The sequence below is a fragment of the Copadichromis virginalis genome, linkage group LG4 (assembly GCF_057382275.1).
Source record: "Copadichromis virginalis isolate Kocher_CV1m ecotype Utaka linkage group LG4, C_Virginalis_male_GT1.1, whole genome shotgun sequence".
Lineage (NCBI taxonomy): Eukaryota > Metazoa > Chordata > Actinopteri > Cichliformes > Cichlidae > Copadichromis > Copadichromis virginalis.
The window spans coordinates 28,311,442-28,368,694 of record NC_140621.1 but is presented as its reverse complement, the minus strand read 5'-3'; the positions used below and the strand labels follow the sequence as shown (position 1 = coordinate 28,368,694).

General features: G+C 40.1%; 2 long non-coding RNA genes across 4 annotated transcripts in view; both read left to right on the top strand.

Annotated features, from left to right (window-relative positions):
• The first annotated feature begins 20,917 nt into the window (after nt 1–20,917).
• On the top strand, nt 20,918–45,434 carry LOC146711730 (uncharacterized). 3 transcript variants are annotated; one of them, XR_014920299.1, is made up of 6 exons: nt 20,918–20,980; nt 21,096–21,155; nt 21,444–21,647; nt 24,662–24,804; nt 36,802–36,889; nt 44,677–45,434. It is a non-coding gene; the product is annotated as an uncharacterized LOC146711730 (long non-coding RNA). The 3 variants fall into 3 exon arrangements; XR_014920298.1 differs by adding an exon at nt 21,744–21,956 and having other exon boundaries at nt 20,925–21,155; XR_014920297.1 differs by having other exon boundaries at nt 20,925–21,155.
• Nucleotides 45,435–55,802: 10,368 nt separating this feature from the next.
• LOC146711729 (uncharacterized) overlaps nt 55,803–57,253 on the top strand; it is a 2,617-nt gene continuing 1,166 nt past the window's right edge. Inside the window, exons 1-3 of the long non-coding RNA XR_014920199.1 lie at nt 55,803–55,894; nt 56,352–56,430; nt 56,809–56,904. This is a non-coding gene — a long non-coding RNA (uncharacterized LOC146711729). The remainder of the gene's footprint in view (nt 55,895–56,351; nt 56,431–56,808; nt 56,905–57,253) is intronic.

The window sequence follows — 57,253 nt, the reverse complement described above, 5'->3', positions numbered from 1 at the left end:
TGTCCTTCCATGATAGTTCCTCGTCTACCTCCTCTTTCTTGGGTTTCTGCTGCCTGAGGTATTCACTGAGCACTCGGTCAGTTGGGGCCATCTTCCCAATGTATTCTTGGATGTTCGTTGTCTCATCCTGGACTGTGGTGCTGACACTCACCAGTCCCCGGCCCCCTTCCTTCCGCTTAGCGTACAGCCTCAGGGTGCTGGACTTGGGGTGAAACCCTCCATGCATGGTAAGGAGCTTTCTTGTCTTTATGTCAGTGGCTTCTATCTCCTCCTTTGGCCAGCCTATTACCCCAGCAGGGTACCTGATCACGGGCAGGGCGTACGTGTTGATGGCCCGGATCTTGTTCTTACCATTCAGCTGACTCCTCAGGACTTGCCTGACCCTCTGCAGGTACTTGGTGGTTGCAGCTTTTCTAGCGGCCTCTTCATGGTTCCCATTTGCCTGCGGGATCCCCAAGTACTTGTAACTGTCCTCTATGTCTGCAATGTTGCCTTCTGGTAGTTCAATCCCCTCAGTTCTGACTACCTTCCCTCTCTTTGTTACCATCCGACTACACTTCTCCAGTCCGAACGACATTCCAATGTCATTGCTGTATAGCCTGGTAGTGTGGATCAGTGAATCGATGTCTCGTTCACTCTTGGCATACAGCTTGATGTCATCCATGTACAGGAGGTGGCTGACAACTGCTCCGTTCCGTAGTCGGTATCCGTAGCCAGTCTTGTTAATGATCTCACTGAGGGGGTTCAGGCCTATGCAGAACAGCAGTGGGGACAGAGCATCTCCTTGGTAGATCCCGCACTTGATGGTGACTTGTGCTATGGGCTTGGAGTTGGCCTCTAGTGTTGTACGCCACATCCCCATTGAGTTCCTGATGAAGGCTCTTAGGGTCCCATTGATCTTGTACAATTCTAGGCATTCCAGTATCCAGCTGTGGGGCATTGAGTCATAGGCCTTCTTGTAATCAATCCAGGCAGTGCACAGGTTGGTCAGTCTGGTCTTGCAGTCTCGGCTGATTGTTCTGTCTACCAGTAGCTGGTGTTTTGCGCCTCTGGTATTCTTGCCAATTCCTTTCTGTGTCCCGCTCATGTATTGACCCATGTGCCTGTTCATCTTAGCCGATATGATGCCTGACAGGAGCTTCCATGTAGTACTGAGGCAGGTTATTGGTCGGTAGTTGGAGGGGACCGGTCCCTTCTTGGGGTCCTTGGGGATCAGGACCGTCCGGCCTTCAGTTAGCCATTCCGGGTGTCTCTCGTTAACTAGCAGCTGGTTCATTTGTGCTGCCAGACGCTCGTGGAGTGCAGTTAGCTTCTTCAGCCAGTAGGCGTGAACCATGTCGGGCCCTGGTGCTGTCCAACTCTTCATACTGGAGACCCTTTCTTGGATATCTGCCACTGTGATGGTTACTGGACCCTGTTCAGGGAGGTCGCTGTGGTCTGCCCTCAGATCCACTAGCCACTGAGCATTGCCGTTATGGGTTGCATCCTTCTCCCATATGCTCTTCCAGTATTGCTCCGTCTCACAGCCTTGGCCAGCCGCTTGAGGAGGTACACCAGAGAGATAGAAGGCAGGAGAATAAACCAGCTGTTCTCCACAGAACCAGCAAAGGTGTACTCTCAGTGGCAAGGGAACAATAAGAGAACAGCACCACCAAGGCTGGAGACGGAGCAATATATATATATATATATGTGTGTATATATATATATATAGATAGATAGATAGATAGATAGATAGATATATATATATATATATATATATATATATATATATATATATATATATATATATATATATATATATATATATATATATATATATATATATATATATATATATATATATATATAGATCAAGAGATCATTCTATATATTCAGAAGATCATTCTATATATTCAAGAGATCATTCTATATATTCAGAAGATCATTCTATATATTCAAGTTTCATTCTATATATTCAAGTTTCATTCTATATATTCAAAAGATCATTCTATATATTCAAGTTTCATTCTATATATTCAAGCTTCATTCTATATATTCAAGTTTCATTCTATATATTCAAGTTTCATTCTATATATTCAAAAGATCATTCTATATATTCAAGTTTCATTCTATATATTCAAGAGATCATTCTATATATTCAAGTTCCATTCTATATATTCAAGTTTCATTCTATATATTCAAGCTTCATTCTATATATTCAAGCTTCATTCTATATATTCAAGCTTCATTCTATATTTTCAAAAGATCATTCTATATATTCAAAAGATCATTCTATATATTCAAGTTACATTCTATATATTCAAGTTTCATTCTATATATTCAAGAGATCATTCTATATATTCAGACTTTGGTTGGAATATATATATAATATTTTCCTAAAGGGCATTCCATAGTGTGTATGTATGTATGTATATATGTATGTATGTATGTATGTGTGTGTGTGTGTGTGTGTGTGTATATATGTATGTGTGTATATATATATATATATATATATATATATATATATATATATATATATATATATATATATATATATAAATAAAAGTGGGCTACTGGAACAAGAAGGCATCGGTGGGCAAGGGACGAAAACAGGGCGTTGTTGGAATGCTACTACGCAAGTAACCCCGGCGGAAGGGGCTACATGAATAGGATGACGGACCTATGGATTCTTCGATACCCAACATCCACAATGACGGCGAAACAACTAGTAGCTCAGTGTTCCAACATTCGAAAGAAGGGACTGCTCTCACAGCTAGAGATTGACGAGGTACAACACAAATGCTACGGCAAGGAGGAGTCAGGACGCCAGGTCAGGGGGGAGATATCATCACCCCCACCCGAGATTGGGTACATAGCCCCAAGTGCGATAGGAGAAGGATCGTTGAGTGCGAGAGGAACTGACCTGAAAAATAGGATCATGGCCAAGCTTGAAACCTGGATCCCCCGTAGCCGGTTACCAAGATTACGTGAAGTACCCTCAGAAGGTCTGCTAGATGATGTTAACGCAGCACTACGGGCAATACCTACAACCACGATTACCGACACTAACAAGCTGATCTACAATACGGCAGCAGTGATCAGTGAGATGCTTGGCTACAAGTTGAACAGCCACAAGGGGCAGTACCCTCCATGGAGAAGGAGGCTAGAGGGCAAGATCAAAGTAGCACGGAGGGAGGTTAGCCAACTAACGGAGTTGCAGAAAGGTGCGACAAAGAAGGTGCCTAAGAAATACAGCAAGTTGTCCATACTTGAGGCCTTGGAAACTGCCAAGCAAAGACTCACAGCCTTGGCCAGCCGCTTGAGGAGGTACACCAGAGAGATAGAAGGCAGGAGAATAAACCAGCTGTTCTCCACAGAACCAGCAAAGGTGTACTCTCAGTGGCAAGGGAACAATAAGAGAACAGCACCACCAAGGCTGGAGACGGAGCAATACTGGAAGAGCATATGGGAGAAGGATGCAACCCATAACGGCAATGCTCAGTGGCTAGAGGATCTGAGGGCAGACCACAGCGACCTCCCTGAACAGGGTCCAGTAACCATCACAGTGGCAGATATCCAAGAAAGGGTCTCCAGTATGAAGAGTTGGACAGCACCAGGGCCCGACATGGTTCACGCCTACTGGCTGAAGAAGCTGACTGCACTCCACGAGCGTCTGGCAGCACAAATGAACCAGCTGCTAGTTAACGAAAGACACCCGGAATGGCTAACTGAAGGCCGGACGGTCCTGATCCCCAAGGACCCCAAGAAGGGACCGGTCCCCTCCAACTACCGACCAATAACCTGCCTCAGTACTACATGGAAGCTCCTGTCAGGCATCATATCGGCTAAGATGAACAGGCACATGGGTCAATACATGAGCGGGACACAGAAAGGAATTGGCAAGAATACCAGAGGTGCAAAACACCAGCTACTGGTAGACAGAACAATCAGCCGAGACTGCAAGACCAGACTGACCAACCTGTGCACTGCCTGGATTGATTACAAGAAGGCCTATGACTCAATGCCCCACAGCTGGATACTGGAATGCCTAGAATTGTACAAGATCAATGGGACCCTAAGAGCCTTCATCAGGAACTCAATGGGGATGTGGCGTACAACACTAGAGGCCAACTCCAAGCCCATAGCACAAGTTACCATCAAGTGCGGGATCTACCAAGGAGATGCTCTGTCCCCACTGCTGTTCTGCATAGGCCTGAACCCCCTCAGTGAGATCATTAACAAGACTGGCTACGGATACCGACTACGGAACGGAGCAGTTGTCAGCCACCTCCTGTACATGGATGACATCAAGCTGTATGCCAAGAGTGAACGAGACATCGATTCACTGATCCACACTACCAGGCTATACAGCAATGACATTGGAATGTCGTTCGGACTGGAGAAGTGTAGTCGGATGGTAACAAAGAGAGGGAAGGTAGTCAGAACTGAGGGGATTGAACTACCAGAAGGCAACATTGCAGACATAGAGGACAGTTACAAGTACCTGGGGATCCCGCAGGCAAATGGGAACCATGAAGAGGCCGCTAGAAAGGCTGCAACCACCAAGTACCTGCAGAGGGTCAGGCAAGTCCTGAGGAGTCAGCTGAATGGTAAGAACAAGATCCGGGCCATCAACACATACGCCCTGCCCGTGATCAGGTACCCTGCTGGGGTAATAAGCTGGCCAAAGGAGGAGATAGAAGCCACTGACATAAAGACAAGAAAGCTCCTGACCATGCATGGAGGGTTTCACCCCAAGTCCAGCACCCTGAGGCTGTACGCTAAGCGGAAGGAAGGGGGCCGGGGACTGGTGAGTGTCAGCACCACAGTCCAGGATGAGACAAGGAACATCCAAGAATACATTGGGAAGATGGCCCCAACTGACCGAGTGCTCAGTGAATACCTCAGGCAGCAGAAACCCAAGAAAGAGGAGGGAGACGAGGAACCATCATGGAAGGACAGGCCCCTGCACGGTATGTACCACCGGCAGATAGAGGAGGTGGCTGATATCCAGAAATCCTACCAGTGGCTGGACAAAGCTGGACTGAAAGACAGCACAGAGGCACTAATCATGGCAGCACAAGAACAAGCTCTGAGTACAAGATCCATAGAGGCTGGGGTCTATCACACCAGGCAAGACCCCAGGTGCAGGCTGTGTAAAGATGCCCCAGAGACTATCCAGCACATAACAGCAGGGTGCAAGATGCTAGCAGGCAAGGCATACATGGAACGCCATAACCAAGTGGCCGGCATAGTGTACAGGAACATCTGTGCCGAGTATAACCTAGAAGTCCCGAGGTCAAAATGGGAGATGCCCCCAAGGGTGGTGGAGAATGACCGAGCTAAGATCCTGTGGGACTTCCAGATACAGACGGACAAAATGGTGGTGGCTAACCAACCGGACATAGTGGTGGTAGACAAACAGAAGAAGACGGCCGTAGTGATCGATGTAGCGGTTCCGAATGACAGCAATATCAGGAAGAAGGAACACGAGAAGCTGGAGAAATACCAAGGGCTCAGAGAAGAGCTCGAGAGGATGTGGAGGGTGAAGGTAACGGTGGTCCCCGTGGTAATCGGAGCACTAGGTGCGGTGACTCCCAAGCTAGGCGAGTGGCTCCAGCAGATCCCGGGAAAAACATCGGAGATCTCTGTCCAGAAGAGCGCAGTCCTGGGAACAGCTAAGATACTGCGCAGGACCCTCAAGCTCCCAGGCCTCTGGTAGAGGACCCGAGCTTGAAGGATAAACCGCCCGCAGGGGCGTGCTGGGTGTTTTATAATGTATGAATGAGAAAACCTATAGTGGTTTTGGCACTCTTTAATTGAATTTGCACTATGTTCCCTAACACTAAATATGTAAATATAAGCTGTATTTTTATTTTTTTTTATCAATTTTCATAAATGTCTTGTACTGATTTTGCAGTTTGATGGGAATGGATGTTCACAGTTAGTTACTGTATTAACAGTATTGCTTTTGTATTTGGTATAATTACTTAGTGCAGAATGAATTTGACTTGCCCAATGGTATGCATATGTACTACAGATTATTATTAAAGTTACTGCATTGTGTATGAGGAGATTTGTACAGCAGTGTACCGTAGTTCAGATAAATTCCATCACTTCACAGAAGCATCTAAACTCGTGCCTAATGTATGTGCAAAATGAAGATGTTAGCACCAGCAGCAGCAAGCACTAGCTAACTGTTCTGTTGGGGAGTTTCCCATCGGTAACTCTAAGACATGGCTAATGAATGCCGACCTTGCTCCATGTTCTCTTTCGGTTCCATTCAGTATCTATCAACCCAGGGATGTATCTTGATTTACCCCCCTGTCCCTCTACCACTTCATGCTTGTAGAGTGGAACACCAGAGTGCATCTTGGCCTGTTGCAGGCCATTGTAATCTGTGTGGGCTCAGAGGAGGCTAAATTAAGAACTGAACAGCAAGACTGAGACAACAGAAGGCAGCAGCTTGGCAGATAATCAGAGGAAAATGGACCACAGATAGTGACCCTGGCTTATCCTTATCTTAATCTTTACTTATATAATTGGTCTGACTTCAACCTATTTATTCACAGTGAAGACAGTGTATGGGTACTGCGTGAAATTACTGAAATTATTCTTCAGTAGCCTAAAGCTCTTTTATTACTTGTAAACTATATATTTTTTTCATTTCTGACAATATTGTTTTTTCTTTAAAGGATAGTTCCTTAATTGGCGCCAAATAAATGTTGCTATTGTAGCTAATCGATCATACTAACCACTTCTGTCACAAAGCAAACAACCATGTATCAAGCAAAATATATTTTTTCACATCTTATAAACACATATTTCAGATAAGAATTATCAGAAGGGTCTTTGAAAGGCCTTTTATATGACATTCAGAAACACTGGATGTCACACTTGAATGTGCATAGTAACAGAGTCTGACAAGAAAGAGTTGTCCTTGTGCGAAAATGTCATATTCTTTTCTTCTTTAGCTCTGTTCTTTGTTGTGCGATTGTGTTTGAAAGCCATAAGTACTTGGACGGATGATTTTTGTGGTTTTGACTCTTTATTCCAACAATGAGATATTGACTGCTAAGCAGTTTCATGGCCATGTGTGGTATCCTTCTGTGTTGCAGGGAAAGGTGCAAAATTATGGCTACTGCTGACTTAGGTTATGCTCTTGTGGAAGTCAGCATGCCATAACTGGCAGTGTGGAAACTGTGAGATTCAACTAAGAACTGAGAAGATGACCATCAATCTTAATGGATGTTTATCTTCTTGGTGTGCAAAAAGTGAAACATCTCAGAGTCTAATGACTAACCAAGTGCTCAGCAATCTAGTGGCCAATGTTAGATATATTATTTAACACTTAGATCAAGTGAATACTTATCTGCCCACTCCCCTTGCTGCCATCTTCATTACCAGCATTCTCATTGTTCAGATCATTTGTTAGCTTTAGCAAGTTATGCTCAATTTATGGCACCACAATTGTGTCTGTGTTTGTTTGCTCTACAAAGAGCCTGCAGAGAGAGGTTTACAAATAATGCATGTCCTTCAAAATCCTAATTGCACCTTCTTCTATGTGGACAACATTGTGCATGGGTCAAATGCAGACTGGTTGAGACTTGGGTTGGGTCAAAGAAGGGCACAAGAAAGGTCAGCAGGGATGGAAGAAGTGCAAAAAACCAAGCAATCAAATGTTGGAAATTTAAAAAAAAATAAAATAAAAAGAAGTACAGTAGGAAAAGTACAGACAGTGGCTAAATTACAGTTTTTCTCAAATGTTAAAACACAAAAGCCAATCCTGTAACCCAAATGACCAGTAGTCTAAACACATTTACCAAATGTAGCCACCATATTCCAGTACCATAAACACATGTCACATGAAGACACAATTCACAAAACACAACCCTCTGTACTCATAAATCTAAACACATTTTTCCTTGCTAAAACACATGTTGCAAAACAACTCTGCTCATATTCTCAAATGAAAGCCCATGTGATGCAAAATGCTTGCCACAGTCACCAATCTTTGAACACAGGGAACACACCTGGCGTCATTCACTACACACAATGACTCAAAATTGAAGACACTTGTTGCTAATGCTGTACCCACATGTAAAAGCAAGTTCAGAGTGCACAGTATGCTGAAGAGTCCAAACAAACACAATGGATGAAGGCAGAGTCAGGGGAAGAGGAATTTGATGCAGAGGAGGGAGAAGAGCTGGCCCTGGAAGAAGAGGAGCAGGCCAATGAGGAAGAGGAGTTCAAATGAGAGGAGGAAGAGGAGCGACCAACGAGGAAGAGGAGAAGGCCAACATGGGAGAGGAGAAGGTCCAGGAGGGAGAGCAAGACAACCTCGCACCATCATTACTGACGAGATGCGAGCAACAGCTCAGCGACATGATGCCGCACAGTGATTGTGGTGTGTGTGTGGTGTGAATAACGTAAATAAAAAAACTTCACACCCTGTTCATGTTTTCAAGATTACTGTTGTGTGCAATAGATTCTGTTTTTGCATTGAGTTGTGTTACAGTAGTGTACGTACATGCAGGATTTTCTATAGATTTATACTACTCATATGAAACTCACAAATCTAAATGCCTAATCCTCTGCAGAGATCTACGACGATCCGTTACTGTATAGTTTCTAAAATATGCATTGGCAGTTATGAAACAAAGAACCTTCTCACAAATTGGGCATTGTGTTTTCAATAGTTTTGCTGTAGTGTGTAATGCTGTGTATAGTGTTTACAGTTTTGACAGCTTCGAGCTGCTCTCTTGGTGTGGGAGTTTGAGTTTTGCAGTGGGAAGGTGTGGTTGTGTTTATGTAGCTTTAGAGAAGGGTGTTGTGTTTAGACATTGGGGGACCTGGTGGTAACGTTTGTGACATGTGTTTTAGCATTTGAGAAAAACTGTAATCACTTTTCATTGGTTTTTAACATTGTTTTACTTTGCAAGTTATAACTTTACTCTTTTCTGTAGCTGGCTGATGGTGAGAGAAGAATATGGCAAAGGACAGGATGGGCTTAATATCTAATGCATACCATGTCATATGTCAAAAATGATGGTGGTACGGTAGAATTGGAACACTGGTGTTTCTTGATGATGTGAAAGCATCATTCACCTGACCTGAGCTGAATAAAGCATTTTTTTTTTATAAAGACAAAATAGAGGCCAGAAAGGACCACAGTGGGGAAAAACAAGCAACAGCTGAAGGTGCAGCAAAAATAACCTAGTGAAACACCTCAGGAAACTATTTTTTGTGGCATCCACAAGTTTTAGACTTTTTAATTTACTTATTATTTCTTTCTTTATTTTGCTGTGGACCTGACTGTGTATTTGCCTCTGTAAGTCAAATTTCTTGTTTGGACTTGAGTGCTGACACAGATGGTTGGGGTTATGTTAAAAACACCCAGATGGTATTTGAAAATATATGAGTCATATTTCAGTTGCTGTGGTACAGTATGGAGCTGCGTTTACCATTAATGTGACAGTGAAGGAATGTCAAGCAAAACAGGTTTTCAAAAAACACTTTTTTTTCCCCCTAAAACTTTTCTGTCTAGTTTTATCCCTGGAATAAAATATGCTTCGTGTGTTATTTCCCCTAATGTATGAAGACAGTCAAAGAAACTCTTAACTAAGAAAACTATCTCATGGGTCTTAGATTTCTTGGCAATGAAGCAGTCTTTCTAAAAGACACCCTTTTGATTTGCTTCGTATTTAATTGTCCTTGTGTATGTATGTGTGATTATTTGTGTGTGTGTTGTGTTTGTCCTCATTTGCTTCTGTTTGTCAGAGTCTAAAGCCACATGGGTGCGTTTTTTGGATTGCACCTCCAAACATTTCATTGACACTCACAGCAGCAGTCAGTGCATTGATTTCCCATTGGCTGATGCCAGTTGAGTTTACAGAAGGAGGTGGCTGAGGTAAAATGTCTGCTGTCTTTCTTTTTTTATATGCAGAAGTCACACGGTTTTTAGTTTCTTATTAAGAAGATAGTAATAAAGGATCTTTGCAAGGTAGCACTACAAATGTAGCAATTTTAATTTCAACAGCAATATAAGATCACAGAAATGGTCATAAATAGAATTGATTTGTTCTGTCTTTAAAAAAAAAGTATTATTGATTTGTTTACTTCTGCTTACTTCCATAGGTATGTAGAGGTTGTGCTGTAAACCTATAAGCTCCTGTGGCATCTCCAGCGCACCCTTTTACTGATGATGTGTACTTCAGCCATCAAGTGCTTTGCTCACTCTTTTCCTATCCTGTCACTTTCTGCTATTTCCCCTGCCACTGTTCATAAAGCTGTTGCCTGAATATATCCTTAGGGTGATATTGGTATCATCACTCCGTACTCCCTGCTGTTCTGAGCTTTGTATTGTCTTGTGGGCAGTGAGAGCCAGAGCCTTGACACCAACTTTAAATGCTGTACATGTTTAATTCCATTTCCAAAACAAATGTGGGGATGCTGTGAGGGATATTTGTCAATCAAATCAAACACAATGCCAAACATTTCTCTGGATAATTTGCAACCCTATATATTTTCATTAAATATTTAACTATTAAATGCCAGAACAAATTCAGAGGCATTTGATTTTAATTGATTGTGCTACACTAGAGAGAACACCGGTTTTCACATTGATTTGACTACAGTCCAAGATTGTTTGGAGAGGCAGAGCAGCCATGTGCTTGCATGTATAACCCCAATTCTGAAAAAAATTGGGATGCTATGTAAAATATAAATAAGAATGGATTTGAGAAAACTCGAAAACTCATATTTTATTCACAGTAGAAAAACTTTTAAATGTTAAATGTTTATAACGGTTTTAAACCATAATATGAAAAATATTAGCTTAGTTTGAAATTGTGGCAACATGTTTACCATAGTATAGCATCCACCCTTTTATTCTAACAACAAATATGTGGGAAATGAGGAGACCGGCTGCTGGACTTTTAGAAGAGGAATGTTACCCAATTCTTATCTGATATATGATTCTAGCTGCTCAACAGTCCTGGGTCCTGCTTTTCATTTCAAGATCCACCAAATGTTTTTAGTTAATGAAAGGTCTTCATATCAGGCAAGCCAGTTCAGCACCCAGACTCTTTTGCTATAGAGACATCTATTACATGTTGTAACAGAAGCAGTATGTGGTTTGGCATTATGCTGCTGAAATAAGCAAGTCCTTCCCTGAAAAAGGCAATATCTGTATGGGAACATCTGTTCTAGAGCTCCTGTATATACCTTACTTTCAATATATGAAAGCTGCCAGTCACTAATGTACCCCCCTTACAATCAGAGAGACGGACTTGCTAGTCTCTCTCCTCTTGGAAAGGGTCCATATTTTCCAAAAAGAATTTCAAGTACGAATTCATCTAACCATAAAGCATTTTTTTCATTTGCACAGTTTGTTTTAAATGAGCTTTGCTATAGATGCTGAGATTTTCAAGGTCTTCACAATTTTACTTTAAAGAACACAATTCTGACATTAGCTGTTGTCGTTTTTGCAGACAGTGAACAGAGATGGGGAGTAACGCGTTAATCCGATTACTATTTTCAAGTAACGAGTAAAGTAAGGGATTACTATTGCAAAAAAGTTTTGGATTACTGTTACTTTCCTGTAAGCGTGCTGCGTTACTAAACCATGATTTTGTTTGTGAGAGTGTCTCTTGACAATGACGTACGAGCGTGCGACGTCCGTGGCAGCACCAGATGTGTGTAGATCAACAATGGATAATGTGGAGGGCGGGAGAGAGTACGACCGTGCAGCGTTTAAAGCTTGGAAGTACTGACATTACTTTGGGTTTGATTCCGTAAAAGGTGACAAAAACATTAGTGTCCGCAGTACACTCGGGATAGGAAGAAAACTTCTTTCTACAGCGAAAAATTTCACTTCAAATCTGAATGTGAAATTCACAGAGAAACTCCTGGATCTCCCCACTGACATTACTCTGCAGTACCGGGCAAACCTCCACTGCCCCCACTCCTGCTAAACAGATTAAAACAGATTTAAGAGCGACAGGATTTAGTGCCGCTGAATCTTTGATTTTATTTATTTTTTGCTTTGTTTTACCTGCATCTATTGGAAACAGTGAGTGTAAACACAAAACATATTTTATATACTGGAATATGCAGAAAATAAGTTTAAACGTTAAACAAAGTCAGAGAATGTTGCGTGTAATAACAATAAAATATTAAAACTAATAAAACAAGTTTTAAAAAGAGACTTTTTCATTTAATTCAACTTTATATGATGGATTATGCAGAAAAAATAGAATTGGGCTGAAAGGTCTATTGTTTTATTATGTATTCAGGTTGTGCATCATTAAAAAGTAACTAAGTAATAAGTAACTAATTACTTTTTAAAATATGTAATCAGTAAACTAATGGGATTACTTTCTTGGAGAAGCAATCAGTAACTAATTACTATTTTTAAGTAACTTAACCAACACTGCTCATGAATCCCAACTTGTCATTACTTTAGAGCAACGGCCTCTTTGAGACCTGTTGCCGATTGTCATATTAATTGGAAAATGTTCCTCCAGCTGTTTCTTTGTAGCTCTACTTACTTTTTCAGCCCTTGTGGGATTCCAGCATCCCAACTTTTGCCAGTATCAGAGTTGTATCTTTAAGCATTGTTTCTTGCTTTGATAATTACAAAATGTTTTCAGAAAGGTTAGGATGCGGTTTCAACATTCATACCTAAAGTAGAGAGATTTTTATTATGGCCTCTAATGGTCCAAATTTGGGGGCATAGTGGCCAAAAGGCAAAAGTGTGGCCTAGCACTTTTGGGATTTGGTTTCAGTGTTGGTGTTTATACCCTCAGAGCATGGCTAATCCTCAGAGGCCATCATTGTGTACTCAATCATCTTCTCACATGAAGCACCAAGCCTGCTGGACATGCATGCCTAGTTGGTCCCATGACAACATTTTTCTTTGATCTGTGCCTGGTAGTTCGATGAAAAGCAATGAAAGAGAACAGACTTTCTCTTTCCATCTATTTCTTTACCCCAGAGCTTGCTGTTACCACTTGAAGACCTCACACTTGTTTTAAATAGTAAGAAGACGACGAGAGCAAAAAAAAAATAAAAAATTGAGATTTGATAGTTTTTTTTCCTCTTTTTTTGAGATGTTATTTATATCTACATTTCCCCCCCCTCATGGTAGAATACAGCTGACCGGATCTTTGAGGGTGCATGAAAAAATTTGGTTTTGAAGTTTAAGTGTTTGTGACAAACCTGTCTGATCACACAGCACCTTTCTTTATAACAGTCTCTGATTCCTCCTCATACTGAGCTGGCAAAGCAAGTCTAGCAGATAGCTGCATTTAGGGCTTATGTATATAGACAGGTAGATGGACTGGTAGTGGGAAAGGAGTACTGTAACCACAGAGATGGAATGATGAGGTCAGTCATGGCATCTGGTAACCTAGTACCATACCAGAGGCTGAATATGGCCAGACATGAAGGATCTTTATTGTCAGAGAAGGAGCCACTCTGCTGTCCATGCTCGCTTAGAAGAATTAATCTTTCAGTTCTATGAATACACTCAATCTTCTTATGTCATTCATCATCAGTCTTTGTCCACCTACCTGTCCTCTTTGACCGCTTCTCATCTTAATCATTAGCAAAAGTTGGGCTTCATACTTGCAGACAGTATACCTCTGACAATTTCTTCAGTATTTCATTGTGTTCTTCTGAAACTCTTAACTGTGAAACCTTTAGCTGACATATAGAACTGGGTTATATCTTAAAAGGCTTAGAGTGAATAGGCAAACTCTTGTGAGGCTACACTAAAGTCCCATGTCTCTTTAAAGAAATAAACATGCTAACATGCTTACAAATAAACTAAAAGTATGTATGTATATTTACTACAGACCTGTTCCTAATTACAAAGTAGTGGAGGCTGATGATTTTCTTTGTTTTAGGTATTACATATTTAGATGAGAATTTCTGAAGTGATGGGATATTATTACTGCAAATAGTCCAAATTTCATGGAGCTCCACCTACAAATAAAATTGCACAGTATCAGAGGGCCATGTATAAACCATGAGTTTACACACTTTTTTGCCACTTTATCTGTGTTGATATCAGTTAAATTTTTTTATGTGCTGGTAGTGTTGAAGGAGTAGTCAGACAATCAGATATTTATATTCATATGATAGGAGTGGATTGACTCACCAACAGACTTGCACTGACATCCACAGACCAGTACCAGTTTTGTTACATTTTGAGTTTACTACTTTCTGCTGGCCAATATCATAAGTCTTTCAGTTCATGGAAGATTTGCTGTCAGATCTAAGTGGGGTTTCACAAATAAAGTTTAAAAACTTATTTAGATGGTCAGAATCAGTTGATGAGTTTGAAAAAGTGCAGCTTGTCCCTGTTGTTTGGTTTCTTTTCACACTGAGAAAACTCCAAACAAAATCCAAGCGGAACAAAATGCCCCACTGCAAACCACATTGAGGACATTTAGCCTGCTTATTGGATACATGTGTCTGCTGTAGGAGCAACGCTCCGGGTAAATGGATAACATGGAAAATTTACTATCAGCAACGGCTAATTGCTACAGTTTGTGTACTCTGCTGCATCACAGACTGCAAAGGCTACAGGAAGGCATTGAAACCAGACTAAGCCCACATTCTCCAAAGGGTATTGGCATGATTGGTTTGTTCCGCACCTGAGTGCGATTACCGTGTTCACATCTGCACAAACAAGCAGCCTCAAGGGGGAATACGAACCAGAGTTTGATTTAAATGGACTAACCGGCACAGGTGTGAAAATACTCTAAGTAACTGCTGGGCACAGGAAGTGATGAATTTTGAATAACCAGGCCCAGCAGCTGCAATTTTTTTTTCTGTTAAAACACATAGAAGTCATCAGTACAAGAACTCAATAGGTGATATTACCCGCGGTAACCACAGAAACTGAAAAGCCCATGGAAAGCTGCATTACAAAAGGGGGAGAAAAACACATCAGCGAACTAAACACATTTGTTATTTATGTGAAGCTAATCATTGTTAGATCCTTGAGCAATGGCCACTTTGTGTCGGTGATTCAAATGAAAATGTAAAAAAAAAAAAAAAAAGTTGTTACTCTCATGGAATATGGTTTCCACTTTCATTGGGCATGCAGTCGTGCAGTGCGTTTGTCCTATATCCTTGCTCTACAGTCTCAGGGAGGCAGGGAAATAAAAGTGAATTTGATTTCAGACAGGTGTTTCACTCAAGAACCTCCAAGGGGCCTCTCCTGACAGTGGTACTTCAAAACCCTTTGTAAAAAGTGAGGTGGGGCTGTCACCAGCAAGTCCCTACTGATGTGTCACGGAAGTACAGCATTTTAAGAATTCATGTGTTTGTATGCACATTTTGTATTGCCTATTTTCTACTTCCTGGGATATGAGTAACCTTCCTAATCAGCAAGTTCATCTTTGCAGAAGGTAGTGGATTAATTCTCAATCTGTTATTATTTTTCCCTGATGGTTTTATAACTTTAACTCTCAGTAGGAGTTCCCAAGCCTGTGCACAGCTATCGTTGATGTTGGATTTTAAAGATACTCTGGCCCCGGAAATTTATAGAGACACCATCTTTCAGCCTACTCAAATTCTTTCAGAACATTTGGCCCTTTTCTGGTTTTTATGATTGCATTTTGATTTGTTGGTTTGATAGATAGGCTTTTGGTGCCAGCCAGCCTCATTTCAACCTTTTCTGACTGACTCTTTGCAGAAATTAATCACCAACACCGTACTTATGATATTATTAATAAATCAGTAATAGACAGTTAATTCTTACATGGTAGACAGGATATCATGCTGATTTCTTCTGTATTCCAGTGAGTCATTTCTCTGGCTGCAAGGTAGCGACTGTCTTGGTCTTGTTTTAACAGGATTTCTCTCTCTCTCTTTTTTACTCATTCAAAATTACACTTGGTTCTAACAATTACCAAGACAAATAGATCTTCATTCTTTTATCAGTTCCTTTTGAATTGCTCTTACATTTCAACACACAACTTTGACTTCAGTCAACAGATTAGTCCCCAACCCATTTATTCTTCTCTCATTTTATGTTTTTATACATTTTCCTCTCACTCTGTCTTCTCTTCCATTTTCACACATCAAAAGAGCTTGATGCCTTGACAGGACGGGCCCTAGAAACTTGCTGCCTCCCTCCAGACCTTCCAGTCTCTGCTCCCTCATTGAACTGTTATCTGCTCCGTTTCTGGGATTTTCCATGGCAACCAGGCGCCAGCGAGCGTGTGAGTGAAAAGAGTGAGGTCTCCAGTGGAAGAAGTATCTTGTCTCAGACAGCTGTCTGCTAAAAAGACAAAGAAAAGAGGGGAAAAAAACAACAAAAAGAAAAAGGAAAGTTTGGGAAAGTTGTTTTCCTCCCGTTAGCATGAACAACAACCTAAGTGGATGTATTTTACCACACAGTGAGCTACAGTTCAATTAAACCCTTTGACCAATCTCAATCCTTGACCTCGTGTGTCTCTGTCATGCTTTTTTATTAAAAAACAAACAAACTGTATTGCTTACTTACTTTTAGTGCTCTGGTGACAAACACATTACAATAGTGCTCTCTTCTTGATCGGTTCCTAAGCAACCTGTTCACTTGATGCAGGCTGCAACTGCTGACTGACAGTCCTTAAAGTTTCATCCATGGGACCCCCTCAGTGGAAGTAACCCACATTTCTCTCTATTTTAAGATTAATGTCAGATGTAAGGTCTTACCAAAACATATGGGCCTCTCCACTCAACATGTATCAAATGCAGACTGATTTCCCTGGAAAGTCAACATGAACACTTGATTTCTCACACTAGAGCCTCTCTTTACAATCCTTAGCCTCTCCTCTCCAGGTTCTTCACTTGGATGTGGAGCGACAAGACAACTTTAAACTCAGGTTATGTCTGTGTCTTCCATAGGATTACACTAGATTCCCAGTGGTTTTAAACAGTCACACTCTGCCACTCAAAGCCAGACATTTTCGTTTGGAGCGTTTATTAAAGGAGCTTGGGAGTCTGTGGTGACAAGTGAAGCGTTTTGTGGAAACGGAATGAGGGAAGAACAGAACTCTGCAACAAGGGTTTTCCTTTTTAAAAGTTTCGGTCTCAAGACTTTCACAGCCTTTGTCACTCTGTTTAGAAATACAGTCACAAACATAGCCCAGGGACATAGTGACCCTGAGGACTTGGAAGCAACAAAGAGTCAGAGGCAATCTGTGAGTGGCGATAGCCACAATTCTGTATGACGGTTTTCCTATTAAGTTTACTGTTTGTGGGGTGAAGTGAGCCTTCACCAACCTTAGTGCATGTAAAACCTGATGAGAGTGCTCTTTGTTTTCTTTTCCTAATAAAAAGGGAGTAGAACATGGATCAGAGTGAAAACATAATCTGGGAGAAAGAGAAGCAATCTGATTTGGTATGTAAGATGTCCTGTCATGGTAAAAAGAAAAGAGACTCTCTGTCAATTCTAAGGTTTCACATTTATGGACATAATAGAATAACTAGTCATTACTAAGTGCATCCCACGATTCAGTAGTTTGTAGAGCCACCTTTCACAGAAGTAGCTTTAAGTACTTGTTTTGTGTCTGTGTGTCTAATGTCTCACATTATTTTGGCCCACTCTTCTTCACGTCATAGCTTCAGTTCAGTGAGGCATGCACACATTCATTTATGCACACTTCTCTTGAGGTGCCATAACAGCATTTCAATCATGTGGAGGTCTGGACTTTGGCTCAGTCATTGTAGCACCATGATTCTTTTCTTTTTCAGCCATTCTGCTGTAGACTTCCTGCTGTGCCTGTGATCTTTGTCCTGTTTCATCACCTGGGTTTTTGCCAAGTTTAAGATAGTTTCAGACACATGACCTCATATTGCTGTGAAATACTTATACAAAGGAGTTCATGGTCAACTCAGCGAGTCCAAGGTGTCCAGATCCAATGGCTGCAGAACAAACCCAAATCATTACCCCTTCACCATCTGCTTGAGAGATTTGGTATGAAGTGTTTGTGCTGATCTTCTTTCTTTGTTTTTTTTCCCCAACCATGGCGCTGTACATTATGGCACGGCATTTCCACTTTCGCCTTATCTCGGGGCAATCGTGGCTCAAGAGTTGGGAGTTCGCCTTGTAATCGGAAGGTTGCCGTTCGAGTCCCGGCTCAGACAGTCTCGGTCGTTGTGTCCTTGGGCAAGACACTTCACCCGTTGCCTACTGGTGGTGGTCAGAGGACCCGGTGGCGCCAGTGTCCGGCAGCCTCGCCTCTGTCAGTGCGCCCCAGGGTGGCTGTGGCTACAATGTAGCTTGCCATCACCAGTGTGTGTGAATGGGTGGATGACAGGTTGTGTGAAGCACTTTGGGGTCCTTAGGGACTAGTAAAGCGCTATACAAATACAGGCCATTTACCATTTAATTTCTTCCAGAACTCCTTTTTTTTTTTTCTCATGCAACTTTGCAAATCTATGTCAGGAACCATTCTATACGAGCTATATTTGTTCAGACGTTTTTTCTAAATGCATTGTCATGAACTTTATCATTCAGCATGTTAATGCAGGGCTCGTAGAGTCTGACTTGGAGCTCTGAGGGTTATTTTATTGCAGTTTCTCTGAACATTGGACAGTGTTATTTTGACTGGAAGACTGGCTCTGTTTTCCGCTTGTGAATAATCTTTGCCATTGTAGAATAATGGCCAACAAATGATTTGGAAATGGCCTGATTACCCCTCCCAGCTAAGATAAGATAAGATAAGATAGCCTTTATTAGTCCCAGAGATGGGAAACTCACAATGTTACAGCAGCAAAGGAGACAGAGCAGGAATAAATATATAGATGCCGCATACCCGAGAGTAATAATATTATGAATGTATGTACATATACATATATATGCTAAATATGTGTATATATGATACAACAATGCACTATACTAGTAGCAGCAGAATGAAATATTTAACAGTGGAGCGGTTGGCTGTTAATAGTAATAGATTGATAAGTTCTTGTGAAAGATTATTGCTGATATTGTTCCTTTTTGTTGCCGTGTTAACACACTTGAAAATATTAATTTCAGCTGATTTAAGGACTTGAGAGTTATATAGCAGTTTTCAAAATAGCGACCCTCCCAGTGTAGACATTCCTTAAAATGTCATCAAAGATTTTGTGCACAATAAAAATACAGCATTCAGTATGAAAGTGCAGTAAAAGAAGGTACAATAAAAGCACCACAAGTGTAAAAAACACACTATGTAAAATGCATAAACCTATAGTCTGCATTTTTATTGCTACCGTTTGGAATCTCAGAATGACAGTTTAACAATTTGTGCTTCTGACTTCCACTAAAAAGTAAGCAACACCCCTTCTTTTCTCCCTTTACCAGTCGTTACTTCTATATCTAGTCAGTGTTTGTAACAACAAGCTTGCAGTGAAATCCCATGTGAAAAGCAGCATTTATCATCCTGCAAGAATAGAACAAAGACTGGAAGAAGCAGAGCAACATCTTTTTCCACCATCCGTGGTTTCCTCAATGTAATCTACCCTGCGATGCTTGTGAAAACAGAGAAACGCTCTCTTGCAAACTGCCTCCTCTGTCAGTTTTACTGTGTTTATCTACTCCTTCTGTCACTCTCATCTGCAAAATAGTTGGTGAGACTATGGATCCAGTTCATGACAATCCATCATTTAAGACAAGTATACACAGTAATCTATTTTAAACAGCAGGGTATGACACTGATGATGCATGGCAGAAGAGGCTGTACAGAATACACACTTATGCATATTGATAATCAATTTTCTTCATTTTAACCACTGCAGGAAAAAATAAAAGTTTCCGGGTGCCACTCTGTGCCATGTTCTTTGAACTTAGTAAATGCACACTGATTTTCTGTATTGCCATTACTCACTATTTAGAGTACTGGGATTGACCAAAATAAATGAAGCAAATATGCCGAAAGTCTTATTGTGTATTGATCTGTCAAAGCTAGACAGGTGTTTTAGTTACACAGACAAACAGAGCTGCTGCAGAAGAAAAAATAATCTAATTGCACCACAGCAACTTTAATGTGCGGCGCTACACAGCTACAGTATATAACACAGACGAAAGCAGTGTATTCATGTGTTTGTGGCAGAATATAGGGAGATAAAACAAGAGGTGTGATGACAGAGTGACAGTATTTTCTTCCGTGTAGCCTTCCCTAAGCATTTTTATTTATGTTTTTGTTGAGTTGTTAAGCAAGTGGAAAATATTACCATGGCAACATGGAAACTGTCCAATGACATGGCACAGCAGTCCTTGATGTGGCCCATGGCATTTCAAAATTTTAAACATCTGTGTCCTGCAACACTTCATCTGGTGAAAATGGAAAATTTGGTTAGCAACTTTCTTTTAAAAAAATTAGTCTAAATAATTAACAAGTCATCAACAGGTAGCTTCTACTTCCTGTGTCCTGCAATTTCTCCATACTCAAATGTGCCTTTTTTCCCCAGCTGGTTCCCACCAGTATCCCATCATCACACTCCCATTCTTATGTTCTCAGTGACTGTAATGAATTCCATGTATGTAATGAAGACCATTCTTTTGAGATATGTGTAGGCTTTCTTCTTGCTTCCAGCTCCCATTGCTACAATTTCAATCTTCCTGCCAGTTTGATGGGGCTGCCAGGTGCTTCTAGCTAAACCATATGTCCTTTGACACTCTGTTTTGGGGATGGGGGAAACGTGGAGAAAGGGGGGTTAAAGAGGAGACTATCTGGAACGACCTCTGAGAAAAACTCTCCCTAAAACTCAGTTGGCTGACATGTGACAAAAACACAGGCCACCAAAACAAAACTCCAGTTCTAATTCCTCTTTGCGCTAGGCCTGAGAGAGCTATAGATAGAGGGATGGCAGGGAGCTCTTCACTGTTTCCCCGTGGGGTCGGAAAAACAGATCCTGTTTCAGTGAGCCAGTTGGCTTGGTGTGGCGCAGTGACCGCATCGCCATCTTCGGCTCAGTCTGTCAGTCAGTCACAGTCTGCTGGTCTGCAGCTCCAGTGGTCAGGCAGGAGTTCATTCTTTTCTGGTGTCTTTGTCTGAATGTTTTTCTGAGGGCCAGACAATCCTTTCAACTCTGAAACCTCAGTCTCTGCCTCGTCTCTGTCTCCGATCCAGGGCTGTGATTCTGCGCTGAACTGGTCACACCATCGTTCAAGCGGCTCCTCCTGCCTACAGGTAAGGCCTGTAAGCCTAGTGATAGTTCTGCTTGCACAAAGGCATAGTTACATGTATACACACACACACACGGCAGATTTTTAAAATCACTTACAATGTCTCTGCAACAGAGACATAGCATAAACAACAGCTAAATGCCCCCAGAGAAGAAGCTGCTTTTGGCTGCTCCCTTATCTGTATTCTCTCCAGTGCAAAAACCAGTACGACACAACATACATTTTTATACTGAAACTCCAATGTGAGATTCTGTGTGTATGTGCTGAGCCTTTTGTCATTTTGCCGCACTAGACGGACGTTTTCCCAGAAGTCCATGGAACCCAGCAGTGACCTGAAGTTACCAAGTCTCTGGGATGTATTGTGGCAGACTTTAAATGTGAGGAAGAGAAACTCTCATCACCCATCACCTCTGTGAGATGAAAGGCCCCAAAAGCAGCCAGCCACCCTGCTGGACACAGCTCAGCTGTTATAAGAAGTGTCTGACAGAAGTGGCAGGTACTTGACCTTCTCTCTAGCTTTTTTTTCTCTCACTCTTTCTCTCTTCTTCTCTTTTCTCACACTCTCTTTCTCTGTGTCACTGCTTTGCCACAGGCTGACCACTCACGCCTCCCCGCCTCGTCGGTGTTGTCAGAGAGCTAGCAATCCCAGCCTGCTGTGCTACACCTGCATTTATTTGTTTATTCCCACTGACTTCTAATAAGTACTCCTCATGAGTCCTTGTGGTGGCGCTGATCTTGACGCTGTGCAGTCCTACTTTCTCCACCTTATTACTACAGGGGTCTCATGGCTCAGGGAAATTTATTGGTGAGTTAATGTCAATAGTTGGTCCAAGAAATTAGAGGATGGACGCGTTTCTGCTCAATTCACAAGTAAAAGAAAGCACTGGGGATTCGAGTTGTATAAGCATGGTTTGTGTTACTCAAGTGGAGTTAGATGAAGAGTACAATAGCATCCACAGACTAAATCAGGGGAGAATTACAGTGGCAAACATTGCGGGTTACCTACTGTATTCTGAGCCTAGATCTGCATGTCTGGGTGGGGAGGGCAGTTGAATTTTTAACAACCTTGATGCACATTTCCATTTCTCCTGCAGACAGTGTCCCATGTATTCATCTCTCCTAACAATGGTGAAATGTCAGCATACTTTCAGGCTGGTCTAAATTAAACATTCATCCCCTTTGAGTATACAGCTATAGAGCTGTTCTTGCCATCCCCTCCCACACTCTTTCTTTCTATTTTCATATATAAGGGTTCGTCCAAATGTGGAACGAGAACAAGACACTTTCTCTCATTTTAGGCCAGATGGTCAGTATGTAGCGTTTAAATTATTTTAAGTTTGCTAATATGCTAAATAACACTTCTCTGGCTGACTTTCATGGTCACATCCCAAAAGTCCCAAGCCTTTATATGTGTGATGGCCAAGAAAGTTGAAGACAAGACTTAAGATGGGGAGTGGGATATTTTATTAATGGGAACTATTAATATTCCATCGCAGGGGGATGATGGCGTGTTTCTTTTTGCAGAAGCATAATGAATAACTGAGCGCCTCCATGGTACCCGATTCGTAGGCATGAATATTCAGGCTCTGGCGATGTATCATGGGAGTGTTGGGAGCCTCTTCTCTACCCTATAGTGGATCACACCCAAGCTCTTTGTCTCACCTCTCTACTCCTACTTTTATTTCTTTCCATGCACATTCAGCCAATGTCACTAAGGCCAGCAGCATCTTGAGACCGGCGACTATAGATCTAATGCTTGGCTCTCAATAACAACCGTCCACAGAGGCTGGATTGATTGATTACACTACTGTGGCTTTGTGTGGGTTTTTAATTGATTGATTTATAGTGGGCCTATGATTGATTATGAGTAGTCAGCAGTGGGTTGGAGTTGGGCTGTCAGGAGGACACAGGGTGAGAGGTGAGCTCTTGTGGCCCCTGTGATATGTTTGTTCTTTTATCCAAGAATCCCACTTTTATGTGTAACACTTGGTAGAGCCACATTTTGTCCTTACCTCGGTCACCTCTCTGGAGCTCTTTTCTCCCTAATTTCAGTGAATGCGCGCCTGTGTTCACATGTGGTGTTGCCTGGAGCTCTGTATGTCCTGTTCTTGCCAACAAAATGTTCAGTAATGTCAAGTTTGTGGTATTCAGCAGGTACAACAAAGACCTCCTTATAAACCTCAAAGAACTAACTCTCACAGTGCCTGTGTAGGAAAATAAAAAGAGATCAAGCATAAAAAGGAGAAGGGAAAGGGAAAGATAGAGAATCACATGACAGTGCAGAGGGAAAAAAGAAAGTATTACCCCGCTCTTAACATCCCATTCAGATATAACGCTGAGGAAAGAAAAACTATGAAGGACCAGAAGAAAGAATCAATTTGGTAACATAGATCAGGAAGGGGAGACAGTTAAATGCAATGGCAAACAAACATTTCGACAGTAGACATCCCATTCTCAAATGATACACTGTCCCAGTGGGCCAATAAATAACAAAAATCTATGCTTATTTCCACTCGTAAAATCAGGCCGGCCGAGATTAGGGGCGGTTAGTGTGCTACCACCAAGACACAAAGCCTGAATGTATCAGTCATTTCTTCAAGTTTCATTAAAGTCTGATCAGTGTTGTCTCAGGATGTGTAACAGATAAACAGATGAATGAATTAACAATAAGACAAACAGAGAACAAATGGATGAACAAACAAAGCGCAAACAAATACACCAAGAACAACAAAGAAGCAAAGAAACAATTCAGTGAACAAAAAAATGAAATAAATGGACTAAAGACTCTTGCATGGAAATGGGAAATGCACATGGGTATCAGTCATTGTCTTTTTGTCTTTAAACTCCCAATGCAGAATAAAAAGTATGGGACAAGCATCTTGGCAGCTGAAGGCTTTGTTTAATCACACATTAAATTAGCAATGAAACAATGACATGCATTTATTGTGACATTGCAATTTTAGAAGTGTACAACAACAACTCTGATTACATTGTGACTAGTTAGTGCATGTTAGTTTGATCATTTCCTCAGTGTCTGTGTGTATTTTAGTATTCTAGAGTGGGGGAAAAATCAATTTTGATATACATTACTGTACAAAATTACTGTCGAAAAGATGTTATTAACTGTGGTGAGCTTGCTATTAATATTACTGGAGTGTTCTTTGTGCTTTGTGTGTTCTTATTACACTTGTGGCTGAGACTGCTGTGATTTGAAACTGAGCTAATATCTTTAAGTCAAGTGATCTAACAGCACAAAGATGCTAGGCAGCTATTAGGTAGCTATTAGAGGCAGATATTAAAGGGAATCTGTGCGCAGCATCGGCCTGGACAGTGTAAGATTCTTCACCAAGAAAGAACATTATTCCTGATCCTAGAAACCTATGCCTTTGCAATGCCTCAGAGAAGCTTGCTGATCGTTGCTCACATACATCCAAATATGCAATATCTTTTCTTTTAGTTGAAGGTAATATGCAGTAATCTAACACTGCTACTGCTAATCCTTTTTTTCAGACAAAGGGTTACAGCACAGAAAAGAAACAAGAAGAACCCATCCTCTTGTTATCCTGATGCAATTAGAGCCCATGAGTGGCCCTCAAATGCCAGTTAAAGTCTGGAGGATGTCATCCGAACTTTGTTATGGCTCCCTGTGTCAGGTCAGTGATTATGGCTATCCTGACTTCTATTTGAAGACTGAATACAGTCTGCTTTCAAGAGGAAGAAGGAGAGGTATTACCCATAGAGCTGGAAGTTGTGCGCACTGCGATGCCTTGGCACTCTTCTTTGGTGTGGAAGTAAACTGCAGATGCTTAATTTGGAACATACACCCAAAACTTCTTAAAGTCTTTTTAAAACACTGGCTTCAGGCTCAAAAAGTTGTTTAAGGACCTGGTGGAGGGAGAAGAGCAAAGGACCTTTTGGCTTTAGCCCTGAAGTTAGCACAGGCAGACAATCCTGCTGCTTTACCAAGAAAAAAACATAATTGAAAGATGCTTCCCAGATGGCAATGCTGGTTGCTGGGACTGTCTAGGAGGTAGGAATACATGTGGCTGCATCACTGTAAAGCGTGTCCTTTATTAATTAACACAAATACCAGACAGGTAGTCAAATGGTCCTTTCACCTATTTCATTCTTTTGCACTTTGAAATGTCAGCATAGAATCTTTTCACTTGACCTTGTTTGCACTTTTTCCACATTAAATTAAAGATCTAAAAGTAAACATTTAATGCCTTTACTTCACTGATCTTATTCTTTTTGAGACACTTACCATGTTAACCCTGTTTTGCCATGTAATTTTTTTCAAATTCTGTTTATTAAAAAAATTTTAAAAATCCATATCAATTTGCATAGATATGTTCAGTTTATTTATATATATGCAAATAAAAGCATATACGGTGGTTAAGGCTAAAAGGCTAAAAACATACGCAGTATGAGTAAATCCATAGGTAACTCTGTTAACCTATGCGTATCGCTTACTGATGCATCACAATAGCTATTATAATGTACTTAAAACTGATATTTGTGAATATGCTGTTAACTGGAGCCACCAGAGGACAAAGACTGATTTTGGAGAAGCTTACATATGATGTGCTTTTGACTGAAAATTGTCTGGCAGAGGTCAAACAAGTTCACAGCCACTCCCTCTCACATTTCCTGATGCTGTCTCCTTCCTGGACAGCCCAGAAAGAGAGATGTGTGACTGAGTCACATATCACAGCCATCTGTCAGCCAAACATTGCCAGATGTGGCTGATGATATTAAAAGTGGCAACACTCAATATATCAAAATTCCTATGCTCAACAGCAGGGCAGGTCAAAGATCACATAAAATAAGGCGCCCTTTCATTAAAACCAAGTTTTTGGGTCTTTTTATAACAGACAGGAATAAGTAAATATGCATTCATTCTATGACAGTAACTTGTACTTTCTAAATATGGGTTCCTGCTGGCCAGGCAGATGACATGACTTACTGCAGAACAGCGTGGCATCATGCCTTGAAGAGTAAACCTGAAGATGGAGGGCACATCGGTATGGTTTCCACTGACTGGATGCTATTAAAATCCCTGCAAATGTGGCTTTAAATATGAGAGTTCGATAGGTTTTTTTTTTTTTTTTTTTTTTGGGATAAAGGCCCTTTTTTTTCTTGCTAAAGCACAACAATAAGTGCAATGCAGTAGGTCTGCCATCGACTGTCTATTCACCCCAAGAACACTTGCTGTCTTAGCTCACAGGTACAACAGGACAAAGTACAAAAGGGCTTACTGAAGTGGAAGATACACTATAATAAAACTTTATTCGAAGCACTTGCTTCAGCCAGTTATTTTGCTGCAGTGGATAGAAACATACAGATCAGGAACTTCAGTCAAACTTAACATCTAATATCTGATTTAGGAAAAATATCACCTGAGTGATCCAATGAGCAAAAAGTAAAAAAAAAAAAAAATCAATAGGAAATAAAACTGTCTGTTTTGCTTAAACAAAACAGACAGACAGAACCACATTTTATCCCACTCCTGTCACAAATTCCCAAAACTAAGTCAAACATTTGTTCTTATTCATCAAAATTAGTTAAAAAATGTAAAACCTGAATTTATTTTTTTTTTACTTCAATTGCAGCGTCAGAGTTTCAGAAGTTGATGTCAGCAGCACATATGCATAGATCCAACCTGTACACTTCTTGCCTCTTACTACCAGTTCTCTGTTAATATGATGTCATAGCCTATTTGATTTGTTATAGTAATTTTATTGGTAAAACACTTTTAAAATACAGGAAGTGCTTCACAGTTTGGATAAAAACACATTAAAATTAAGTGTAGAGGCTTGTGTAAATACATCAATGCATCATATTAAAAGCTGTCTAAAAAGGAGTTCATGAACATGAGAGTGACACCGAGTGATGCTTCCCAGTGACCAGAACTGATTAGGCTGATGGACTCAGTGGTGGGATTTTTTAATAGGGGAAATTTAATGTGCAGCAAATTTTAAAAAGAATTGTGTGTGTTTTAAGAGCAAATCATATTAAACGTAAAGCAGGGTGTTCCTAAACATTGGTTGATTAATAACAGATTAGAGATGCAATAATTAATAATGTTGTTCATGTAGGTTGGCATTTCTCATACTGAAAGCCTGATTGAACAAAATAAAATAATAAGTTCTCATGACCAGCTGTGTATGCTTGGCTTTATCAGGTGATAGAAGTTACGGCCTTCTACATAGCACTTTAATTCTTATTGTCTGCACTGAAGCACCGCAGCAATTTCCTAATGTTGTAAACCTCAACATCTGGCAATAAACCCATTCTGATTCTGATTCTGGCTGATGACAGCCCTGACCAACACTTGGTCCTTCTTGTGTGCAATTTGCACTCTGTCACCAAGTGCACCTTAGGTTTTCTGAACAGCTGGTGAACTTTGGTAGACACTGCAGACTGCCAAAAGGGTTCTGTCATGTATTAAAATTCACATCAACACCGTCAGTATGGAGCCTTGGGTATGTTATCTGATGGATATGTTGCTTAAATTAAAGCAGTATCTATGATCATAGTCTCTTATTAATTTCCTTGGTCAGTGCTCTGACTTCAAATTGTAGTTAAAAAAAATTGTGAACCTATTTCATCTAACTTTAGGTTCTTTCTTCATTTTTAACAACTTGTGCCTTTTCTCTGTTGGCAGTTACAGTAGAAGTAGATATATATTATAATTAAGTATTTGTTGAAGTATACTGTGTAAAAAAGCACAAACAAAACAGACAAAAAAACAACTTCCTGTACTCAAAAGTGTTAAGGTTGCAGAATTGGGATCCAAATGCATTGCTTCCAAAAGCAGACAGACGTAATAAAAAAAGCAATTGTGGATTTAGTTAATGCAAGGCCAAAATACAAGCTAAACAATATCAAACCTGAAGCACATATGAAGATGACACACTCTGGCAAATAATAATAAGAGAACCAAGCAATCAGGGAATGAAAGACAGGAAGCTAAATGTTCAGAGGACACAACAGAAAACTTAACCTTCAAAGTAAAAAAAAGAAAAGAAAACTAATTCAAGAGAATGACGCAGGCCTCAAAAAAGACTGAACAAGTCTGGGACAATAAGAATATGACAAAAACTCCTTTTAACTAATAAAAATATACTTGAACCAAAACAGAGACTCATTACTTGAATACAGAAACACAGGAAACGAAGACTTTATGTTTCAGGAATTAAGACCTTGAAATGTATACACTGAAAAAGAAATTAAACAATGAATCATAAACCCAACCTAGCGTTAACAAAAGAAAAGAAAAAAGACTAAGAGCATAAGGATAACAGTGAAAACAAACTCAAAACCCTTAATAACCAAAACCCCAACACTCCAGATCCCACAGACCATGACACAAAAGTAAGCAAGAGCGCATAGAGTATCAAGTTAGTGCCCAACACTGCTCATAGGTACTTTTGGGCCGAACTTGTCTTAAAAATTTAAGTCAAGTGTGATTGAAGCTTGTGGTGTTTTTAGGTGTTGTTTTGACCTGTAGAGCAGGAGGTGCATCTGGCTTTGGCTTTGGACAGTCTGTAGGTTCCCTGTGGGGCCCAGCAGCAGAAGCAGTAACGGAGTGAATGTTACTAACCCTTTCTACTTTCATTAGAGACAGAAACTAGAGGATTACTGTCAGGGGCAAGGCTAATGACTGTCATGCCCGCAGAAAGCCGATTTACTGAAACCGTGGCAGGAAGGCGTGAAGCCAAAATCTCCCACTAAGTCCCAGTGTGAGGGGCCTTAATAAAGGAGAGACTCTGCTCTATCGCCAGCTTTCTTCAGTGAAAAGTTGTAAAAATCACAAAAAAGTGTATGTAATACATGCATCCCCCCAAGTTTACCACCAGCATTAATCAACTAGTAAAAACAATGGCAAATGAAAGTACACAGAAAATTGCAAATATAGTTACCGAAATGATGACATTCCCTTACAGATCCATAAACCGACCATAAAACTCTCTTTTGCAGGCAAATCTATTTTTGAGGAATTTGTAATTCCTTCTTATTTTCAAACTGGGAGCATGCAGAAATAAATAGTCCCATCGCTGGCACTAACTCATAAGACTGGAATCACTAAAGAGTGTGGTGAAATGATTAAGTGGGACAATACAGACAATGAATCTTCCGTCTCACAATAACAATACAGTGCAATGCATGTGTTTAAATGTTAATGCTCCTTGAGGCTCTGCACAACTGCTTGACGATATTCGTTTTTCCAACGTAAGAGTTTGGTTCTGGAAATAGAAGCATTTTATTTAACTAGAGCATCGTCAGTTAAAACTCTGTTGATGTGATGCTAAAAAGGGGGATTGCACAAGAAAGTGTTTTTGTAACATATTAAAAAGCAATGCAAAGTGGGAAATTCAGCACTCAAAGCAATAAGCGCTGTCCCAATTGCTAAGACACATTTATATTCAACAACACCGTAGGGAGACTTTTCAGTGATATTTAAGAATATCGAATCTGAGGAACTTCCTAACATACATACTGCTACTTCTCATATTTAAACAGATTCCATTTTCCGTTACCTTTCTCCACCTAAATAGCATGCACATACACACAGGCTCGCAAACACACATGCCTAGGCATTGATTTGGCTGCTTCAGGGGCAAGGGAGAGCACTCATCGAGAAGTTCGGACAATTGATCTCTGGAGGGCATGAGATACAGGGCCCGCTTTCTTCTCTCCTTTCTCAGTCGAGTCTTTCACTATCTCTCACACACACTCTTCATCTCTCGACTACTGGACATGTTTCCTCTGAATGTGCATTCTCTGGATTACAGCGAAGTCGAGGAGTAGCGAGGGAGATCATTGCTTTACTGAGTGTTTGGGTGAGATACTGTGGGTATAGCTTCTCAACTCACAGTTGAAACTCAAAGTTGAGATCGCAAACCCAGAGGTAAAAAACCACAAAAACTAGCAAAGATTTTTATACTGTTTCACTCTGTTGCATCAAAATCAGGCTTTTTATACTATTGCTCAGAGGTGTTGTTCACATGTCAGTAGTGCATCTATATGTTCAAACAGTCACTGTCCATTTAAGCCTGGACCAATTACCTACTGCATGTCCCTCAAAGTTCCACTTCCACTGACTGTGTAATCTCCAAACACTCGCCAATTGGTTGGGGAATACACATTTTTCTATAGTGACTAGAGGTTGCTATGGAAATGTGGATTGCCAGTTAGTATTTTGGCCTGCGTCACTGAACCTACATGCAGACTGGAAGCACTGTGGTGACCAAACATCAGGTGAAGGTGAAATAATCGTTGGTAATAGGACGTGGGCAGGAGCCAAGAAACTTTAATTCAGCTTCAAGCCAAGCAATGGGACTACCGATAAGAACACATGATACTGCTGATTTAGATATGATGTGAAATGGACATCAAAGATAACCTGAGAAAAAGGCGATGTAGGATTTTAAAATTAATACCATGGGTGCGTTTACTAAAAATCGTGGACCGCAAGGTTAAGGCCAAGGGTCGCAGTTCCTGAAAATCACCCAGCATTTTTCAAATTTATTCCACAGGTGCATGTACGAGGAGGCTGAGGGGTAGCACTGGTGGACGTCAGCATTTTCAACCCCCAGTACTCTGTCCTTCTCTATACATGTGTTTTCTTTTTTGTTTGCAGCATAGTGTTTAGTGTAGCCAACACTGACTTGCATGACATCACTTGAGAATGTTTATTAGATTTTGCACAGCTTACCCTGGAACCATTAAAGAATTTATACCACTTTCATTGCCTCATTTGAAGTAATATTGAAGGCATAAAAGGAACATAATTAAAATCAGAAATATTTGTCAACATGCATCATACAATAGCTACACAAACCAGCGTACGGAGTTCCTCATGTTCAGAAACTTTATCAGAAACTTTATTGTCATTGTCATGAGAACAACGAAATTAAGAATGGTCCCCGATCATTGCATCATCCCTAGCAATATCAAAATATAAATAAAACAATAAAATTCAATAAATAAAATAGATAGAATACTTAAAATACTAATAAGATATAACAGTAAAACATTCACATACATTCCCACACACATGCTTCAGACCGTGCATAGATTAACACAAGAGTGGCGTGATGGACATTTTTTTGTAGTATTCAGATGTGTTATTGCAGTTGGATAACAGCTGTGTTTGAGTCTATTAGTCCTTGCTCTGATTGCCCTGTACCGTCTGCCTGAGGGCAACAGTTCGAACAGGGAGTGGCCAGGATGTGAGGTGTCTTTTATGATGTTTTGGGCCTTTTTAAAACAGTGGGCGTTGTGTAGAACTTCCAGTGTGGGGAGAGGGCAGCCAGTGATCTTTTGGGCGGTGTTAATGATCCCTTGGAGTGCTTTCCTCTGAGCCCCTGTGCAGCTAGTGTACCAGATGCATATGCAGTAAGTTAGAACACTCTCAATGGTGGCTCTGTAGAAGGACACCAGCAGTCTCTGTGTGATGTTATTCCTCCTGAGAATTCTCAGGAAGTACAGTCTCTGTTGGGCCTTTTTCAGCAGCTCGGAGGTGTTCACACTCCAGGAAAGGTTCTCCTCTATATTGACTCCCAGGAAGCGGAAGCTTGCCACCCTTTCTACACAGTCCCCATTTATGAATAGTGGTTGGATCTCTGCCTTTTTCCTTCTGAAGTCTATTATGAGTTCTTTGGTTTTTGAAGTGTTGAGGAGGAGGTTATTGGCCTTACACCATGACGTCAGCTGCTCCACCTCGTCTCTGTACGTAGACTCGTCTCCCTTGGAAATGAGCCCCACCACTGTGGTGTCATCTGCAAATTTCACAAAGATGTTGCTGTGGTGGCGAGGAGTGCAGTCGTGTGTGTAGAGAGAGTAGAGCAGTGGACTGAGCACACAGCCCTGGGGTGAGCCAGTGCTGAGACTCAGGGCTGAGGATGTGTGATGGTCAACTCTGACTCTCTGTCTACAGCCCGAGAGGAAGCTATTGATCCACATGCAGGTGCTGTATGGAAGCCCCAGGTCTTGTAGCTTGGCCACCAGTTTGTGTGGAAGGATGGTGTTAAAAGCTGAGCAGTAATCCACGAAGAGCATCCGCACATAGCTACCATGCTCTTCCAGGTGAGTTAATGCAGCATGGAGTGCTGTGGCTACAGCGTCTTCCGTGGATCGGTTTGCTCTGTAGGCAAACTGGTGTGGATCCAGGCTGCGGGGCAGGGCTGCTGTGATGTGTCTGCGGACCAGCTTCTCAAAGCATTTCATTACCACTGGGGTGAGTCTGTAGTCATTCAGGCCGGTGATGTGGGGCTTCTTAGGCAAGGGGACTATGGTGGAGGACTTCAGGCAGAGTGGGACAGTCGCCTGTGCGAGGGATTTGTTGAAAATCCTGGTGAAGATCCCAGCCAGCTGTCCTGCACAATCCCTCAATATTCGACCTGGCACACCATCAGGACCCGCCGCCTTCCTCGGGTTAACAGCCTGCAGCATGCGCCTCACCTCGTGCTCTTCCAGGGTGAGGGTGGTGCAACACAAATGGCAATTTTAAGCAGTCAGATGAACGTACTCTGTAACATATTATCTCAACCATAATGATGTAATACAGATGCAATACATACTAGTGATTCAGTTTTCTAGTGAAACAAAGGCACTAACCATGTAAGCTAAAGTTAAATATGTTCGAACCATTTTCTTAAACTCCAACATATCACAATTTAGGAAATGAAATACTTTTTTTTTCCAGCATCAGGAAGTCCAGCTGTACACTAACAGTTACACTTTATTCGCTTGGTCACCATAAGTAAAATGACTGGCTTTTTTGTTGTGTTTCTTTTTTTTCCCCCCTACTATTTTAAAAACTGTATATCACAAGCTGGAAAGTCTTTGTGACCATCTGATGTCTGACTGCATTTTCTCTGAAATCTCTGTATATTTGCAAAGAAGAAAGTCTGGCGAAGGATTAGGGAAGAACAGCAAACTGCCAAAATCTGCACAGCCTGTCAGAGTTTGGAAAAGAATGAGACAGGAGAGGGAAAAAAATGTCAAGAAGGAGACTGCAAATGAGGCTTGTTTCAATAAGAAGATCGATGGGGATGAAGAAAAAATGTTGTGTGCATCGATGATAAGTGTCCATGGGCAAACACGAGGGGTGCCTATAGAAGTGGGATATATGGGTATGTTGGGAGGGAAGTTGAGCAGTGAAGATGGTGTGAGAGAAATGATGGCGAAAGTGTGGCCCACGAGAGGCTGCAGATAAACAACAGTTTTTGACTACATTTCCAGTGTTTGTGTGACTTGAAAACCATTTTTCTAATAAAGAAAAGACCGTTTCATGATTATAGAAAAGACTACATGAGAAGAGACTCGGTAAGAAAGCGGTAAACAGCATCCAACAACACTTTTTAATTGCCGACTTGGATTTTGCTAAAATTCTGCTTTATCTCTTTGTATTGTATTTTTTGACTTATGTGTAGCCTTGATGATGATCATTCATGGCTTCTGTATTAAGTGGGAAATCTCTATGGGTTTGGTAATTATTTTAGGCTGTTGCCCTTTGTGTTATTCAGTTTCCTGGTCTGGACCTTTTGGGGGGAGATGTGATTGTTGAGGACAGCCCTTCAGCAGTTGTGCATGTCACAGGGTCTTGTGGGGGATACACTTTTCACCACGAGACCCATCATGGCAAACCAGCCCAAACAAACAGAGTTGCTCTGTTTATGATAATCTTCTTGTAGTAGTATGTTATTTATTTGTACATTCTCCTCTACGTTCGGCTTGTACCGCACGCTGCCTAGCTGTGTGCATATATTGAAGTGAATCCTTGTAAAGAAGAAAAACCTAGGTATTTCCCAGCCTTGATGTCAGCTGCGTTACTCAGCTTCTTTTTCTCAGTGTTGGCAGCTCATATGTTGTGAAACCACTGACCCTGAGCTTATGGATGAGCCACCAAAGAGCTTTCCCTCATCTAGTCATGATGCCATTAGTCAGTGGTAGCCTCTGAAAATTGAAAAATGATGTAACAGCGGCTTAGTGTATATCCATGTCACCTGTTTTGGTACCATTTGATTTGGTATTGTAATGACTGCAACTCTTTGAGCCTACGTTGTTCAGGAATGTGCCGCACAGTGTATGTGAGGACGTTGCAAGCTGTGGAACAAAGGCATATTGATTTTTAAAGAAGAAGAAGATATGCAGACATTTCTTGATAGGTGTCACTGTATGTTTATCAGATACCACTTCACTGATGTGTTCACAGTGACAGTAGGACAGATCAGTTGCAAGTGTGGAATATTTTTTGTTATTATTTTTGAAAGCTGATGGCAATAGGAGGAGATCTCTCCAGTGTTTCCCACCGCTTGCCATCCTGTGTTAAAAATAGTCATACAAACGGTGACACTGAGCCATCATGGCATGTCATTTTTGTCATCATCTCTGTGCTGAGAAATGGCTGGAACACATGTGACAACCCGTCAATTGAGAGGGGAGAGATAGTCACGATTGTCCACCTGGCTCATGTGTTTGTGTTGGGTTAATTTTCAAAGAATACACATGTAGGCTCTAATCATGCTGAAATAACATTAATTACTTAATGCATTGGCTCTGAGTCATTTTCTGGGTTCATATTTTACTTTTCTTCCCTGGTGCAAAAATAAGGTCTAGGAGTAACCTCTTCTTGTGGCTTTTAATTCCAGTGACAAGACCCTCTTGCCAATGTCAAAAAGTGATGATTTGGAGATGATAACATGTAAACACCTTAAAAGTTTTGTAGTTCTTCACCATTTTTGGAATTGGCCATTCTCCAAAACTAAAACCATTGTAACAAATATAACACAGTGTGAAGAGGTACCAACACCATCCTTTCGGATAGTGTTTACTGAATGAAGATGGAGAAAGCACTAGGCACTAACAAGTCCCTAACCCAAAGGTGCTCTCCTCTCCATCTTGTGCTAGCAGTGGGGCTCTTGAGCATGTTGTTCACACACAGGCACATCCATCTTCTTTTTATCCCAAATTACTTGCCGTCTTTGATTCTCACTCCCCGTGTAAATGAAGTGGGTGTGAGAGGGCGGGAAAGTGGTGGGCTGATGGATCTTATTAAAGGTGTTGCATTGATAATCAGTGGAGAGACAACAAGATATGGGTTGAGCAAGGAGGAGAAAGAGAGAGGCAAGAAAGGGGTTGGGGGGAGGGGGGGGGGGGAGATAACAAAAGATATGTCTCTGTTCACAGTGGCAACATGCCCTTGAGAGGACGGAGACAGAAAAGCCAAAGAAAGACAGAGAGAGCATGGGAAAAGAGATGGAGGAGACTGTTGAGCTGTCACAGATGTAGCCGTTATGTCACTTTGGTTTATCTCCATCAGTGCATCTGACTGACCAGGGAGGCAATTTCACATGTTTGAGCTGAGTGAAACTCCATGTTTACGAAGGGATAAACGTTTGTAGGACTCTCTCTCCCTATCCTTCCATCCATTCCGTTTCCTGGCCCTGCTCTAGACCTCCATTTAGAAAGTGAGAAATTACACATCTTTATTTATAAATCATGGAACTCCCATATCTTCCACTTGGTAACAATAACTGCACAATTCATTTGCCTTTTTCTGGAGGCACTCTGTCTGCTACGGTGTGAGTGTTGTTTTTTTCCATATGATAATGTGTTTTTTCTCAGTTTGATTTGTTTATATTGAACTGTGAACATACAGTGCGCAACATTACCGAAACACCAGTCTGATCTTTCCCTAACATTGTTCCTATTCAGTGCAACTGCAGGTCATGCCTTACAGAGTTCTTGCAATGAACAGAATATCACTTTGACAGGAGACCTCAGGGGATGCTATCCTGTCTCTCAGTCGGATTATTTCCACCTGCTACGATGTGTGGCCTGGAGGACATGCTATTATGATATTTTCTTTTTAAAAGAAGGCATATGTTTGACTGTAATACATACAATCAGATCTTGTTCTGTTTATATCCAATGGTGGGCTAGGTTTGGATACAGCTGCAACAGTATTTGTTGCATTTCTGTATTTAAAGGGAAGTGATATATAATTTTTAAAAAACACCTGGATTATACAGGCAAAACTCAGACCTTCAAGCATTTATCTGGCCTGTCTATCGGTTTAGGTTCTCAGTAAAGCCATTGTCAGGAAATGTTGAAATTTTAAGGCTTTAAAAGTAAGTATGATTATGCCACAGAAAGTTACAGAGTCAAGGACCATTTTCATGTTATTTCATGTCAGTTTTATGTCAGGATAATTTCCTGTATGGTTTAGATGTTTTTTATAGATATTTAGAAATTTTCCATTTATATGTCATGTTCAGGCAAGCAATACAGGATATATAAAAGAGTTAGAAATATGTCAACGAGCAAAAGAATTACACATTAGTTTTGAATGTATTTAATTTTCTAAAATGTCCTTATTCTGCCAATAGTTATCATGTTCAGACTTTTGAAACTTGAGATCTCTTCAGCATAAACTAAACGGCTAAATCACTTTTTAACTCACCTACAGCTGGTGGAGGATTTTGTATGCACAAGATTAATGTTTGGGCTTTTTTAAAATTATAATTACAATTACACTTAAGCATTGCAACAAACTGCATATGCCTTGTTCTGGTTATTGATTGGGATTTTATTGCCTTATTCTTTATGACCACCCTTCTTATCTCATTATGTTGTAGATAAACTAAGTTTGCCAAGCTTGGAAGTCAAAGTCGAGGTGATGTGGGATGAGAAAGGAAAGAGAAGTGTTTGGGGCTTGTACAGAAGGTATTATACACACACTGGTACACTGCATGCTAGAGAAAACACACTGAGCCTGTGAGCTTGACTTTATTAGATTCAAGCTTAAAGTATTGTCAGTTACAGCTGGAAAGCTGACTTTACGTAATCGCACAGCCTGAGACAGCCAAGCAACCCAAGGATGCACGAAAAGACACACACACACACGTATATGTGTGTGTATATATATATATATATATATATATATATATATATATATATATATATAATCTCTCCAAATTTAGATATTTCTTATACTGTGAGGTGTGAAAACTGAAAGTAGGCTAAATTGAATTGTTTATTATTAGAAGAATTTAACTTTTCTAGCTTCAGTGTAAAAGAAGAACAAACTGCTTACAGAACTTTTAAATGAATTAAATTAAATGGAAAAAAAATAAAATGACAAATCTGTTAGATGTGTTGACAACAAAAACCGTGTCTGTGGAAAACAATTTTTAAACTTTATGAAAATAACCCAAGAGTTATTATTCACTTTTGTTTGTCATTGTTTTTATTTTTTAATTATTGCTTGCTTTAAGCAGCAAATTAACTTGCTTGTGGCCAATGCACTGCTAAGAGATTACAGTAATTTCACCTATTTCTATGTGACCAAGTTGAGATGTAAAACGAAACCTTGTACAACCTCAATATTCACAAGGTCTGAGTACTGAGCAGCTCCCATTATCAAATCAAAGTCATTTGCTGATGGTAACTGTCAAATTTCAGCTGTTTATTTTTCTCACTACTCTTACTAGCACCAATATCTTTTGCAGCTTTAATGATATAGAGGAATAAAGGCAACACAGATACAGAGAGAAAGCAGAATATCTGTGTCAAACAGCATGAGATACTTCTGAATTCTGTCCTATCCATAGACAGCAGAAAACATTGACATGCCTCCCGTGACGTTTGGAAGAATCCAGTTGAGTGTTTTTGTTGTTGCCACCTTGGTGTTTTGAACTCAATCTGACAAAAAAAGGGGTGGATCTGACTGTGAACCCACATGCTCATTGGCTAAGGACATGTCATTTACCAGCACCGAGCCAATGATCATACTGTGCATAATCTTTCTTTTCTGAAACAGCCTAACTTTTTATTCACTATGACACAAAATGAGTGATGGAGACCATGAATGTGGCAAGAAAGTGTTTACAGAGGTCAAGTCAGAGAGCAGTTTTCCTGTAGACTTCTATATTGTTGGAAGGTTTAGGGTTTTTTTTGCCACCACCCCCACAGAGATTGTCCCCTGGTGGCCATTTAAAAGAATGCAGGCTTAAGGTCCTACCATGTTTTATACTGTTTATGGTCCTGTCAGAGAGCAGGCTGGTAAAATGAACTAACATTGAATCATTAGAAATGATTTCGTCATTCCATTAATTCGACTTTTAAGTTGGGCTGGCTCAGATTCGTTCAGCATACGCTAGCCCTATCTCTTCTTTTCATCCCAGTTTTGTTAAATGTCACATTTCTCAATTTGTCATTAGTCAGAGTTCAGTGTGGAGTGACACTGACTGACAGCCAAGTCACGCTGTGGCAAACGATCAGTGATGGATTTGACTGAACCAGCTCAAAGGGTTGTTTAAAAAAAAAGCATGATTTTATTATTACTTGTTTTCATCCGTTGCTGAAAATAGTGAAATTATCATCGAAATACAGTTTGTTTAAATGTCATCGTCTGCTGGCAGGGACCCTACGATGTAATAAAAAAAAAAAAAAAAAAAAAAAAAAAGCAGGGTAGCAAAACTAGAACTTTCCTCACCCTGAGAATTGAGAAATGGGGATGCTTTTACTTCCCTTGTTTTATTTATTAGTTAATCACAGTGACTTGGTGATGGTGCTTTATGAAAAGTAAAAAGTATAAGTAATGTGTAATTTTTCCTGGGGTTCATCCTCTGAAATCTATGATATCTCTGCAAAAATGTGTGAGTTACAGTTAGTCAGATTAATGAGAGATTTCAGAGATTTGTTGTTTGTGTATTTTTCTTTTCTTTTTTTTTTAGGGTCACAGACAGAGATGTGTCTGGTCTGTTAATTTACCAGAAAACAGTAAAAGTATATTAAAACAAGAGATGTGAGAGAACATAAGGGTCAGTGTGGATGATGCAGTTACGATGCGTAAGTACAACAGAGCCAAGAACTGAGCGAAATGCATAGAGGAGGAAGAGGACAAGGCTTAAAAATTTCCCCCACATCGCGTGCCTTTGGGTTATATCTCAAGTGCACCAATGAAACAATGTTTTCTCACAATAAATTACACATGAAATTGCTGGATCATAATATATTTGCAGACTACATATAAATGTCATTAGGTATTTAACTGTGTGTCTCTTTGAATGTTCCTATCTGCGCCTCTGTTATGCTGCCTCCTTGTCTCTCTCTGTCTTTCAGAGGTTTTTTTGTTTTAATTCGTTTCTCTGGAGGGGATTAGAATAGCAGCAGTCATGAGGGAGTTGTTACCTGGATTAAACTTGATTGGTTGCTTTCTTGATTGTTGATGATAGTAACATAAAACAGTAATCCACTGGATAATGATGATTCTCTCGAGATGGTAACATGGAATTAGAATCACCAGGAGGCTATGTTTTCTAACTACCAACTAAATTAAAAATCTAATTTTCATAGCTTTGTTTTATTGCTTCTCCCATTTCTAAATCTTTATAGAAAAACAGATACTGCTAAGTATTAGTACTAGACTAAGATAATAAGCTGTCTGCGCTGTATGGGTTTATTTAATGATCTGAGTGAGAGCTATTTTAAGCTTAAATACCGGACATTAGCAAAGTAAATTGCAATGACACTATAGCTGACTGAAAACACAAACTGTCAGCTATAACTTTTGAAGTATTTTTCTTGTCAGTGAAAAGGTGTTGTACTTGTCAAGCAGCATAAATGGATGTTGTGCATTTTCTCTGGTGACACAGGTTTTAGCAAAAGATGCTCTTTTTGGATACAATCTGGCGCGATACAGCAGATACAGTATATATATTTAAGTTGAATACTGAGCCTTGTGAAATTATGTGATGTTGATAGTCATGGATGTCTTTTAGTACATTTGGGTGGAAAGGTGTAGTCCGGTTGAACATGCTTATTGAATGTTATTCCAGCCGCACCTCGGCGTCTCCCCAAGTCGCCCATTAACTGAAATGTGTGAGCAAATGCATTTGACTGTGCTGAGTGTGACTTTGCTGAGTGTGACGGAGTTTTCTTTTCAGAGGAGGAGAACAGCGCCTCTTGAATCATTGGAGCGTGATGCATCTGTATGGCAGCAAGTTGGGCCTCTGCACTCGTGCAAATGCTGTGACACCCTGCTCTGCAAATGTCAGTCCCATCCAATTAAATGGTTGAGTGATGCCATTGCCCACAAGGGGATCCCGCCGATGAAGTTCTTTGTTTGTTATCGGCTTTGTTTCCCGTTTTTCACTTTCACAGACAAGAATGTTGTTCATAGATGCCCCTGCAATACATTCTGAGAGAGGGAAGACCCGTGAGCTGTTACAGTGCCATGTTTCATGCAGAAGTACCCTCATGCTCTGTCTGTGATTCTCTTGGGCCATGTCTGTGCTTGTTATTCATTTGCAAGCAGTTTGGACCACCTACACATTGGCTATATTTACAACAATGTCAGTCTGTAGTCTGCAGTTAACTTCACTTTGATTATTGGTTGCTCTCCTTGTCAAGCACTTACATTATCTGTCTAGGCTCAAGATATTCATGTGAATGTTCAAGAGCAACCAACAGTAAGCAGTGGTCTCTGCTGAGTGATGATAGATTCATAAAAAATCCACACAAAGCTCAGTTATTGTCATTATAATGCTATAATGCTGTTCTGTCTGCGGCAGAAAACAGCACAGTTTTATGTTTCCTTGGAGATTGAGCTAAAAATTAGCTTAACATTTGCCACCACACTGTCTCGTGGTATATGAATACAAGGGGAGTCTCATACTTGTTTTAATTTTAACATGTTTTATATAAAAGAATCCCATAATGATGAGCCAGGCCAATATAGTCATCTAAGAGGACATACTTTACTGTAATGTTCACAGAGAAAAATTCCTTAACATGACTATAAGCCATACTGTTTGTTCTTGGCTGTCTATCAGAGCATGGAAGGGTTATTGGCTGACTTTTGCTCATATAAATCCTGCTTCAGCAGCCACAGTCATTTCCACATATTAATTAAGCCAACTTGCAAACCTACTGCTAGTAGTAGCTGTGCCAATTTGCCACTCTTACAACAAGAAGATAACGCGGAGGAGAAGTGTGCAGGCATTTGCTGTCTTTTAGGAGGGAAGGTCTTAACCGGTGAATTTGGATCTCGAGGCATATTCTCCAGATGCTAGGCCAGTCCCACCCTTTTCTGTTGGATGTGTGTTTCACACTCTTACTAAAGTCATTAGCCAAAGCCTTTTACACTTTGGCACCAAGACATTTTTCAGGAAAGGGATTTAAGAGCTCTGTTGAACTGTTTCCTTAACTGGGCTTGGTTTGCTCACCATGTTTTTTTCCTGTTGAGCTTATGCTAAAAAAAATGATTCAGATAGTGATTAAAAAAAAAGGACAGACCTTATAGGACTGTAATTCCCTAAAAGGAATTTGATGTTCATTCCACCATGTTAACAGTGACACTCTCCAAAGGCAGCACATGTGAAAGGTTGGACACTACATTACAGGGGAATGTTTTGTGTGAGGGGCTTCTGTATGGGTCAGTGGGTACTGCCAAGAAAATATTCAGAATCTGACATTTGTTCAGGGCTTGTCTTCAATCTGCTGTAAATATTTTCTTTGCCAATGAAGTTAAGTCACATTTGTGACTTATAAGAATTATAATTCTCTCCAAACACATTCGAAATGATTGGTTAACTCTACAAGCATATTGAATTCCTCCTGAAAAACTGATGATTACATACTGAGGGTATTATGAGAGCTATTTTGGGAGAATGTGCGCAGTGAGTTGGCAGTGGTAGACATTAAGTGGTCTAAAACTAGATTTTTCAGCCTGGCTTATTAAATGTTTGCTAATTGACAGTGCAAAGGTCATGATGTTCTTGGCTTGAAAATGCTCAAATACCTCGGGACAATTTGGCTGTCTACTATTTCTATGTTTAAGCTAATTGAGAAATCCAGTACATTCTTTTTCTTTTAGCTTCTGTGCAGTACCAATATATTAGAGAAAAGAAAGTGGACATTTTATAAAGATTAAAGGACATGTAAGTTATTAAATGCAACAGCTGCTTAATATGGAACATTGAATTAGTTTTATATGTCAGACATAAGTTACAAAAGTTAAATAGTAAAAAATAAATTACACTGCTTACAATATGGATTCCTGGATACATGCATTTTTTAAAATCCTGCAGATTTCATTTAAGAAAAATAAATATGAAGGCAAATATATCAGACACAAAAACATAAAAGCACCAACAAATAATCCAGAAAGATAACAGTGTGGTTAAATAGTAGATAGCTTTAAATTCATAGACACAATAAATTTAAGTAATCAGTTCACTGTAGTTTCGTTTATATACCACCATTTCATTGTCTGAAAGCATTTTATCTTGTAAAGGTAAACAATTTCCAAATATTAGCATGAACACCAGCCATGAGATCCACTGTGAGTAATCTGACTCCAATGGTGGGGGGGAAGAACTCCCTTGAAGAGACCCCTGGCACAACCAGGTTTTGGTAGGGGGAGCCATCTGCCATGAGTAGAGTTGAAAGACAGGAACAAAGGTTAATGACATGCAAATAGTGGCAAATAGATGGGTAGTCAAAAGAGAAGAGTGAAAGACAAGCTCTCATTGCATCATGGGAAGTCCCCCTATAGCAGTACACCTAAAGGGTGTTCTACAGTAGAGCTTAAGGCTCTGACTCCCAATAAACAGTATTTGAATAAGAGATTTAGCTTTGAATTTAAATCTCATCACTATGTACATGTTTAGAGTCCACATTAGCAAAACTCCAAAACACTTTTTAAAAATTCACAGCACTATGTTTACAATATCATAACAAATTAAGACATGTATTATATTTTGTGACTCCTCTAACAACTGCAAGGAAACTACATTAGTTCTGACTTTAAGATTAAAAAGCAATGACTTGTACAACAAGCTCAAGTAGACAAATGCAGCAAGTCCCTGAGGGGTTAAGAAGTGTCCATCAACTGTCTGTCTGCGCCTCAGCCTCAAGCTTTTCCTATCCTCTATCAACTCGCCTCCCTTCAAAGTGTCAAGTCAGTAAAAAGTTTCTTTAGACAGTGGAGACTCTACTGAGTGCAGCTATAGCCTAAGGAAGATTTATTAAATTGTAGTCTTTTTTTCTCAAAATTGAAAGTGACAGAAGGAAAAAAAGAAAACAAATTTAACGATCAAAACGATTTGTTACGAGTTTTGTTTGTCTATGGATGTCTGACAGCTGATAAGGAAACGTTGAAGCATTGACGGGAATAAATAAGTTCCAAATGATGAGGAATAGTTTTTGTATATTCATACTGAACACTTAGAGTTTTGTGTATATATAACATACATACACCGACAAGGAGATTATGGCATTGATGGAATACAACTCTGACAGCAGACACAATGTGGTAGGTTATACCTTTAGGTATATAAATATTTGAACAGAGACAACTTTTAAAAAAAATAATTTTGGTTCTGTTTGTTACCACAATGAATTTTAAATGAAACAACTCAGATACAGTTGAAGTGCAGACTTTCAACTTTAATTCAGTGGGTTGAACAAAAAAGGCTGCATTAAATGTGGGGAACTGAAACATTTTTAACACAATCCCTTCATTTCAGGGGCTCAAAAGTAATTGGACAAAATAAATAACTGAAAATAGATTGTTCATTTCTAATACTTGGTTTAAACCCTTTGGTGGCAATGAAGGCCCGAGGTCTTGTTCTCATGTACATCACCAGATGCTGGGTTTCCTCTTTAATGTTCAACCAGGCCTTTCAGTTGCTTTATGTTCGTGGGTCTTTCTGTCTGAAGTCTAGTCTTCAACACATGCTCTTCTGGGTATTCCACTTCTTTGCTTTAAAAAACTCCTGGGTTGCTTTGACTATATGTTTTGGGTCATTGTTCATCTGTATTATGAAATGTTGGCCAATCATTTTCATTGCATTTAGCTGGATTTGAGCAGACGGTATCTCTCTGAACACCTCACAATTCAATCAGCTGCTTCTGTCCTGTGTCACATCATCAAAAAACACTAGTGTCCCAGTACCACTGCTAGCCTTGCATGCCCAAGCCTTTACACTTCCTCCACTGTGTTTTACAGATGATGTGGTATGCTTTGAATCATGAGCTGATATACGCCTTCTCCATACTTTTTTCTTGCCATCATTATGGTAGCGGTTGATCTTGGTTTAATCTGTCTGTGCTGTCTTTTTTAGATGTTTTATTTTGTTGTTTGTTTTTTAGCAAAGTCCAATCTGTTCTTTCTATTCTTGAGGCTTATTAGTGGCTTGCACCTTGCAGTGGACACTCTGTACTTATTTTCATGCAGTCTTCTCTTCATGGTAGACTTGCATTTCAATACGCCTACTTCCTGGAGAGTGTTGTTCACTTGGTTGACTGTTGTAAAGGGGTTTGTCCTTACCCTGGAAATGATTCTGCGTTCATCCACCTCTGTTGTCTTCCATGGATGTCCAAGTCTTTCTGCATTACTGAGTTCATCAGTGCTTTCTTTCTTCCTCAGGATGTACAAAACTTTAGATTTTGCCACTACTAATATTGTAGCAATTTTTTGAATTTTTTTTTTTCTGTTTTCACAGCTTAAGGATGGTTTGTATCACCTGCATGGAGCAAAACTTTCCAAATACAAGCACCACATCTCAAATCAACTCCCGGGATACTGATAGTGGACTTCCGGAGGTGCAGAGAAGTACACACCCCCATCACCATCAACGGTGCTGCTGTGGAGAGAGTGAGCAGCTTCCGCTTCCTTGGTGTACATCTGGCTGAGGATCTTACGTGGTCAGTACACATAAACAAAACAGTAAAGAAGGCACAACAGCGCCTCTTCTTTCTCAGGAGACTGAAAAGATTTGGCATGAGCCCTCGCATCCTCAGGACCTTCTATCGCTGTGCCATTGAGAGCATCCTCACTGGATGCATCATCACCTGGTATGGCAACAGCACCGCCTACAACTGCAAAGCTCTCCAGAGAGTAGTACAGTGTTCTGGACGGATAATTGGAGGTGAGCTTCCCTCCCTCCAGGACATCTACAGGAAGCGGTGCCTGAGGAAAGCGGGGAGGATCATCAAGGACTCCAATCACCCCAGCCATAAACTGTTCAGACTGCTTCCATCAGGAAGGAGGTTCTGCAGCATCCGGTCCCGCACCAGCAGACTGAGAGACAGCTTTTTCCATCAGGCCATCAGACTGCTGAACACTTCATAGACACCTCACCTTCACTACTGGAACTTCAACATTATGCACACAAGAATTTCACTCACATGTACTGTACCAGTGTACCTGCACATGTGATGTGACAATAAAAGTGATTTGATTTGAATAAAAGTGCTTTCAGTCTACCACTGCAGCCTTTTCCTCCTTGTCATCCCCCTCTGTGTCTGGTTGGTTGGAAAATAGCTGCATTTTCATCTGAAACTTGTAGTCCCAGATGTTCCAATCACTTCAATGGTCACAAGTGTCCAGAATCATTCTTCTAAAAGCACTTGTGAAAAAAATGGATTGCTCTCAGGAGCTCGGTGAATTCCAGTGTGGTACTGTGATAGAATGCCACCTGTGCAACGAGTCCAGTTTTGAAATTCCTTGCTACTAAATATTCCACAGTAAACTGTTGGTGGTACTGGTAACAATAGCAACTCGGCCACGACATGGTCGGTCATATAAAATCAGAGAGCGGGTCAGCGGATGCAGAGGTGCAGAAATCACCAGCTTTCTGCAGAGTCAATCACTACAGATCTCTAAACTTCATGTGGCTTTCAGATTAGCTCAAGAACAGCTCATACATGGGTGACATCAAGCTGTATGCCAGAAGTGAGAGAGACATCTACTCACGGATCCATCTCACCAGGATCTACATTAAGGACATTAGGATGTAGTGTGGTCGAATGGTTGCAAATAGAGGTGAAGTGAGCTGAATGAATGGAACTACCAGTCAGAATAGCAGAAATGCAGAAACACGGGACAACTGCAAGTACCTGGTTATTCCACACGCCAGCAGCAACTATGATAAAGATGTGAAAGGTCAGCCATAGCCAAGTACCTCTAAAAGACGGGGGCTGAGAACCTAGTAATAAGATCCAAGCTATAAATATGTGTGGGTGTTTGAGTGTGAGTGTGCATTTACATCCAAGAGCACTCTAACATTTTGCTATCATATTTTAGTTGAAAATATTTTTTTTCTCCATGTTATTTGATAATTATTTGATATAAATGAACATAATTCTTTGCAGTGCCTCTTAAGATTATCAAGGTTTGTATTAGTGAGTTTTGTAAGAGTCCAGATATTTCATTTTCTGAAATTACACAGAGCATAAGAAGGCCCATCTCTTTACCTAAGTTAAAATAAACCTAGAGGCTCAAGGCCCATTATTCTCTATTTTCTTTGGTCTCATCTGAAACATCAATAGATTTAAGCTGACGACATTGGATATTATTAGTTTAGAAATTTCAGTACTTTGTAGTAAGTTGGATTGAGTAAATTGGGATTGGGTGGGATGTGGTATAGCATGGGAAAAAAAATCTAATCTAAGCTGTAAGAGTGAGTAGAATCTTTTTTCGCTTCAATTCATCTTTATCTGCATGGATTTATGCAGCTGTCCCAGCAATTTGCCGATCTTTATGCTACACCCTGTTATCAGACTTCAAAGACCATGCTGTGTTGCTTATCAAAGTGTTCAGGGTCTATAAAAGCTTATCGTGGTGGGACATCACTTCTGACACCAACAATGTGTGTTTAGGGTGAGATTGGGCTTTTGATTTTAACTAAACCCGTAGCTGATACAGCGCTGATGATGCTTGTTTGTTGTTTTGCAAAACTGATCAAATGTGTCTCAGAATCAAATTGCCATGAGGGAGTATAAGTTATTACTAGTTCTCCTTTGTGATATTTTCTAAGACTGACCAAGAAATATCTCACTTATAGTTTTGTAAATAAATATTAAACTATATCAGTGTGACAGCCTTGCATGTAAGGGTGACGGAATAACTTTACTCTAAGAGCTGTTTGCTACAATAAATATAATATTGGGTGTTGGGACCATTACTGGTATAAGATAAGTAGTAGTAGAAGTATCCCTACTACCTGAAGAAGAAGCCTCAGATATAATGTACAGCCAGTTAGACTATTTCATTGATTTTTGCTGCCCTTTTACTGAAGCAAAGAAAAATATGAAAAGGTCTGAGGTTTACCAGTACTTAGTAACAGCTAAGGTGTGGTTTATGTAGGGAAATGGAAAAGAAGCCTCTCAAAAGAGGCTTAGAAGCACATCAGGACCTCAATGCTGCCCTGTACCACCGCAATTGTGTGATTATTTAAAGACAAAACTACCCAAATGCAAAACCAAATCTTTATTACAGAGGTTTAAGCCGCAAACAGGAGGTCAAAACAAATGAAACAACATGTAGACATGTAGTAGGAAAAAGGAAAAAGAACAATAGGAAAAGACAAAATTGCAAAAACAAAGGAAAGAATTGCCAAGAGGAAGACTGAGGTAAAATTGTTAGTCCTTGCTGAAACAATCAAGAACTAAATCATTTTGTGCGACAAATACATTTTTCTATTTGACTCTTGTGTATAGTTTGTCTTTATGAATCTCAACCTTGAAGCTGTGCGTGTAATTTACACAAGCTCTCATGGAGCTTGAATGAAGGGAAGCTACGCATCAGCTTCTTCAGTTTGCCATTTTTGTTTCTCAGATATGGCCGTTTTAACACGCTGGGCAAAGGGTGATTTCAACTTGGAAGAACAAGACAGTGAGAGAAAATCTAGAAGACAGAGCAGAGGGAGATTGATTGGGAGACATACCTTGGCTAATGGAAAAGCCTTCGGATGAGACTGTAATCTGGTTAAAATGTCAGACTGCTTTCAGCCGGGGAGCCTGACGTTTTCCCAATTAAGCAGAGGTGCAAAGGCAGCTTTTCCCTAATTGTTTAACATGTAGTCCAGTGGCCGAATGGCACAACTTACACAGGTATTCAGGAGATCACCATGTGGTGATTGACATAGCCAGCCCTCTGTGATGTCTACTCCATGAACCTCATCAGCCTTCAGGTCAGCACCTGCACAACAAAAGAAGGGCTTGTGGCTCGGCTTAGAATGAAGAGCTTCAGAGGGATAATGAAGCTGTTATCAATAGTGGTGGTTATCAGACATGAGTAGTTTTGAAGGACTTCATTTATCTTCATTATTAGTCTAAATATGTCATTCAGATATTTGCACCTCCCTCTCTGTTGACCATTCAGAATAATTCAAATAAAGAACAAGGGAACTGCTTTCCCTCTTCTTTTTACTGCCTTTTTTCAAGTCCTGCAATATGTCCAGTTTTACTGAGCTACTGCCATAGATCCTGCAGGGCTCTCAGAAGTGAAACATCCAATTTTGGCCAGTCTTGTGTTTGCAGCAGTCCTGCGCTGGAGTGGCTGGTCAGTGCTGAGTTTCACTGTGTTTGGCCAGCTTAATGAAACCTTGATTTCCCAAACTCCCTTTCTGTATGTTTCTTCTCTCATCACTCTGCTCAGAGTCTCTGTGCCTCTGACAGTGCCAGGAGCTGCCATTTGGTTTTGTTTGTAGAGTGCTCATAGCCAACTGAATCAACAAGCTGACTGATTAAAATGAAAATGGGCCCTCACTCTTGGCCCTCTATTTCTGTCTTCTGTTTTCTCTCTGCTCAGCTGTGGGGGCCTTGCTATATACATTTTCCTCTCATGAATAACAGTGATAAACCTCAATATCTACCACTGCCACTTGAAATAAAAAGTTAATGAAACATAAGAATTGTTTGGATGTCAGACTGTGGAAGATGGTGTGTTTCTGGAGAGTTCCAGCACTTCAGGCAATATTTAACTACAGAAAATGCTGACTCAAACATGCAGAAATCTCCTCTTTACCGTTGGTAATGCAATAATAGAACTAGTCAGCATTGTTGGATTTTAGGTTATTCATTAAATGTCAAATATGAGAAGCTTGTGTATGAAGGAATCTATCCTGCTATTTTTTTCTATTTAGGAATTTTGTAGTGATTAAAAAGGTGTGTTAAAATTAAAGTTGATTTAACATAGCGGGGCATCTGAGATGTTGTTATCGCTGCCTCTGCAGAAAAATAACTTACTGGAACTTTATATATAGTATGTCGGACTTGTACACGTGCTCAGCTGCACTGAAAATCGGTAAAGTGGCCTTACCTATGTGAAAATGCTTATTTATGATGTTAGGAAAGCAGGTTTTTTTTTTTCAATGATTGCACTTTTATGAATTGAAGCTTCCCTTTTGGAAAAATATGACAGTGGCATATCACCAACTGCTGTGATGCTGCTTTTGAAGTGACAATTGGCTAAGTCTGTTGGAATACGTAAAAAGACTGCAACTGGCCAAGCTAGAGCACTCGATGAGGGATGTCAGACTTTTAGACACACCAGAGAAGACACACAAACTGTGGTCAGCACAAGTGCTACAAAGCAAAAGGGAACATTTGCATTTCATGGCAGATTAGATGTATGTACTCCAGTGGTTTTAACTGACTGTCTTTAAATACTCAACTCTGAGAAGCACAGAGCAAGTTGTTAGGAGACTTGAAAAGACGTGATGAAAAACCAAAAGTCAAATCTATATTTTCTATTTTTGCACAGGCGTCTTTCTCTAACAGGGCTCTATAGGATTATAGCCACTCAGGATCACTCATGTTCAGGCAATCAGAATGATCCTCTTCAATCCTTCAGGGTGCTGCCCTTATAAAAGGACAGCAGCCGCCCACATTTCTTCAGTGACAGCCGACGATACCATGGATAGCTTCATCAGACCACTCTGCAGAGTTCTATTGCGCCTGGCACAGTTGACTGCATGGGCTGCTGGCTGCTGTGCAATGATGCTGAGCGCACCCCTGCTAGTGTCACACAACTTTCTCGGTTACTGGCTCTGCCACAAAGTTTTGTTACACCGCAAAATACACGAAATTCCACATTTTAAATTCTCTGCTGTGAATAAACATCATACCATCATATATGCTTTTGTCAAGACACATACAAGTCTATTTAATACACCTTTTTCATGGCTTCTGTACCACTATGATGTGTTAAAATTAGTTTACATTCTGCAGTGAACTATTGTTACATTAGGGAATTCTGTGTTTTATGTATATGTCAGATACAAATACAAATGCAATTAGACTTTAAATATTCTGCATCAGGACTATAGCTTTTTCTTTTTAGCATGGATAGAGCCAGAAAGCTTTTAAAGGGACTTTTTCTTTACTGCTTCTTTCTCCACATTTTTATATTTCTCAACTAGCCTAAGATCCAATTTCTTACAAAGAAAATTAGCAGCATTAGATCCTGCAGGACTTGCAAATATGATTTTGTCTGGAAAGCTACATTGTGACTGTTGGTAGATCACTTTCTGATAAGATATAAGAAGTTTAAATCAACGTATCCTACGTTTTATATTGCCTACTGTTCAGACAGATATAAAAGCAAACAAGTAGCTTGGAGAACTTCCTGAGTGTAAGAAAGGCTGTAAATTAGCCCTTTCCATGACAGAACTTCTCCTCTGTCGCCCAGTTGGATTGAGCACACACTGTGAGTTTCTGCACTCGTCATGATCACAGACCTTTGTGTGATACCACAGGGCACAATGGGTGACATCCTTAGTAATCAGCGCCTGCTGCCTGTGACAACAGAGCTATATATTCACAGATGACATGTCATGTGGTCACATACTGTGTGTTGATGTGTGCGTTTGATAGCAGGGAGAATAAAGGTGTGAGTCTAGACTCAAGAGAGAGGAGATCGCCGTAGGAGACTGTGAGGCAGTGGTTTACATGCAGAGCTGGTGGTTTGTGTGAATAGCTAATGACGAACAAAGTCATCCACAATTCTTATATGGGATAGGAAGTCCTGGGAATTAGCTAGCACCCTTCCAGATGCATCAAAGCGTGAATGTCTTCTGTTGGCAAACTGTTACAGCACCTCCCACAGTTTGCGCAGATTTCTGTGTGTATGTGTGTGACTGAACCTTTCTTATTTAGGCAAACCCTAATTATATTGCCTGCACCGAGAAAGGTTTGTCTTGGATTTTAAACAATTAAACTGCATATAGACCATGCATATTAATTCTGATAATATTTCCTCTCTCTTCGATTTGAGAACTTCCATTCTTACAGCATTGTTTCCCATACTCTTTATCTATTTTCTATCCCGTGCACAGGGATTCAGATAAATCCTTCATTATCATTTTCTGCTTACCTCCGGGTTGTCAGATGCAAATTGATCCTCTCTTTTCTACACTTTTTAATCAACATGAGCCTAAGGGAAAACAATGCCTCCCACAAGGTAAAAGTGTTTGTTTTCAATATGTAGAAATCAATCTGTCTTGCATTGCTGCAGTGTCCATTTGTGGTGGAGAAGCTGCACTATCTGATAGCTTCAGAAGGCTTTGACCCTTTGTTACTGTATATCCCTGAGTGGAATGAAGAAGTTAGCTTTGTTTGAGTGCTGAAGGAGTGCACACACATATTTAGACAAAAATCCACTCACAGACGGGCTCTGTCCTTGAGCGTTTAAGAGAGCATCTCATTGATGGGTGGAAAATTTATTTTTCTTATATGTCTATAGTAGTTTTCAAGCATTATTATTATTTTTTTTTTTTTAAAAAGGGTTGCCTTTTTTTTCTTTTTTTTTGCTGCATATATTTGTTATTTATTTAATTTTTTGTTTTTACAAGGTTGTACACCAAATAAATATCCTGTAAGGTTTGCAATGTAATAGAAGAGCTGAACTCAAGGGTGCTACAGAGATTTAATTATGTGAGCAGAATGATCTTGAAAACCAATATATATACTTTTTAAATACACAAGAGGGGTTATAACTCATTTTGTTCATTTCCTCAATTCAAATTATGACATCATCCCCTTTATTGTAGGATGATTGTTTTATACAGATTCCTTTTTTTGTTTATTAACCATTTTTATTTCAAACATAAACACAGAAAAATTAAAAAGAATAAGTGTTTTGACACAAGCATAAAAGCTATTCTATCAATGAAGGCACAATTAATTAGCAAAGGCTTAATGAATAAATGCATTCATTAGGAATGATAGCATTCATGAAGCATGTATCCTCAGACGCGCTGGAGAGAGAAAAGTGTTGCAGACAAAGGTGGGCACAGATTATCTGCTTGTACAATGAGCTTACATCCTCAGAACACTCTGCAGCCATCCTGAACAGGTGTTGTTGCGGATTTCTACAAAGACAGCTTAATGATGCAGTGAAAGCTTATCCATGCTATCACCTACCTTTTTTCCTCCCCACCCTAGTGAAGTTCACCTGCAGTTCTTTTTGGAAAATGAGCATCCTGTCTGTACTGGATCTCTCCAGCATGAGTTTGCCCCAAGCAAACAACAGGGTTTTGTTTGTTCGTACCCTCTTGAAGAACACATAGATGCTTTTTCAAACATAATTTCTCGGTGTCTTTCAAAACTGTTACAAGAGTCTGTGTTGGGAACAAAAATGCCATGTATTCATCCAGTTTCTTCTGCTTAGAATCTCTAATTAACCTAAAATATATGTTTTTGGACTGTAAAGGACCTTAAGTTACAATTTCACAGCCACTAGAGGGCTTTGGCACTTCACCTTATGCATTTGTCATTCAGTGGCTCTTAGTGAAACAGCTAATGTCATTCTCACCTGCTAATATTTTCACTTATATTTCTCTTTTTGTGTCTTTTAACAGTAATACATTCTTGTTCGTGTAACTGTTGCTATATTAACAGAGGATGGTAAGTATTTCTAAACAATGGTACCAGTGCAATTTAAAGTCCAAACCTGAAAGATTGAACCCTGTCTCATTCTCTCCTGTGTGAGCTTTTATGTTCAGCTTTGGTTTGATTTTTTAAGGTCTTTACAGTCCTGCTGTTGTTACGATTAGTCTCATATTTTAGTGCTGTGTTAGCACTGCGGTACATTGAACAGCAGTGCTGCTAATTCAAGTGCATAATTCTCCCACGTCTGGCTATGAAAATGTATAGCGTCTCCGAGCATGAACAGTCATTCTTATGAGATGCAGTCTCAGTTGTTTGACCATTATTGTGATGGGCACGGTTAAGAGATACAGCTGTCAAGAGGCCAAATGGAGAAGCTAAGTTCAATACTAGGTCAGCCTTGAAACAATTCATGGTAAAGTGACAGTGCTGTCATCAGTAGCTGCGTTTCAGTGACACATTGCAGAGAATCATTAGGGAGTCATGGTGAATGTCATATTAGAAATCCTTGTGTGCAAAATTCATTAGTGCTTATTGTTGTTGTTGTCAATGTTTTACCTTCCTCGTGGAGCCATAGTGTCTCCCTGATGACAATAAAATGCCTTGTTCGGACCTGCTAACCTGCTATTAAAAAATAACATTTAGTCAACAATAAGTTCCTTTTCTTTTTGAATCATAGACTGTAGTTCCCAGCAACTCTTCCACATATTGTAGAGTGTTAATGAATACCCTTCTGTCCCCTGCATTTTCAGTTCAAATTATAGGAAAGCAGGCCAACTCTCTTTTCAGTGAAGCTGTACTTAGTTTGTGGTTGTGGAATTAGAAAAGCAAATTTATCATTTTTTTTGCAGCAGTTAGGGAGCACTGGTAATTAGTTTAATTTGCAACACGTTCTAATCCTGATCACGTCTCAAATTTGAGACACAGTGGGTACTGTTTTTGCAGAATAGTGTCACCGGGCCTGTCAACTCACACACGCAATGACTTATATTTAGATGTTTCTGTTTTACTCCCAACATATGTTGCCACTAACGGAGACAATGAAACAAGGGGTTTGAAGATAACCAGAAAGCAATCAACGTTTGGCAGCAGTTGTCAGCCACTGAATGATTTATGTCCGATCGCAGTTCTGGTTTACCTCTCTTCCTGCCAGTCAGCGGCCGGTGTGTTGTTGTGAAGCAGAGGTTCTGCTCGCAGTTTGATTGGAGTGGCGTGGAGCTGCAGCACATGAAAAAAGAGCCGGTGTCACCTTGTCACTCCTGGGCACGCCGCCAAACTGCCGGTGGGGGGGTTGGAGCGGGCATGTTGCCGAGGAGGGATGTGTGTTGAGCACGTTGGTGATGAATCATTGTGCTGCTCGACTCTCTCCTCTACCCCTTCTCTCCCCCAGCCTGTCCCATACCCCACCCTCCACCTCTCCCCATCACTAACACTGTAATTATCCGCCTACAGAGGGTGGGACATCTGCAATAACACTAGAGTTTGATCATTTGTGTGTGTGTTGAAGACCATAGTGACTCACTGCAAAAAGGAGCATGCTGAAGAGGGTAATTTAGGATTGAATCTGTCGTTTTCATAAGTCATTCAGTGAGTTTCGGTCTCTGTATGTCAGAAAGTTGGCAGCAGGTGGACTACATGTTGTCAAGTCGGTTTGGTCGGAGGACCTATGTGGTTCATTTCAAGCTTGCACATTAGAGGCCCAGGACTGCACTTAGTCAAGATCCTGCAGCTGATCCATCTGGGGGTTTATGTGTGGTACATCTGATTAGAGACCGAGGGTCGAATGTGAAGTCACTCAAGATCAAGGCTTGTGCTGAAATAGATGCTCTCATGGTAGCAGGGCTGTCACAACAGCTGAAGCTCTGTGGTGGAGAATAAAGGTGGATGGAGGTGACGCTGGGGGACTCTGGGTTGGTAACACACATGCTCAGTCGCAGCAAATGCTTCTGGTGATCGGAAGTGATTTCCTCATATTTGACCATCCCACATCTGTGTAGAATCAAAGTCAGTGGCTCACTGATGAAAAAATAAATATATTTGTTAATATAACAATACAAGTATTTGACTAACTGAAGAGAATATCAAATAAAGTACGCAGTGGATTGTGTATTTGTTGTATTTATTTATAGCTCGACATGTGGAATTATATGTTAAGACATCAACTTGTTGAAGGTTTTCATTAACCTAACACAAATTTCGATGAATTCATAGTGTAGCACATCATATTCTTTTATATTAGCTACCACTAAGCATCCACATAATGAGAGGGCAAACTTGTTATTAATTTTAATAACAAGTGATTCGCTCATTATATTATATTTATAACCAATACTTATAACATTTTTAGAGGGTCTCTCTTTTTGACCTTTATATTAACTTTATATTACAAAAGGTTGTTTAAAAACACAATCTCAACACAAACCTCCCATTGCCTTGCATGCTGTTGAGCTTGAGGTTTCATCATTATGATATAGCGCTTTACTATAATTCCTCCTCTTGGCTTTATTTCTGTGTGTCAAGACAAAAACTGTCTAAACTTTCTGCAACTTTTTTCTTTCTTTTTTTATTTCAAGAGGAAAATTTCAGGCTAAAACTTCCATGGTTCCTACCTCTCCCGGCTGTGGCCCAGCAAGGTCACTGAACTGCACACTAATTATCACCTGAGGGTGCGTAGTCTTCTCAGGGGTCTGGGAACCCCACCCCCAACCCAACCCACTCACCCACACTGTAAACCCCAACAGTCTACCTGACTTATAAAGTTTGTGGATATAACAATTAAAATTCCTCACAAAGTTGAAACAACTTAAAACTTTTCTGTTCGGTTAACGATTCAAACAGTTATAATTGTACATGGCTTAGAAGTTAAGAGTAAATACTGCTTTCTTAATTATGATTTTTGAGTAAATGTTTTTTTCCGAGCTCCGCATGTGGACGTCATGACGTTATGACGTCTTCTCTCTTCTCTCTAACCTGAACGACGTTGACAGAAAATTCTGTTCAATATGGCTGCCCTTCTCGAGCGACTGGAGAACACATTTGGAGAAACTTGTAAGTAAAACGGAACCTTCGTTATGTTTATTTTTTCCGTAAAAAAGCAAGTATATTAATATGTTGCAGCCAATAACTTGTTTTCGAATGCGCTGTTGTGTTAAAAAGCACAGACCCAGGTGGTGAATAGTTGTTCGCGGTTGTTCGCGCTCTTTTTCAAACATAGATTATGTCGTCAGTTTTACAGTTTTAACCGATTAAAACACAGTTTTACGAAGAATCACACATAAAGAAAGGGTCTTAGTGATATTTTAACGACCCCTTGCCAACGCAAGAAAGTTGGCGTTTTTACAACAGCAGCCTCATTGTTCGGCAGGTTTTTTTTTTCTCATTAGCATCATTCAAAAGTGACTTAGCTAGCAGTGGCAACTTCTATCTAAAACAATTGAAATATAGCAAGGTGTTGTATATTTAGTGTGCTCATAAGGTTTTCAATATTTTTATTTTTTCTTCCAAGGCTGAAGGCCAAAGACAAAAAGACAGAAGAAAAAAAAATTCAGACTGCAATTAATTTCAGGTGGAGACAGTAAACACAGGTGAGTTGAAAGATCTATTGAAGAAACCATTCATTAAGTCCCTTAAGGTGAAGATTTCATATATTGATAATGATAAAATTAACACAAATTAAAAGTTTCACTGATAAACACACAATTTTTCCTTGCTTTGAATCCCATGTTCTATATAGATCACAGCTCTGATCTGGAGAACACTATTTTAAAATACTGTGTAGGGTTTTTGTCAAATGATTAAGAAACATACTCTCTGTCACAAGAGACAGAAAGGTTGTGTCTTAAAAGAAAAGTCTCCAAAATTTAGTAGAGTCTGATGTCATGCAGTTTCATAAACATGTATTCTCCCCAAAGAATGACACCTGAAAACTTTGCGTTAAATGAACTTTTCTTTTCCCTTTTTAGGAGGCGCCTGATATCAACGTGAAACGCACTGCAGTACTTCGTGCCCTTCCTGTATACCTGCGGGAGGAGGACCCAGAATTCTTTTAGACATGTAATGTAAGTGTATTTTTGCATTACTTAAATTCTGCCAGTAAGATAAAATGCTATGGATTTTTTTAAATACAATTTAATACCCTAGCAGCTACCAAATTGTACAAACAAAATACCCTCTCTGTAGAAAACCCACACACACACAGGTCAGGAGCAGGGCACAGGCGTATCACAGCACTATGGCTATGCTGCAGGTGGCCCAAAAACCAGGCTGAAGTCAAGATTTAGTTTCTTTTTGAGATAAAGTCATGAAATAAAAAATTACTTTTTTTTTTAGAAAAATAATAAAAATACAAATTATGTAATGCAAGAAGCTAACACGTTAATGTACATTTTTCCAAAAAAGTAGAGTACC